Below are 72,089 nucleotides of genomic sequence, written 5' to 3'. Positions count from 1 at the left end.
GTTCTCCAATACTGTATTACTGATAGATTATTACACTACAGCACTGTTCTCAAATACTGTATTACTCTAGATTATTACACTACAGCACTGTTCTCCAATACTGTATTACTCTAGATTATTACACTACAGCACTGTTCTCCAATACTGTATTACTCTAGATTATTACACTACAGCACTGTTCTCCATACTGTATTACTCTAGATTATTACACTACAGCACTGTTCTCCAATACTGTATTACTCTAGATTATTACACTACAGCACTGTTCTCCAATACTGTATTACTTATTACACTAGATTATTACACTACAGCACTGTTCTCCAATACTGTGTTCTCCATTACTTACTATAGAATTATTACACTACAGCACTTATTACACTACAGCACTGTTCTCCAATACTGTATTACTCTAGATTATTACACTACAGCACTGTTCTCCAATACTGTATTACTAGATTATTACACTACAGCACTGTTCTCAATACTGTATTACTCTAGATTATTACACTACAGCACTGTTCTCCAATACTGTATTACTCTAGATTATTACACTACAGCACTGTTCTCCAATACTGTATTACTCTAGATTATTACACTACAGCACTGTTCTCAATACTGTATTACTCTAGATTATTACACTACAGCACTGTTCTCCAATACTGTATTACTATAGATTATTACACTACAGCACTGTTCTCAAATACTGTATTACTCTAGATTATTACACTACAGCACTGTTCTCAATACTGTATTACTCTAGATTATTACACTACAGCACTGTTCGCCAATACTGTATTACTGCCACTAGATTATTACACTACAGCACTGTTCTCCAATACTGTATTACTCTAGATTATTACACTACAGCACTGTTCTCCAATACTGTATTACTCTAGATTATTACACTACAGCACTGTTCTCCAATACTGTATTACTCTAGATTATTACACTACAGCACTGTTCTCCAATACTGTATTACTCTAGATTATTACACTACAGCACTGTTCTCCAATACTGTATTACTCTAGATTATTACACTACAGCACTGTTCTCCAATACTGTATTACTCTAGATTATTACACTACAGCACTGTTCTCCAATACTGTATTACTCTAGATTATTACACTACAGCACTGTTCTCCAATACTGTATTACTCTAGATTATTACACTACAGCACTGTTCTCCAATACTGTATTACTCTAGATTATTACACTACAGCACTGTTCTCCAATACTGTATTACTCTAGATTATTACACTACAGCACTGTTCTCAATACTGTGTTAATACTAGATTATTACACTACAGCACTGTTCTCCAATACTGTATTACTCTAGATTATTACACTACAGCACTGTTCTCTCCAATACTGTATTACTCTAGATTATTACACTACAGCACTGTTCTCCAATACTGTATTACTCTAGATTATTACACTACAGCACTGTTCTCCAATACTGTATTACTCTAGATTATTACACTACAGCACTGTTCTCCAATTACACTAGATTATTACACTACAGCACTGTTCTCCAATACTGTATTACTCTAGATTATTACACTACAGCACTGTTCTCCAATACTGTATTACTCTAGATTATTACACTACAGCACTGTTCTCCAATACTGTATTACTCTAGATTATTACACTACAGCACTGTTCTCCAATACTGTATTACTCTAGATTATTACACTACAGCACTGTTCTCCAATACTGTATTACTCTAGATTATTACACTACAGCACTGTTCTCCAATACTGTATTACTCTAGATTATTACACTACAGCACTGTTCTCCAATACTTTATTACTCTAGATTATTACACTACAGCACTGTTCTCCAATACTGTGTTACTGATAGATTATTACACTACAACACTGTTCTCCAATACTGTGTTAATCTAGATTATTACACTACAGCACTGTTCTCAAATACTGTATTACTCTAGATTATTACACTACAGCACTGTTCTCCAATACTATATTACTATAGATTATTACACTACAGCACTGTTCTCCAATACTGTATTACTCTAGATTATTACACTACAGCACTGTTCTCCAATACTGTATTACTCTAGATTATTACACTACAGCACTGTTCTCAAATACTGTATTACTCTAGATTATTACACTACAGCACTGTTCTCCAATACTATATTACTATAGATTATTACACTGCAGCACTGTTCTCAAATATTATATTACTCTAGATTATTACACTACAGCACTGTTCTCCAATACTATATTACTCTAGATTATTACACTACAGCACTGTTCTCCAATACTGTATTACTGATAGATTATTACACTACAGCACTGTTCTCCAATACTGTATTACTACTAGATTATTACACTACAGCACTGTTCTCCAATACTGTATTACTGATAGATTATTACACTACAGCACTGTTCTCCAATACTGTATTACTCTAGATTATTACACTACAGCACTGTTCTCCAATACTGTATTACTCTAGATTATTACACTACAGCACTGTTCTCCAATACTGTATTACTGCTAGATTATTACACTACAGCACTGTTCTCCAATACTGTATTACTCTAGATTATTACACTACAGCACTGTTCTCCAATACTGTATTACTCTAGATTATTACACTACAGCACTGTTCTCCAATACTGTATTACTCTAGATTATTACACTACAGCACTGTTCTCCAATACTGTATTACTCTAGATTATTACACTACAGCACTGTTCTCCAATACTGTATTACTCTAGATTATTACACTACAGCACTGTTCTCCAATACTGTATTACTCTAGATTATTACACTACAGCACTGTTCTCCAATACTGTATTACTCTAGATTATTACACTACAGCACTGTTCTCCAATACTGTATTACTCTAGATTATTACACTACAGCACTGTTCTCCAATACTGTATTACTCTAGATTATTACACTACAGCACTGTTCTCCAATACTGTATTACTCTAGATTATTACACTACAGCACTGTTCTCCAATACTGTATTACTCTAGATTATTACACTACAGCACTGTTCTCCAATACTGTATTACTGATAGATTATTACACTACAGCACTGTTCTCCAATACTGTATTACTCTAGATTATTACACTACAGCACTGTTCTCAAATACTGTATTACTCTAGATTATTACACTACAGCACTGTTCTCCAATACTATATTACTATAGATTATTACACTGCAGCACTGTTCTCAAATATTATATTACTCTAGATTATTACACTACAGCACTGTTCTCCAATACTGTATTACTCTAGATTATTACACTACAGCACTGTTCTCCAATACTGTATTACTCTAGATTATTACACTACAGCACTGTTCTCCAATACTGTATTACTCTAGATTATTACACTACAGCACTGTTCTCCAATACTGTATTACTGCTAGACTATTACACTACAGCACTGTTCTCTAATACTGTATTACTGATAGATTATTACACTACAGCACTGTTCTCAAATACTGTATTACTCTAGATTATTACACTACAGCACTGTTCTCTAATACTGTATTACTGATAGATTATTACACTACAGCACTGTTCTCCAATACTATATTACTCTAGATTATTACACTACAGCACTGTTCTCCAATACTGTATTACTGCTAGATTATTACACTACAGCACTGTTCTCCAATACTGTATTACTCTAGATTATTACACTATAGCACTGTTCTCCAATACTGTATTACTCTAGATTATTACACTACAGCACTGTTCTCCAATACTGTATTACTCTAGATTATTACACTACAGCACTGTTCTCCAATACTGTATTACTCTAGATTATTACACTAGCAGTTCACTGTTCTCTAGATTATTACACTGCACTGTTCTCCAATACTGTATTACTCTAGATTATTACACTACAGCACTGTTCTCCAATACTGTATTACTCTAGATTATTACACTACAGCACTGTTCTCCAATACTGTATTACTCTAGATTATTACACTACAGCACTGTTCTCCAATACTGTATTACTCTAGATTATTACACTACAGCACTGTTCTCCAATACTGTATTACTCTAGATTATTACACTACAGCACTGTTCTCCAATACTGTATTACTCTAGATTATTACACTACAGCACTGTTCTCCAATACTGTATTACTCTAGATTATTACACTACAGCACTGTTCTCCAATACTGTATTACTCTAGATTATTACACTACAGCACTGTTCTCCAATACTGTATTACTCTAGATTATTACACTACAGCGCTGTTCTCCATGCTGTATTACTCTAGATTATTACACTACAGCACTGTTCTCCAATACTGTATTACTGATAGATTATTACACTACAGCACTGTTCTCCAATACTGTATTACTGCTAGATTATTACACTACAGCACTGTTCTCCAATACTGTGTTAATGATAGATTATTACACTACAGCACTGTTCTCCAATACTGTATTACTCTAGATTATTACACTACAGCACTGTTCTCCAATACTGTATTACTCTAGATTATTACACTACAGCACTGTTCTCCAATACTGTATTACTCTAGATTATTACACTACAGCACTGTTCTCCAATACTGTATTACTCTAGATTATTACACTACAGCACTGTTCTCCAATACTGTATTACTCTAGATTATTACACTACAGCACTGTTCTCCAATACTGTATTACTCTAGATTATTACACTACAGCACTGTTCTCCAATACTGTATTACTGTTATTACACTACAGCACTGTTCTCCAATACTGTATTACTCTAGATTATTACACTACAGCACTGTTCTCCAATACTGTATTACTCTAGATTATTACACTACAGCACTGTTCTCCAATACTGTATTACTCTAGATTATTACACTACAGCACTGTTCTCAATACTGTATTACTCTTCTCCAGATTATTACACTAGATTATTACAGCACTGTTCTCAAATATTATATTACTCTAGATTATTACACTCCAGCACTGTTCTCCAATACTGTATTACTCTAGATTATTACACTACAGCACTGTTCTCCAATACTGTATTACTCTAGATTATTACACTACAGCACTGTTCTCCAATACTGTATTACTCTAGATTATTACACTACAGCACTGTTCTCCAATACTGTATTACTCTAGATTATTACACTACAGCACTGTTCTCCAATACTGTATTACTCTAGATTATTACACTACAGCACTGTTCTCAAATACTGTATTACTCTAGATTATTACACTACAGCACTGTTCTCCAATACTGTATTACTCTAGATTATTACACTACAGCACTGTTCTCCAATACTGTATTACTCTAGATTATTACACTACAGCACTGTTCTCCAATACTGTATTACTCTAGATTATTACACTACAGCACTGTTCTCCAATACTGTATTACTCTAGATTATTACACTACAGCACTGTTCTCCAATACTATATTACTCTAGATTATTACACTACAGCACTGTTCTCCAATACTGTATTACTGCTAGATTATTACACTACAGCACTGTTCTCCAATACTGTGTTAATCTAGATTATTACACTACAGCACTGTTCTCAAATACTGTATTACTCTAGATTATTACACTACAGCACTGTTCTCCAATACTGTATTACTCTAGATTATTACACTACAGCACTGTTCTCAATACTGTATTACTCTAGATTATTACACTACAGCACTGTTCTCCAATACTGTATTACTCTAGATTATTACACTACAGCACTGTTCTCCAATACTGTATTACTCTAGATTATTACACTACAGCACTGTTCTCCAATACTGTATTACTGATAGATTATTACACTACAGCACTGTTCTCAAATACTGTATTACTCTAGATTATTACACTACAGCACTGTTCTCCAATACTGTATTACTCTAGATTATTACACTACAGCACTGTTCTCCAATACTGTATTACTCTAGATTATTACACTACAGCACTGTTCTCCAATACTGTATTACTGCTAGATTATTACACTACAGCACTGTTCTCTAATACTGTATTACTGATAGATTATTACACTACAGCACTGTTCTCCAATACTGTATTACTCTAGATTATTACACTACAGCACTGTTCTCTCAATACTGTATTACTCTAGATTATTACACTACAGCACTGTTCTCCAATACTGTATTACTCTAGATTATTACACTACAGCACTGTTCTCTGTAATACTGTATTACTCTAGATTATTACACTACAGCACTGTTCTCCAATACTGTATTACTCTAGATTATTACACTACAGCACTGTTCTCCAATACTGTATTACTCTAGATTATTACACTACAGCACTGTTCTCCAATACTGTATTACTCTAGATTATTACACTACAGCACTGTTCTCCAATACTGTATTACTCTAGATTATTACACTACAGCACTGTTCTCAGCAATACTGTATTACTGATAGATTATTACACTACAGCACTGTTCTCCAATACTGTGTTACTCTAGATTATTACACTACAGCACTGTTCTCAAATACTGTATTACTCTAGATTATTACACTACAGCACTGTTCTCCAATACTGTATTACTCTAGATTATTACACTACAGCACTGTTCTCCATACTGTATTACTCTAGATTATTACACTATAGCACTGTTCTCCAATACTGTATTACTCTAGATTATTACACTACAGCACTGTTCTCCAATACTGTGTTTATCTAGATTATAACACAACAGCACTGTTCTCAAATACTGTATTACTCTAGATTATTACATTACAGCACTGTTCTCCAATACTGTATTACTCTAGATTATTACACTACAGCACTGTTCTCCAATACTATATTACTCTAGATTATTACACTACAGCACTGTTCTCCAATACTGTATTACTGCTAGACTATTACACTACAGCACTGTTCTCTAATACTGTATTACTCATAGATTATTACACTACAGCACTGTTCTCAAATAGTATTACTGATAGATTATTACACTACAGCACTGTTCTCCAATACTGTATTACTCTAGATTATTACACTACAGCACTGTTCTCAAATACTGTATTACTCTGATTATTACACTACAGCACTGTTCTCCAATACTGTATTACTCTAGATTATTACACTACAGCACTGTTCTCCAATACTGTATTACTCTAGATTATTACACTACAGCACTGTTCTCCAATACTGTATTACTCTAGATTATTACACTACAGCACTGTTCTCCAATACTGTATTACTCTAGATTATTACACTACAGCACTGTTCTCCAATACTGTATTACTCTAGATTATTACACTACAGCACTGTTCTCCAATACTGTATTACTCTAGATTATTACACTACAGCACTGTTCTCCAATACTGTATTACTCTAGATTATTACACTACAGCACTGTTCTCCAATACTGTATTACTCTAGATTATTACACTACAGCACTGTTCTCCAATACTGTATTACTAGATTATTACACTACAGCACTGTTCTCCAATACTGTATTACTCTAGATTATTACACTACAGCACTGTTCTCCAATACTGTATTACTCTAGATTATTACACTACAGCACTGTTCTCCAATACTGTATTACTCTAGATTATTACACTACAGCACTGTTCTCCAATACTGTATTACTCTAGATTATTACACTACAGCACTGTTCTCAATACTGTATTACTCTAGATTATTACACTACAGCACTGTTCTCCAATACTGTATTACTTACTCTAGATTATTACACTACAGCACTGTTCTCAATACTGTATTACTCTAGATTATTACACTACAGCACTGTTCTCCAATACTGTATTACTCTAGATTATTACACTACAGCACTGTTCTCCAATACTGTATTACTCTAGATTATTACACTACAGCACTGTTCTCCAATACTGTATTACTCTAGATTATTACACTACAGCACTGTTCTCCAATACTGTATTACTCTAGATTATTACACACTACAGCACTGTTCTCCAATACTGTATTACTCTAGATTATTACACTACAGCACTGTTCTCCAATACTGTATTACTCTAGATTATTACACTACAGCACTGTTCTCCAATACTGTATTACTGATAGATTATTACACTACAGCACTGTTCTCCAATACTGTGTTAATCTAGATTATTACACTACAGCACTGTTCTCAAATACTGTATTACTGTATTACTCTAGATTATTACACTACAGCACTGTTCTCCAATACTGTATTACTATAGATTATTACACTACAGCACTGTTCTCAAATACTGTATTACTCTAGATTATTACACTACAGCACTGTTCTCCAATACTGTATTACTCTAGATTATTACACTACAGCACTGTTCTCAAAATACTGTATTACTCTAGATTATTACACTACAGCACTGTTCTCCAATACTGTATTACTATAGATTATTACACTACAGCACTGTTCTCAAATACTGTATTACTACACTACTAGATTATTACACTACAGCACTGTGTCTCCACTGTATTATATTACTCTAGATTATTACACTACAGCACTGTTCTCCAATACTGTATTACTGCTAGATTATTACACTACAGCACTGTTCTCCAATACTGTATTACTACTAGATTATTACACTACAGCACTGTTCTCAATACTGTATTACTCTAGATTATTACACTACAGCACTGTTCTCCATGCTGTATTACTCTAGATTATTACACTACAGCACTGTTCTCCAATACTGTGTTACTCTAGATTATTAAACTACAGCACTGTTCTCCAATACTGTATTACTCTAGATTATTACACTACAGCACTGTTCTCCAATACTGTATTACTCTAGATTATTACACTACAGCACTGTTCTCCAATACTGTATTACTCTAGATTATTACACTACAGCACTGTTCTCCAATACTGTATTACTCTAGATTATTACACTACAGCACTGTTCTCCAATACTGTATTACTCTAGATTATTACACTACAGCACTGTTCTCAATGTGTATCTCTAGATTATTACACTACAGCACTGTTCTCCAATACTGTATTACTCTAGATTATTACACTACAGCACTGTTCTCCAATACTGTATTACTGATAGATTATTACACTACAGCACTGTTCTCCAATACTGTATTACTCTAGATTATTACACTACAGCACTGTTCTCCAATACTGTATTACTCTAGATTATTACACTACAGCACTGTTCTCCAATACTGTATTACTCTAGATTATTACACTACAGCACTGTTCTCCAATACTGTATTACTCTAGATTATTACACTACAGCACTGTTCTCCAATACTGTATTACTCTAGATTATTACACTACAGCACTGTTCTCCAATACTGTATTACTCTAGATTATTACACTACAGCACTGTTCTCCAATACTGTATTACTCTAGATTATTACACTACAGCACTGTTCTCAAATATTATATTACTCTAGATTATTACACTACAGCACTGTTCTCACAATACTGTATTACTCTAGATTATTACACTACAGCACTGTTCTCCAATACTGTATTACTCTAGATTATTACACTACAGCACTGTTCTCCAATACTGTATTACTGTATAGATTATTACACTACAGCACTGTTCTCCAATACTGTATTACTCTAGATTATTACACTACAGCACTGTTCTCCAATACTGTATTACTCTAGATTATTACACTACAGCACTGTTCTCAAATACTGTATTACTCTAGATTATTACACTACAGCACTGTTCTCCAATACTGTATTACTCTAGATTATTACACTACAGCACTGTTCTCCAATACTGTATTACTGATAGATTATTACACTACAGCACTGTTCTCCAATACTGTATTACTCTAGATTATTACACTACAGCACTGTTCTCCAATACTGTATTACTCTAGATTATTACACTACAGCACTGTTCTCCAATACTGTATTACTCTAGATTATTACACTACAGCACTGTTCTCCAATACTGTGTTACTGTTCTAGATTATTACACTACAGCACTCTCCAATACTGTATTACTCTAGATTATTACACTACAGCACTGTTCTCCAATACTGTATTACTCTAGATTATTACACTACAGCACTGTTCTCCAATACTGTATTACTCTAGATTATTACACTACAGCACTGTTCTCCAATACTGTATTACTCTAGATTATTACACTACAGCACTGTTCTCCAATACTGTATTACTCTAGATTATTACACTACAGCACTGTTCTCCAATACTGTATTACTCTAGATTATTACACTACAGCACTGTTCTCCAATACTGTATTACTCTAGATTATTACACTACAGCACTGTTCTCCAATACTGTATTTACTCTAGATTATTACACTACAGCACTGTTCTCCAATACTGTATTACTCTAGATTATTACACTACAGCACTGTTCTGTTCTCAATACTGTATTACTCTAGATTATTACACTACAGCACTGTTCTCCAATACTGTATTACTCACTAGATTATTACACTACAGCACTGTTCAATACTGTTCTCACTAATACTGTATTACTAGATTATTACACTACAGCACTGTTCTCCAATTACTGTATTACTCCAATACTGTATTACTCTAGATTATTACACTACAGCACTGTTCTCCAATACTGTATTACTCTAGATTATTACACTACAGCACTGTTCTCCAATACTGTGTTACTCTAGATTATTAAACTACAGCACTGTTCTCCAATACTGTATTACTCTAGATTATTACACTACAGCACTGTTCTCAAATACTGTGTTAATCTAGATTATTACACTACAGCACTGTTCTCCAATACTGTATTACTCTAGATTATTACACTACAGCACTGTTCTCCAATACTGTGTTACTCTAGATTATTACACTACAGCACTGTTCTCCAATACTGTGTTAATCTAGATTATTACACTACAGCACTGTTCTCAAATACTGTATTACTCTAGATTATTACACTACAGCACTGTTCTCCAATACTATATTACTATAGATTATTACACTGCAGCACTGTTCTCAAATATTATATTACTCTAGATTATTACACTACAGCACTGTTCTCCAATACTGTATTACTCTAGATTATTACACTACAGCACTGTTCTCCAATACTGTATTACTGTTCTCCAATACTGATTATTAGATTATTACAGCACTGTTCTCCAATACTGTATTACTCTAGATTATTACACTACAGCACTGTTCTCAAATACTGTATTACTCTAGATTATTACACTACAGCACTGTTCTCAAATACTGTATTACTCTAGATTATTACACTACAGCACTGTTCTCCAATATACTGATTATTACACTACAGCACTGTTCTCCAATACTGTATTACTTAGATTATTACACTACAGCACTGTTCTCCAATACTGTATTACTCTAGATTATTACACTACAGCACTGTTCTCCAATACTGTATTACTATAGATTATTACACTACAGCACTGTTCTCCAATACTGTATTACTCTAGATTATTACACTACAGCACTGTTCTCCAATACTGTATTACTCTAGATTATTACACTACAGCACTGTTCTCCAATACTGTATTACTCTAGATTATTACACTACAGCGCTGTTCTCCAATACTGTTCTCCAATACTGTATTACTCTAGATTATTACACTACAGCACTGTTCTCCAATACTGTTATTACTCTAATACTGATTATTACACTACAGCACTGTTCTCCAATACTGTATTACTCTAGATTATTACACTACAGCACTGTTCTCCAATACTGTATTACTCTAGATTATTACACTACAGCACTGTTCTCCAATACTGTATTACTCTAGATTATTACACTACAGCACTGTTCTCCAATACTGTATTACTCTAGATTATTACACTACAGCACTGTTCTCCAATACTGTATTACTCTAGATTATTACACTACAGCACTGTTCTCCAATACTGTATTACTCTAGATTATTACACTACAGCACTGTTCTCCAATACTGTATTACTCTAGATTATTACACTACAGCACTGTTCTCCAATACTGTATTACTCTAGATTATTACACTACAGCACTGTTCTCCAATACTGTATTACTCTAGATTATTACACTACAGCACTGTTCTCCAATACTGTATTACTCTAGATTATTACACTACAGCACTGTTCTCCAATACTGTATTACTCTAGATTATTACACTACAGCACTGTTCTCCATACTGTATTACTCTAGATTATTACACTATAGCACTGTTCTCCAATACTGTATTACTCTAGATTATTACACTACAGCACTGTTCTCTGTATTACAATACTGTATTACTCTAGATTATTACACTACAGCACTGTTCTCCAATACTGTATTACTCTAGATTATTACACTCTCCAATACTGTATTACTCTAGATTATTACACTGTTCTCCAATACTGTATTACTCTAGATTATTACACTACAGCACTGTTCTCCAATACTGTATTACTCTAGATTATTACACTACAGCACTGTTCTCAATACTGTATTACTCTAGATTATTACACTACAGCACTGTTCTCTGTATTACAATACTGTATTACTCTAGATTATTACACTACAGCACTGTTCTCAAATACTGTATTACTCTAGATTATTACACTACAGCACTGTTCTCAATACTGTATTACTCTAGATTATTACACTACTGTTCTCCAATACTGTATTACTCTAGCACTGTTTACTCTAGATTATTACACTACAGCACTGTTCTCCAATACTGTATTACTCTAGATTATTACACTACAGCACTGTTCTCCAATACTGTATTACTAGATTATTACACTACAGCACTGTTCTCCAATACTGTATTACTCTAGATTATTACACTACAGCACTGTTCTCAATACTGTATTACTCTAGATTATTACACTACAGCACTGTTCTCAAATACTGTATTACTCTAGATTATTACACTACAGCACTGTTCTCAATACTGTATTACTATAGATTATTACACTACAGCACTGTTCTCAAATACTGTATTACTCTAGATTATTACACTACAGCACTGTTCTCCAATACTGTATTACTCTAGATTATTACACTACAGCACTGTTCTCAAATACTGTATTACTCTAGATTATTACACTACAGCACTGTTCTCCAATACTGTATTACTCTAGATTATTACACTACAGCACTGTTCTCCAATACTGTATTACTCTAGATTATTACACTACAGCACTGTTCTCCAATACTGTATTACTCTAGATTATTACACTACAGCACTGTTCTCCAATACTGTATTACTCTAGATTATTACACTACAGCACTGTTCTCCAATACTGTATTACTCTAGATTATTACAGTACAGCGCTGTTCTCCATGCTGTATTACTCTAGATTATTACACTACAGCACTGTTCTCCAATACTGTGTTACTCTAGATTATTAAACTACAGCACTGTTCTCCAATACTGTATTACTCTAGATTATTACACTACAGCACTGTTCTCCAATACTGTGTTAATCTAGATTATTACACTACAGCACTGTTCTCCAATACTGTATTACTCTAGATTATTACACTACAGCACTGTTCTCCAATACTGTGTTACTCTAGATTATTACACTACAGCACTGTTCTCAATACTGTATTACTGATTATTACTGTTCTCCAATAGATTATTACACTACAGCACTGTTCTCCAATACTGTATTACTCTAGATTATTACACTACAGCACTGTTCTCCAATACTGTATTACTCTAGATTATTACACTACAGCACTGTTCTCCAATACTGTATTACTCTAGATTATTACACTACAGCACTGTTCTCATACTGTATTACTCTAGATTATTACACTACAGCACTGTTCTCAAATACTGTGTTAATCTAGATTATTACACTACAGCACTGTTCTCCAATACTGTATTACTCTAGATTATTACACTACAGCACTGTTCTCCAATACTGTATTACTCTAGATTATTACACTACAGCACTGTTCTCCAATACTGTATTACTCTAGATTATTACACTACAGCACTGTTCTCAAATACTGTATTACTCTAGATTATTACACTACAGCACTGTTCTCCAATACTATATTACTATAGATTATTACACTACAGCACTGTTCTCCAATACTGTATTACTGCTAGATTATTACACTACAGCACTGTTCTCCAATACTGTATTACTCTAGATTATTACACTACAGCACTGTTCTCCAATACTGTATTACTCTAGATTATTACACTACAGCACTGTTCTCCAATACTGTATTACTCTAGATTATTACACTACAGCACTGTTCTCCAATACTGTATTACTCTAGATTATTACACTACAGCACTGTTCTCCAATACTGTATTACTCTAGATTATTACACTACAGCACTGTTCTCCAATACTGTATTACTCTAGATTATTACACTACAGCACTGTTCTCCAATACTGTATTACTCTAGATTATTACACTACAGCACTGTTCTCCAATACTGTATTACTCTAGATTATTACACTACAGCACTGTTCTCCAATACTGTATTACTCTAGATTATTACACTACAGCACTGTTCTCAATACTTCTAGATTATTACTACTACACAGCACTGTTCTCCAATACTGTATTACTCTAGATTATTACACTACAGCACTGTTCTCCAATACTGTATTACTGTATTACTAGATTATTACACTACAGCACTGTTCTCCAATACTGTATTACTTATTACACTAGATTATTACACTACACTACAGCTGTTCTCCAATACTGTATTACTCTAGATTATTACACTACAGCACTGTTCTCCAATACTGTATTACTCTAGATTATTACACTACAGCACTGTTCTCCAATACTGTATTACTCTAGATTATTACACTACAGCACTGTTCTCCAATACTGTATTACTCTAGATTATTACACTACAGCACTGTTCTCCAATACTGTATTACTCTAGATTATTACACTACAGCACTGTTCTCAATAATTACTGTATTACTACAGCACTGTTCTCAGATACTATTACACTAGATTATTACACTACAGCACTGTTCTCAATACTGTATTACTCTAGATTATTACACTACAGCACTGTTCTCAATACTGTATTACTCTAGATTATTACACTACAGCACTGTTCTCCAATACTGTATTACTCTAGATTATTACACTACAGCACTGTTCTCAATACTGTATTACTGTAGATTATTACACTACAGCACTGTTCTCCAATACTGATTATTAGATTATTACACTACAGCACTGTTCTCAATACTGTATTACTCTAGATTATTACACTACAGCACTGTTCTCAATACTGTATTACTCTAGATTATTACACTACAGCACTGTTCTCTCAATACTGTATTACTCTAGATTATTACACTACAGCACTGTTCTCAAATTACTGTATTACTCTAGATTATTATTACTTCTCCAATACTGTATTACTAGATTATTACACTACAGCACTGTTCTCCAATACTGTATTACTCTAGATTATTACACTACAGCACTGTTCTCCAATACTGTATTACTCTAGATTATTACACTACAGCACTGTTCTCAATACTGTATTACTCTAGATTATTACACTACAGCACTGTTCTCTGTATACTGATTATTACACTACAGCACTGTTCTCAGATTATTACACTAGATTATTACAGCACTGTTCTCCAATACTGTATTACTCTAGATTATTACACTACAGCACTGTTCTCCAATACTGTATTACTCTAGATTATTACACTACAGCACTGTTCTCCAATACTGTATTACTCTAGATTATTACACTACAGCACTGTTCTCCAATACTGTATTACTCTAGATTATTACACTACAGCACTGTTCTCCAATACTGTATTACTCTAGATTATTACACTACAGCACTGTTCTCCAATACTGTATTACTCTAGATTATTACACTACAGCACTGTTCTCCAATACTGTATTACTCTAGATTATTACACTACAGCACTGTTCTCCAATACTGTATTACTCTAGATTATTACACTACAGCACTGTTCTCCAATACTGTGTTAATCTAGATTATTACACTACAGCACTGTTCTCCAATACTGTATTACTCTAGATTATTACACTACAGCACTGTTCTCCAATACTGTATTACTCTAGATTATTACACTACAGCACTGTTCTCAATACTGTATTACTCTAGATTATTACACTACAGCACTGTTCTCCAATACTGTATTACTCTAGATTATTACACTACAGCACTGTTCTCCAATACTGTATTACTCTAGATTATTACACTACAGCACTGTTCTCCAATACTGTATTACTAGATATTACACTAGCACTTAATTATTACACACTACAGCACTGTTCTCCAATACTGTATTACTCTAGATTATTACACTACAGCACTGTTCTCCAATACTGTATTACTCTAGATTATTACACTACAGCACTGTTCTCCAATACTGTTATTTACTACAGCACTGTTCTCCAGATTATTATTACACTACAGCACTGTTCTCAAATACTGTATTACTCTAGATTATTACACTACAGCACTGTTCTCCAATACTGTATTACTCACTACAGCACTGTTCTCCAATACTGTATTACTCTAGATTATTACACTACAGCACTGTTCTCCAATACTGTATTACTCTAGATTATTACACTACAGCACTGTTCTCTCTAGAATTACTGCACTTTCTCTAGATTATTATTACTACAGCACTGTTCTCCAATACTGTATTACTCTAGATTATTACACTACAGCACTGTTCTCCAATACTGTATTACTCTAGATTATTACACTACAGCACTGTTCTCCAATACTGTATTACTCTAGATTTTACACTAGATTATTACACTACAGCACTGCACTGTTCTCCAATACTGTATTACTCTAGATTATTACACTACAGCACTGTTCTCCAATACTGTTATTACACTTACTGTTCTCCAGATTATTACACTACAGCACTGTTCTCCAATACTGTATTACTCTAGATTATTACACTACAGCACTGTTCTCCAATACTGTATTACTCTAGATTATTACACTACAGCACTGTTCTCTCAATACTGTATTACTCTAGATTATTACACTGCAGCACTGTTCTCAAATATTATATTACTCTAGATTATTACACTACAGCACTGTTCTCCAATACTGTATTACTCTAGATTATTACACTACAGCACTGTTCTCCAATACTGTATTACTCTAGATTATTACACTACAGCACTGTTCTCCAATACTGTATTACTCTAGATTATTACACTACAGCACTGTTCTCCAATACTGTATTACTCTAGATTATTACACTACAGCACTGTTCTCCAATACTGTATTACTCTAGATTATTACACTACAGCACTGTTCTCCAATACTGTATTACTCTAGATTATTACACTACAGCACTGTTCTCCATACTGTATTACTCTAGATTATTACACTATAGCACTGTTCTCCAATACTGTATTACTCTAGATAGATTATTACAGATTATTACAGCACTGTTCTCCAATACTGTATTACTCTAGATTATTACACTACAGCACTGTTCTCCAATACTGTATTACTCTAGATTATTACACTACAGCACTGTTCTCCAATACTGTATTACTGATAGATTATTACACTACAGCACTGTTCTCCAATACTGTATTAATACTAGATTATTACACTACAGCACTGTTCTCAATACTGTATTACTCTAGATTATTACACTACAGCACTGTTCTCCAATACTAGATTATTACTACAGCACTAGATTATTACACTACAGCACTGTTCTCAAATATTACTGATTTACTTAGATTATTACACACAGCACTGTTCTCCAATACTGTATTACTCTAGATTATTACACTACAGCACTGTTCTCCAATACTGTATTACTCTAGATTATTACACTACAGCACTGTTCTCCAATACTGTATTACTCTAGATTATTACACTACAGCACTGTTCTCAAATACTGTATTACTCTAGATTATTACACTACAGCACTGTTCTCCAATACTGTATTACTCTAGATTATTACACTACAGCACTGTTCTCCAATACTGTATTACTCTAGATTATTACACTACAGCACTGTTCTCCACTCTAGATTATTACACTACAGCACTGTTCTCCAATACTGTATTACTCTAGATTATTACACTACAGCACTGTTCTCCAATACTGTATTACTCTAGATTATTACACTACAGCACTGTTCTCCAATACTGTATTACTCTAGATTATTACACTACAGCACTGTTCTCCAATACTGTATTACTCTAGATTATTACACTACAGCACTGTTCTCCAATACTGTATTACTCTAGATTATTACACTACAGCACTGTTCTCCAATACTGTATTACTCTAGATTATTACACTACAGCACTGTTCTCCATACTGTATTACTCTAGATTATTACACTACAGCACTGTTCTCCAATACTGTGTATTAGATTATTACACTACAGCACTGTTAGATTATTACACTACAGCACTGTTCTCCAATATGTATTACTCTACTGTTTATTACACTACAGCACTGTTCTCCAATACTGTATTACTCTAGATTATTACACTACAGCACTGTTCTCCAATACTGTATTACTCTAGATTATTACACTACAGCACTGTTCTCCAATACTGTTATTACACTACAGCACTGTTCTCCAATACTGATTATTACACTACAGCACTGTTCTCCAATACTGTATTACTCTAGATTATTACACTACAGCACTGTTCTCCAATACTGTATTACTCTAGATTATTACACTACAGCACTGTTCTCCAATACTGTATTACTCTAGATTATTACACTACAGCACTGTTCTCAATACTGTGTTCTCCAATACTGTATTACTAGATTATTACTCTGTTCTCCAGATTATTAGATTATTACACTACAGCACTGTTCTCAATACTGTATTAATCTAGATTATTACACTACAGCACTGTTCTCAAATACTGTATTACTCTAGATTATTACACTACAGCACTGTTCTCAAATACTGTGTTAATCTAGATTATTACAATACAGCACTGTTCTCCAATACTGTGTTAGTCTAGATTATTACACTACAGCACTGTTCTCCAATACTGTGTTACTCTAGATTATTACACTACAGCACTATTCTCCAATACTGTATTACTGATAGATTATTACACTACAGCACTGTTCTCCAATACTATATTACCCTAGATTATTACACTACAGCGGTGTTTTTTTGATGTGTGTTCTGTTCTGCAGTCCACTTGAACTTTTCTGGTGATTCACCAAATGTACAAAGTACAGAATCAATTTTGTTCAAGTCATGACCCTGTATTTACCCTCAAGGCACGAGCCCATGATGGGTCCTGACCCTCCATTTCGGAGACACGCTGTACTGCAGTTTCTCTGAAGTTAGGCCACTGTGAGGTACAGTAACTGAGGTCATATGTGGTCATTAATTCAATGTGACTCTACCATAAAAAGGACTAATTAATTAAAAAGAGTCTCTCCCTTTGTTGATGCCACTGGGCTATTGAAACTTTTGCGAATGAATCAGACAGTTTATAAAGTCTGATGATGGAGATGATGATGCATTTTTTGCTGGGTAGGTGTGTGAAAGCCTCAGTGCAGCTGTGTGCAGGTACGTGCGTGTGTGTGTTTGTGCATGCCCATGAACATGTGTGTGTGTCTGGTTCCCATCCCGTTTGGATGGCGCTTCAAAGAGAAGTGACAGACAGACAGATGGACTGATGGACACAGAGAGCTGTATGGTTGGTGTTTGTGTGTGTGTGTGTGATGAGAGAGAGAGAGAGAGAGAGAGAAGTGAAGTGGCACAGGCTGTGGCCTCCGAGTGGCCCAGGGCTCAAAGCCAAGCGATTGAAGAGATACACATGGCAGCAGAGGAGGATGACTGTAGAAAGGCCCATGGAGTTGGTGGAATCGTCCTTTAAATCATGGCCACTTTCTCAGCTGGGCCAGGGGCGCTTCAATTAGGTCAGGTGGAGATGTTCGACAGATCTCAACTCATTAAAAGGAGGAAACCACCACCGCCCGACCTCGCTGCTTTCTCATCCTCAACTCCGTCCAATCCAGACATTCTGTGTGTCCATGAATCAATGTAAATCCACCGAATCTGTTACCTTTCTTCTGAACTATCTGTTGTGATCGGGAGAGCGGGCCATCAGTTATTGTTTATAGTTAATACCGCGGAGCGCGGCTTGGAGCACACACTTCAAACCTATTGTGTTATGTAAATAGACAATGATCATGGCCCTACAGATCATCACAGGCCAATTATGCCATTGATATATGGTTACTATATAATGAAATGTACATATAAAGACAAACCTGAAAGGATGAAATATGAAACGTAATTATTGTTTGCTGAACTGATAAATTCTGATGTCAAACTGATGGAGATTATAGATTGAATAACTGATCGATATATATGTATTATCCTCCTCATGATTTTGATGAATGGTTATTGTCACGCCCTGGTCAAAGTATTTTGTGTTTATCTTTATGTATTTGGTCAGGCCAGGGTGTGGCATGGGGTTTTTGTAATTGTGGTGTGTTTGTCTTGGGGTTTTGGTGGTGGTATTGGGATTGTAGCTTAGTGGGTTGTCTAGCAAGGTCTATGGCTGTCTGGAGTGGTTCTCAATCAGAGGCAGGTGCTTATCGTTGTCTCTGATTGGGAACCATATTTAGGCAGCCATATTCTTTGAGTTTGTCGTGGGTGATTGTCCTTAGTGTCCTATGTGTACTCTCTGTTAGTTTACACCAGATAGGCTGTTTCGGTTTCGTTTATTGTTTTGTGTAGTGTTCGTGTTTTCTTTGTTGTATTAAACATGGATCGCAATCGACACGCTGCAGTTTGGTCCGACTCTCCTTCATCACCACTAGAAAACCGTTACAGAATCACCCACCACCAACAGACCAAGCGGCGTGTCAACAGGCAGGAGCAGCCGAAAAGGAGATGCTCAACAAGGATTTCTGGTCATGGGAGGAGATCTTCGACGGGAGAGGACCCTGGGCTAAACCAGGGGAGTGTAGCCGCCCAAAGGAGCAACAGGAGAAGAGGCAACAGAGGCAGCAGCAGCAGGAGCAGCAGCAGCTACAGTGGGAGAGGTTGCACCACCTGGAGATATGGACATGGGAGGAGGAATTGGACGGAAAAGGACTCTGGAATGAGCCTGGAGATTATTGTCGCCCCAAAGCCGAGCTGGAGGCAGCAAAAGCAGAGAGGCGGCATTATGAGGAGCTAGCACGGCAGAGCGGATGGAACCCCGAGAGTCAGCCCCAAAATGTATTGGGGGGCTCACAGGGAGTATGGCTATGCCAGGTAGGAGACCTGCGCAAACTCCTGTGCTTACCGGGGGCTGGAGAGACCGGGCAGGCACCGTGTTATGCTGTGGAGCGCACGGTGTCTCCAGTGCGGGTGCACAGCCCGGTTCGGTACATTCCAGCTCCCCGTATCGGCCGGGCTAGAGTGGGCATCGAGCCAGGTAAGGTTGGGCAGGCTCGGTGCTCAAGAGCTCCAGTGCGCCAGCACGGTCCGGTCTATCCAGTACCACCTCCACACCCCAGCCCTCCGGTAGCAGCTCCCCGCACCAGGCTTCCTGTGCGTGTCCTCGATCCAGTACCACCAGTTCCAGCACCACGCACCAGGCCTTCAGTGTGCCTCGCCTGTTCAGCGCAGCCAGCGCTTTTCTCCTCTCCTGCGCTGCTGGAGTCTCCCGCCTGTTTAGCGCAGCCAGAGCCTTTCTCCTCTACAGCGCTGCCGGAGCCTCCCGCCTGTTCAGCGCAGCCAGAGCCTTCCTCCTCTACAGCGCTGCCGGAGCCTCCCGCCTGTTTAGCGCAGCCAGAGCCTTTCTCCTCTCCTGCGCTGCCGGAGTCTCCCGCCTATCTAGCGCTGTTACAGCTTTCCTCATCTCCAGCGCTGCCGGAGTCTCCCGCCTGTTCAGCGCAGCCAGAGCCTTCCTCCGACACAGCGCTGCAGGAGTCTCCCGCCTGTTCAGCGCAGCCAGAGCTGCCAGTCTGCATGAAGCAGCCAGAGCTGTCAGTCTACATGAAGCAGCCCGAGCTGCCAGTCTGCATGAAGCAGCCAGTCTACATGGAGCAGCCAGAGCTGTCAGTCTGCATGGAGCAGCCAGAGCTGTCAGTCTGCATGGAGCAGCCAGAGCTGTCAGTCTGCATGGAGCAGCCAGAGCTGTCAGTCTGCATGGAGCAGCCAGAGCTGTCAGTCTACATGAAGCAGCCCGAGCTGCCAGTCTGCATGAAGCAGCCAGTCTACATGGAGCAGCCAGAGCTGCCAGTCTGCATGAAGCAGCCAGAGCTGTCAGTCTGCATGGAGCAGTCAGAGCTGTCAGTCTGCATGGAGCAGCCAGAGCTGTCAGTCTACATGAAGCAGCCCGAGCTGCCAGTCTGCATGAAGCAGTCAGTCTACATGGAGCAGCCAGAGCTGTCAGTCCGCATGGAGCAGCCAGAGCTGTCAGTCTACATGAAGCAGCCCGAGCTGCCAGTCTGCATGAAGCAGCCAGTCTACATGGAGCAGACAGAGCTGTCAGTCTGCATGAAGCAGCCAGAGATGTCAGTCTGCATAGAGCAGCCAGTCTGCATGGAGCTGCCAGTCTGCATGGAGCTGCCAGTCTGCATGGAGCTGCCAGTCTGCAAGGAGCTGCCAGTCTGCACGGAGCTGTCAGTCTGCACGGAGCTGTCAGTCTGTAAGGAGCTGCCAGTCTGCAAGGAGCTGCCAGTCAGCACGGAGCCGCCAGAGCGGTCAGTCTGTAAGAAGCCGCCAGAGCTGTCAGCCTATATGGAGCAGCTAGTGCCGCCAGTCTGCCCAGCGCCGCCAGTGCCCCCAGTCTGCCCAGCGTCGCCAGTCTGCCCAGCGTCGTCAGTCTGCCCAGCATCGCCAGTCTGCCCAGCATCGCCAGTCGGCCCAGCACCGCCAGTCTGCCCAGCACCACCAGTCTGCCCAGCGTCGTCAGTCTGCCCAGCACCGCCAGTCTGCCCAGCACCGCCAGTCTGCCCAGCGCCGCCAGTCTGCCCAGCATCGCCAGTCTGCCCAGCGCCGCCAGTCTGCCCAGCGCCACCAGTCTGCCCAGCGCCGCCAGTCTGCCCAGCGCCACCAGATCTGCCAGTCAGCCAGACTCTTCCAGATCTGCCAGTCAGCCAGACTCTTCCAGATCTGCCAGTCAACCAGACTCTTCCAGATCTGCCAGTCAACCTGACTCTTCCAGATCTGCCAGTCAACCAGACTCTTCCAGATCTGCCAGTCAACCAGACTCTTCCAGATCTGCCAGTCAGCCAGGATCTGCCAGTCAGCCAGGATCTGCCAGTCAGCCAGGATCTGCTGAAACCACCAGCCAGCCAGGAGCTGGTAGATCTATCTACCTGCCTGAGCTTCCTCTCACTCCTGAGCTTCCTCTCACTCCTGAGCTTCCTCTCACTCCTGAGCTTCCTCTCACTCCTGAGCTTCCTCTCACTCCTGAGCTTCCTCTCACTCCTGAGCTTTCTCTCACTCCCGAGCTTCCCCTCAGTCCCGAGCTGCCTCGGTCCCGAGCTGTCCTTCAGTCCCGATCTGCTCCTCAGTCCAGTGGGGTTCTGGGTGAGGACTACTAGGCCATGGTCGGCGGCGAGGGTGGACTATCCAGGGACGAAGGGAGAGGGGACTAAGACATTAAAGGAGTGGGGTCCACGTCCCGCGCCGGAGCCGCCACCATGGACAGACGCCCACCCGGACCCTCCCTATTGTTTTGAGGTGCGGTTCGGGAGTCCGCACCTTAGGGGGGTTCTGTCACGCCCTGGTCAAAGTATTTTGTGTTTATCTTTATGTATTTGGTCAGGCCAGGGTGTGGCATGGGGTTTTTGTAATTGTGGTGTGTTTGTCTTGGGGTTTTGGTGGTGGTATTGGGATTGTAGCTTAGTGGGTTGTCTAGCAAGGTCTATGGCTGTCTGGAGTGGTTCTCAATCAGAGGCAGGTGCTTATCGTTGTCTCTGATTGGGAACCATATTTAGGCAGCCATATTCTTTGAGTTTGTCGTGGGTGATTGTCCTTAGTGTCCTATGTGTACTCTCTGTTAGTTTACACCAGATAGGCTGTTTCGGTTTCGTTTATTGTTTTGTGTAGTGTTTGTGTTTTCTTTGTTGTATTAAACATGGATCGCAATCGACACGCTGCAGTTTGGTCCGACTCTCCTTCATCACCACTAGAAAACCGTTACAGTTATGATCCTAAATGACTCCATTCGGCTTCATTTTGAATTCCTATGGAACCTTATTGCTGAATTACCTCATCCTAACCGTCCAGTTACCCACACAGATTCCAATTAACTTTCAATGACAGAGTTGAATTTTAAAGCTCTTTACGTTACCACTCACAAACTAAAAAAAACAACATTTAATTCAAATATTTAGCAGCAGCACATACACTGTTACCAGAAGGGGCTGGTGGGAGGAGCTATGAGGACGCCTCATTGTAATGGCTAGAATGGAATGGTACGAAACACATCAAATACATGGTAAAAAAGTGTTTGACTCCGTTCCATTTATTCCATTCCAGCCATTCCAATGAGCCTGTTCTACTATAGCTCCTCCCACCAGCCTCCTCTGACTGTTACTTGTTCTACATTAAGTTCAAACCCCCGAGCTGACAAGGTACAAATCTGTCGTTCTGCCCCTGAACAGGCAGTTAACCCACTGTTCCTAGGCCGTCATTGAAAATAAGAATTTGTTCTTAACTGACTTGCCTGGTTAAATAAAGGTAAAAAAAAATAAAAAAAATAAAAAATATGTGAACAGAAGGATCAGGATCTATGGTCTATGGATAGAACTCACAGGATAGAAGGTTGTCTGTTACCTTGTACTAAAGTCCACTAACACACACGTGGTTGAGGTTAGAATGTGCAAGGTTTAGCTGTCTCTTCTACTCAGTGCCTGCAGAATTGGTCTGGGTTGCCATGGTGATAGTATATCGGTAATACCTGTCATTGCAGACTGTGGCCACTTGTGGGCACACTTATTCAGATAATGCACTGTGCTGTACCCACATTGTGCATTACTCTACTAAGGCCAGTGAGGGCCTCAGGACAGGATTCCTTTATTCCCGTGTGTGTGTGTGTGTGTGTGTGTGTGTGTGTGTGTGTGTGTGTGTGTGTGTGTGTGTGTGTGTGTGTGAGAGAGAGAGAGAGAGCGAGAGAGAGAGAGTATATTATCCTGGAATATCCAAGGCCTGAGGTCATCTGCCTTTGGCCTAAAGAGCAGAAACCCGGACTTCACCAAAGAAATCGGTAATACAGACATTGTCATCCTGCAAGAAACCTGGTATAGAGGAGATGGACCCACTGGTTGCCCTCTAGGTTACAGAGAGCTGGTAGTCCCATCCACCAAACTACCAGGTGTGAAACAGGGAAGGGACTCAGGGGGTATGCTAATTTGGTATAGAGCAGACCTAACTCACTCCATTAAATTAATCAAAACAGGAACATTCTACATTTGGCTAGAAATTCAAAAAGAAATTATCCTAACAGAGAAAATGTCCTCCTGTGTGCTACCTATATCCCCCACTAGAATCCCCATATTTTAATGAAGACAGCTTCTCCATCCTGGAGGGGGAAATCAATAATTTCCAGGCCCAGGGACATGTACTAGTCTGTGGTGACCTAAATGCCAGAACCGGACAAGAACCTGACACCCTCAGCACACAGGGGGACAAACACCTGCCTGGAGGTGACAGCATTCCCTCCCCCATATGCCCCCCTAGGCACAACTATGACAACATAACCAACAAAAACGGGTCACAACTCCTGCAGCTCTGTCGCACGCTGGGTATGTACATAGTCAACGGTAGGCTTCGAGGGGACTCCTATGGTAGGTACACCTATAGCTCATCTCTTGGCAGTAGTACTGTAGACTACTTTATCACTGACCTCAACCCAGAGTCTCTCAGAGCGTTCACAGTCAGCCCACTGACACCCCTATCAGACCACAGCAAAATCACAGTCTACTTAAACAGAGCAATACTCAATCATGAGGCATCAAAGCCAAAGGAACTGAGTAACATTAAGAAATGCTATAGATGGAAGGAATGCAGTTTGGAAACCTACCAAAAAACAATTAGGCAACAACAAATTCAATCCCTCTTAGACAATTTCCTGGGTAAAACGTTCCACTGTAATAGTGAAGGTGTAAACTTGGCAGTAGAAAATCTTAACAGTATATTTGACCTCTCAGCTTCCCTATCAAATCTAAAAATCTCAAATAGAAAACCGAAGAAAATTAACAATAATGACAAATGGTTTGATGAAGAATGCAAAAATCTAAGAAAGAAATTGAGAAACCTGTCCAACCAAAAACATAGAGACCCGGAAAACCTGAGTCTACGCCTTCACTATGTTGAATCACTAAAACAATACAGAAATACACTACGGAAAAAGAAGGAACAGCATGTCAGAAATCAGCTCAATGCAATTGAAGAATCCATAGACTCTAACCACTTCTGGGAAAATTGGAAAACACTAAACAAACAACAACACGAAGAATTATCTATCCAAAATGGAGATGTATGGGTAAACCACTTCTCCAATCTCTTTGGCTCTATAACAAAGAATAAAGAGCAAAAACATATACATGATCAAATACAGATCTTAGAATCAACTATTAAAGACTACCAGAACCCACTGGATTCTCCAATTACCTTGAACGAGTTACAGGACAAAATAAAAACCCTCCAACCCAAAAAGGCCTGTGGTGTTGATGGTATCCTTAACGAAATGATCAAATATACAGACAACAAATTCCAATTGGCTATACTAAAACTCTTTAACATCATACTTAGCTCTGGCATCTTCCCCAATATTTGGAACCAAGGACTGATCACCCCAATCCACAAAAGTGGAGACAAATTTGACCCCAATAACTACCGTGGAATATGTGTCAACAGTAACCTTGGGAAAATCCTCTGCATTATTATTAACAGCAGACTCCTACATTTCCTCAATGAAAACAATGTACTGAGCAAATGTCAAATTGGCTTTTTACCAAATTACCGTACAACAGACCATGTATTCACCCTGCACACCCTAATTGACAATCAAACAAACCAAAACAAAGGCAAAGTCTTCTCATGCTTTGTTGATTTCAAAAAAGCCTTCGACTCAATCTGGCATGAGGGTCTGCTATACAAACTGATGGAAAGTGGTGTTGGGGGTAAAACATACGACATTATAAAATCCATGTACACAAACAACAAGTGTGCGGTTAAAATTGGCAAAAAACACACACATTTCTTCACACAGGGTCGTGGGGTTAGACAGGGATGCAGCTTAAGCCCCACCCTCTTCAACATATATATCAACGAATTGGCGAGGGCACTAGAAAAGTCTGCAGCACCCGGCCTCCCCCTGCTAGAATCCGAAGTCAAATGTCTGCTGTTTGCTGATGATCTGGTGCTTCTGTCACCAACCAAGGAGGGCCTACAGCAGCACCTAGATCTTATGCACAGATTCTGTCAGACCTGGGCCCTGACAGTAAATCTCAGTAAGACCAAAATAATGGTGTTCCAAAAAGGTCCAGTCACCAGGACCACAAATACAAATTCCATCTAGACACTGTTGCCCTAGAGCACACAAAAACTATACATACCTTGGCCTAAACATCAGCACCACAGGTAACTTCCACAAAGCTGTGAACGATCTGAGAGACAAGGCAAGAAGGGCATTCTATGCCATCAAAAGAAACATAAATTTCAACATACCAATTAGGATCTGGCTAAAAATACTTGAATCAGTCATAGAGCCCATTGCCCTTTATGGTTGTGAGGTCTGGGGTCCGCTCACCAACCAAGACTTCACAAAATGGGACAAACACCAAATTGAGACTCTGCACGCAGAATTCTGCAAAAATATCCTCCGTGTACAACGTAGAACACCAAATAATGCATGCAGAGCAGAATTAGGCCGATACCCACTAATTATCAAAATCCAGAAAAGAGCTGTTAAATTCTACAACCACCTAAAAGGAAGCGATTCACAAACCTTCCATAACAAAGCCATCACCTACAGAGAGATGAACCTGGAGAAGAGTCCCTAAGCAAGCTGGTCCTGGGGCTCTGTTCACAAACACAAACACACACTACAGAGCCCCAGGACAGCAGCACAATTAGACCCAACCAAATCATGAGAAAACAAAAAGATAACTACTTAACACATTGGAAAGAATTAACAAAAAAACAGAGCAAACTAGAATGCTATTTGGCCCTACACAGAGAGTACACAGCGGCAGAATACCTGACCACTGTGACTGACCCAAAATTAAGGAAAGCCTTGACTATGTACAGACTCAGTGAGCATAGCCTTGCTATTGAGAAAGGCCGCCGTAGGCAGACATGGCTCTCAAGAGAAGACAGGCTATGTGCTCACTGCCCACAAAATGAGGTGGAAACTGAGCTGCACTTCCTAACCTCCTGCCCAATGTATGACCATATTAGAGAGACATATTTCCCTCAGATTACACAGATCCACAAAGAATTTGAAAACAAATCCAATTTTGAAAAACTCCCATATCTACTGGGTGAAATTCCACAGTGTGCCATCACAGCAGCAAGATTTGTGACCTGTTGCCACGAGAAAAGGGCAACCAGTGAAGAACAAACACCATTGTAAATACAACCCATATTTATGCTTATTTATTTTATCTTGTGTCCTTTAGCCATTTGTACATTGTTAGAACACTGTATATATATATAATATGACATTTGTAATGTCTTTAATGTCTTGAAACTTCTGTATGTGTAATGTTTACTGTTAATTTTTGTTGTTTTTCACTTTATATATTCACTTTGTATGTTGTCTACCTCACTTGCTTTGGCAATGTTAACACATGTTTCCCATGCCAATAAAGCCCTTGAATTGAATTGAATTGAATTGAGAGAGAGAGAGAGAGAGAGAAAGAGAAAGAGGGAAATGAGAAAGAGATGAAGGCCTTTCTGTATGCAGAAGCCACAGTGCACAATTAAGTCTGCAATGTGTGTGTGAGAGAAGCCGTTCACGTCACCAGTAACAGAGAAAGGTTACGTCCCTGCACCAAGGCTGCACCAGACACAGTATAGGATTAACACTCAGAGTGAGAGAGAGAGAGGGAGCGAGAGAAAGGAGGAGGGTAACAGGTGCTAATCAGAAAGGGAGTCCCAGACGGGGGGAGGGGGCAACCAGAGGAAACAACGATTACATCATCTTTCTTCCAATGCCATCTGTGTGTGTTTCACTCGCTGTAGTAGCTGACGTGTATAGTGTTGAATCATCCGCATACATAGACACACTGGCTTTACTCAGAGCCAGTGGCAGGTCATTAATAAAGATTGAAAAAAGTAAGGGGCCTAGATGGCTGCCCTGGGGAATGCCTGACTCTACCTGGATTATGTTGGAGAGTCTTCCATTAAAGAACACCCTCTGTGTTCTGTTAGACAGGTACCTCTAATCCACAGTATAGCAGGGGTGTAAAGCCATAACACAGAAGTTTTTCCAGCAGAACAAACATTATGATCAATAATATTAAAAGCTGCACTGAAGACTAACCAGAATTACTTTTTATTCCCTCCAGGCCTGAGGGCAAACACTTTCGAGTAGGCTTAGATTGAAGAGATGGCAAATAGGAGTGGCAATATCATCCGCTATCATCCTCAGTAATTTTCTACCCAAGTTGTCAGACCCAGGTCATTGTTGATAGACAACAATACAAATTTCACCTCTTCCACACTCGTTTTACGGAATTGAATAATTTGGTCAGTTATGCATGTATGTGTCGGTCCAGAATTTGTTGCTGGCATGTCATGCCTAAGTTTACTAATCTTGCCAATGAAAAAATAATTAAAGGGAGTGAGACATATAGCTTAGAGGTGGATCTACAATACACAACATATGGTGTGGAAAGGGACTCCTCTCACATTAGACCACTGTAGAACGTCTGCCAAGTTTGGATTTAGGAGTAAACCTCATCATTGTAGAAATCTTTTACTGTCATCTAAATCTATACAACCACAATTCACCCGTACAGTGGCTCTGACTGTGGCTGTGACTGGTGGTTATCTGGATGGTGTCTGTACCAATGTCTTGTCTGCTGCAGTAAGTCTCTCCTAGCTGTGCTCAGTGTAGTCAGGTTGTGGATCAATATGGGCTTCTCTCCAGATAACATAATTCATTAGCTGTAACTTCCTCTCCTGTCTTCCATTCCTTTCTTCCTGTAGTCCTGACTCCCTACCTCTCTCTCCCTCTCTCTCTCTACCTCTCGCTCCCACTACTTCCCTGTCTCCCCACCACTCCATCGTTCTATCTCGCTCCCTCTCACTACCCCCCTCTCTCTGACCTGCTGAACCAGCACACACCAGCCTGTCTGTCAAACTAACTGAACAGGTGCTCCTGCAAAGACTATCCTTCCCGTCCCCAATGTCCCCTCCCCCTGCTAAGCCTACTGACAGACAGACACACACACACACACACGCACGCACGCACGCACACACACACACACCACGCACGCACGCACACACACACACACACACACACACACGCGCACGCACGCACGCACACACACACACACACACCACGCACGCACGCACGCACGCACGCACGCACGCACGCACGCACGCACGCACGCACGCACGCACACACACACACACACACACACACACACACACACACACACACACACACACACTCGCACTCACACTCGCACTCATATTCAGATATATACACTGACGTAAACTGACCTGGCCTGGGTTTCTGTGCCTGCCATATGTTTCACATGCACATGCAAACGCACACGGACACGCACACACACACAGAATACATCATGTGTAAGAGGATGACGTAGGTATTTAGACAGGGACGCTGACTTACTCAAGTTGCATTCCTTGATTTACATAGAACATTATCAGATGGAACTCGACACATCAAATCATACTGTAGTACTTACTGCAAAGTCCTACAGTAATACCTACCTACCACACCATATCACACCTCAGCAATATCCAATATCCCTAATCATTATTTGCTTTTAAATACATAAGGGAGGAAAAAGTATAGGCCTCAGACTAGTGTAGTGTATCTGGCCAAAGTTTGTAACAATGCCAAGTGCATGTTTACATGAGTCATCCATTTTGTGAATACTTTTGACAAAGACACAAACACACAACCACTTATCATCACTCGATCTCTCCATCAATCAGCCAATCAGTCAACAGATGTATGTTGCTGGGACGGGTGAAGGAGGGGTAGAGGGGTGAGGGAGGGGTAGAGAGAGACAGGGGAGAGGGGTGAGGAGGGGTAGAGAGAGACAGGGGAGAGGGGGAGTGACCAGGACGCTTTAGGGAGAGGTCCAGAGAGAAAGAGCGAGAGAAGGATAAGGTTAGTTCTATAATAAGGAAGGAACGAACATCAGATCCTTTCCTCCCCAAGTCCACCTTTAGAACCCTTTTCCAGGGGATTAACGAGTGTGGAGAGAGAGACAATATAACAAGAAAAGGAACATGAAAGAAATCGTCATTAAATGCACTTGAAGTTATCTCTTCCTTCTTGCACCTCTCTCTAATTTAATCTTAAACCCACTCCAAGTTCCCCCAAGGGACTTCTCTCTCTATTTCAGTAAGTATTATCTTTCATTCTACCTCATTTACTCTATCTCTCTCACACACTCTCTCTGTCTTCCTTTCCCTTCCTCGCTTTCTTTCTCTCTCTCTTTTTGTGTCTCAGTGCCCTACTATGTGATATGAGGACTCATCAATACCCTACTGTATGGGTAGTGCTCTAATCTAGTTTGTAAATAACTGTGTGTGTGTTTGTGTGATTGTGTGTTAATGAACACCAGCTCAGTGATTTCGTGTAAATAATCTCAGTCACTCGGTGTGTGTCCACTTTCATGCTGTTCAGGCTTTCCCAATTTGTCTTATGGGTGGCCAGCGACATAGTCAATAAAGTCAATAAATGGTGTGTGTGCATAAATGAAGTGTGTGTGAATTAGTGGTAATAACCTCTGTCTCTCTCCCATGGTTCTCTGTGTGTAGATAAAAACATATTTTTCTCTGTGGCAGTTTTCACTTTCTTTCGCTTTTAAATCTGTGCATCCAGCCATCGGAGCACGGTCCTCTGCATAGTTGTGTCCTCTGTGATAGGTGTTGTGGCTTTTTATGTGTCCATTATAATAAGTGCCCCCTGTGCACTCACTGTTTGGCATCTGGGTATCTGTCACTGCCTCTGTCTCTGTCACTCATATGGCCTAACTCACCCTGTCTCTCTCTTCTCCTCGCCTCTCCTCCTTTTCCTCTGTCGTTCTAAATGCTTCCTACTGTCTCTTCCTCTTTCTTTCTCGTTATATCTACGGTATGTGTGTCTCTCCTCTCTTTCTGTGATTGTGGCAGTCTGCCGTGAGAGTCGTGGTCTAGTCAATGTCGATGTTGTCTCTCTACTACTGTCCACTCTATCCTGTGTGTGTCAGATGGTGTCTCTACTACTGTCCACTCTATCCTGTGTGTGTCAGATAGTGTGTCTCTACTACTGTCCAATCTATCCTGTGTGTGTCAGATAGTGTGTCTCTACTACTGTCCACTCTATCCTGTGTGTGTCAGATAGTGTGTCTCTACTACTGTCCAATCTATCCTGTGTGTGTCAGATAGTGTGTCTCTACTACTGTCCACTCTATCCTGTGTGTGTCAGATAGTGTGTCTCTACTACTGTCCAATCTATCCTGTGTGTGTCAGATAGTGTGTCTCTACTACTGTCCACTCTATCCTGTGTGTGTCAGATAGTGTGTCTCTACTACTGTCCACTCTATCCTGTGTGTGTCAGATAGTGTGTCTCTACTACTGTCCACTCTATCCTGTGTGTGTCAGATAGTGTGTCTCTACTACTGTCCACTCTATCCTGTGTGTGTCAGATGGTGTCTCTACTACTGTCCACTCTGTCCTGTGTGTGTCAGATGGTGTCTCTACTACTGTCCACTCTATCCTGTGTGTGTCAGATAGTGTGTCTCTACTACTGTCCAATCTATCCTGTGTGTGTCAGATAGTGTGTCTCTACTACTGTCCACTCTATCCTGTGTGTGTCAGATAGTGTGTCTCTACTACTGTCCAATCTATCCTGTGTGTGTCAGATAGTGTGTCTCTACTACTGTCCACTCTATCCTGTGTGTGTCAGATAGTGTGTCTCTACTACTGTCCACTCTATCCTGTGTGTGTCAGATAGTGTGTCTCTACTACTGTCCAATCTATCCTGTGTGTGTCAGATAGTGTGTCTCTACTACTGTCCACTCTATCCTGTGTGTGTCAGATAGTGTGTCTCTACTACTGTCCAATCTATCCTGTGTGTGTCAGATAGTGTGTCTCTACTACTGTCCAATCTATCCTGTGTGTGTCAGATAGTGTGTCTCTACTACTGTCCACTCTATCCTGTGTGTGTCAGATAGTGTGTCTCTACTACTGTCCACTCTGTCCTGTGTGTGTCAGATAGTGTGTCTCTACTACTGTCCACTCTATCCTGTGTGTGTCAGATAGTGTGTCTCTACTACTGTCCACTCTATCCTGTGTGTGTCAGATGGTGTCTCTACTACTGTCCACTCTGTCCTGTGTGTGTCAGATGGTGTCTCTACTACTGTCCACTCTATCCTGTGTGTGTCAGATGGTGTGTCTCTCTACTTCTTTCCACTCCATAACTCTCTTCTGTCTACTGCTCTGGTCTGTGTGTCTTGTACTCAGTGTCAATATATTTTTCTCAAGGGACAAACAAAAGCATTGACCTCCCCTGTTCCATCTCTCCCTCTATCTGTTCTCTGCTTTCCACACAGAGAGAGACAGAATCAGAAGAGTCCATTCCTCCTGATTCCCAACCAAGTGGGAATAAAAACAGGATTCCACTCTTTCTTTCTGTTCCTCCTCTCATCCCTCCTTCCCCTCCTCCTCTCCATCATGACGTTGCTGGCCTCTGAGAGGTCGCTTCTCATCCGGAACAAATTCCGCTCAGGTGAGGGTATGGCTGGGCCGGGTGCGGTGGGGCTGCATCAGGCCAGGCCGGTTGGTGTGGGGCTGGATCAGGCCGTTTGGGGTGGGGCTTTATCAGGCCAGGCCGGTTGGGGTGGGGCTGGATCAGGCCGGTTGGGGTGGGGCTGCATCAGGCCAGGCCAGGCCGGTTGGGGTGGGGCTGGATCAGGCCGGTTGGGGTGGGGCAGGATCAGGCCGGTGGGGGTGGGGCTGGATCAGGACGGTTGGGGTGGGGCTGGATCAGGCCGGTTTGGGTGGGACGGCATCAGGCCGGTTGGGGTGGGGCTGCATCAGGCCAGGCCGGTTGGGGTGGGGCTGGATCAGGCCGGTTGTGGTGGGGCTGTATCAGGCCAGGCCGGTTGGAGTGGGGCTGGATCGGGCCAGGCCGGTTGGAGTGGGGCTGGATCAGGCCAGGCAGGTTGGGGCTGGATCGGGCCGGTTGGGATGGGGCTGGCAGGGAGGAATTAGGCCTGGGGTGTGGGACTAAGTTGCCCTTAGGCTGATCTTGGGTCATATATACAGTGCTGTTTGTATTATGTCATAAAGTGTCACTCAGCCTCTTCTCTCTCTGTCAGCCAAGCCCATGGCTGACACTATGGTAACTAGTAATGATTGATGACTATATCATTGGCAAGAAGTTGTTCCCGTATGATTGTGGCAGATAAGTCTAGTCTTGGTTACATTAATCATGAGGATGATTAATCATATTGATAGTTGTATATCTATTTATTGATTGAAACCACCGAGCTCTCCTGAATAGACATACCAGAGGATTGACCACACATCTTTTAATCTCCCAATGACAGTATTTATAGCATATTTATCTCAGAACCCAGAACTAAGTTTTACAGCTAGCTATATTTTTATCTGTCATGAGAGACAAGAGGCATATAGCTACTGCCACATTGCTCCTGTCTCCATTTCAAACCAACCATCTTAGGCAAATTCAAACACAAAACTAATTAAATAAGACAGCATTAGAGGTACAGTTATAAGATTGGAAAATGTTTGGATGACATTATACAGATGCCGTATCTTAATTTGATTATCCTGTAGTTGCAGGTTTAAAAAGGCTTCTAAAGTTTGCAATTTCCACTTAAAAATGTCTGACTTGATTTGCCTAACAAAAAATGTATCAACCTCTACAAATTATAATCCACAACAACAGTTCCAATTTCTGTTGCTGAAGGATTATTTTCCTGCAGTTGCAAACTGGCTCAAATTAAGATCCTACATCTGTAGCAAGAAATGTGTACAGCTACTGAATCCTTTTGCAAGTTGGATTTCTTTATGTTTTGTGTTAGGTCCATCATCCATAGGTTACTGTCCTTTAACTAGCAGCAGTTGTGTTCTAGAATTGGAACGTGCTCCTTAAAAATGGCCGCCTCTGTTGTTATCAGTCTGCTGCTGTCATAAAGAGGTTTGGTAGGGACAGGAAATGAGGTCATAGGACATTCCTGCTGTTGTTTTTTCCACCAGCTGTTCATTACCAGGCCTGTCTTGGGCAGCAGGAGGTTCAGATTAGATTTGATGAGTGTATTTATTTATTTAAATACCAGAAAGTGTCTTGAGGTTTCCAGATTGGATTCATTAGAAGAGACATTTAAATGAGTTAGACTGGCTAACTAAGTATCAGCTGTCCTGCTGCTTTGAACCAACTATCTATTCAGCTATGGAGGAAATGGTTGAAGGCTATGAAGGACCAATCAATACTTTTGTCAATAGGTGAATGTTGTCTGATTGGTTGATGTGGAATTAATCGCCTATGGATGGAAGGATGTCAATATGGGTTGTGTAACTTGTGTTGAGGAAGATGTACTACTATACCCTGAGTATGCTACCATGTCTGTGGTCAAAGCTGAAAAGCGGTAGGTGTGCTGTGCCCGTGGACAGTGGTGGTGATAGTCAACCATTTTATTAGATCAGTTTCTCATGGCAGGAAAATAATCCTGCACTAACAGGCAATGTGTGTTATTGGATGGTAAAAATGGGACATTTTTGTAGGGGTTGATACATTTTGAAGGGAAAATTACAAACTTCAGAAGCCTTTTTAAACCTTGAATAGACTACAAATGTGCATGTCCTGTTGTGCAGAACATTTCCTGCAGCAACAGGGTGATCAAATTAAGATCTTACATCTGTACTTACATCAGCGGTGAAATCATGGTAATGATAATGCTGCATTTGGTAGCTGCTAAATGATCCATGATCATTGATAACCTATCAGGTTCACTATGAGATTACATCACATTATAGATGGTTGAGGAGCCGATTATAACCTCAATCCAATCTCTGTTATTTCTCTCTGTCCATGTGTAACGGATGTGAAACGGCTAGCTTAGTTAGCGGTGCGCGCTAAATAGCGTTTCAATCAGTGACGTCACTTGCTCTGAGACCTTGAAGTAGTAGTTCCCCTTGCTCTGCAAGGGCCGTGGCTTTTGTGGATCGATGGGTAATGATGCTTCGTGGGTGACTGTTGTTGATTTGTGCAGAGGGTCCCTGGTTCGCGCCCGGGTATGGGCGAGGGGACGGTCTAAAGTTATACTGTTACACATGAATGCTTGCCCAAAGCGGGAAGATAATCTCACTGAGCTAAATCCATGCACAACTTCAGTAGTTTACACAGTCACCTTCCTACTCTTATCTGTCATCAAGATTCTGGCTTCATTTGTTTCCACTCAGTTACAGATTGTTAATTGTTAACAGTAAACTAAATTGACCTACCATCTGTACAGGGATAATAAATGGTTTATAAGTAGTCAATCAACTCTTCTAGGTGCCTTTTAACTGATGATTGCATGTGTTAGTTCCCTGGAGCGGGCCAGGGCCTATGTCTGGAACTTTAGATGGGTCCTGTATACTAATCTGGTCACCTCTGAGAGTCCAATCAATTATTCCACCTCACAACCGATTACACACACACAGTACCATGACCGAGTCAGCATGGAGGCCTATGTGAGTCAATCAGAATATCCAGTCCAATACGATACAAAGAGGTAGCTGTTACCAGGCTAAGAGGTGGCTGTTTACTGTAGAACCAGGCTAAGAGGTAGGTGTTTCCAGGCTAAGAGGTAGCTATTTACTGTAGAACCAGGCTAAGAGGTAGGTGTTTTCAGGCTAAGAGGTAGGTGTTTCCAGGCTAAGAGGTAGCTGTTACCAGGCTAAGAGGTAGGTGTTTTCAGGCTAAGAGGTAGCTGTTTACTGTAGAACCAGGCTAAGAGTTAGGTGTTTTCAGGCTAAGAGGTAGGTGTTTCCAGGCTAAGAGGTAGCTGTTACCAGGCTAAGAGGTAGGTGTTTCCAGGCTAAGAGGTAGCTGTTACCAGGCTAAGAGGTGGCAGTTACCAGGCTAAGAGGTAGGTGTTACCAGGCTAAGAGGTAGCTGTTTACTGTAGAACCAGGCTAAGAGGTAGGTGTTTCCAGGCTAAGAGGTAGCTATTTACTGTAGAACCAGGCTAAGAGGTAGCTGTTACCAGGCTAAGAGGTAGGTGTTACCAGGCTAAGAGTTAGCTGTTTACTGTAGAACCAGGCTAAGAGGTAGGTGTTTCCAGGCTAAGAGGTAGCTGTTTACTGTAGAACCAGGCTAAGTGGTGTTTTTACTGAAGTAATGTAATGGGGTCTCTTTTCGAGTGTCGGTCGGCTGACAGAAAATAGTGGAAGAAGAATTGACTTAGCGTGCATGAAGGGAGGGAGGTAGAGAGTTCTGGAGAGAGAGGGACAGCTGAAGGGGGGATGGGGGTGACAGAAATAGACATACTGACGGATAAATAGTTACAGCCCCCCCAAACCCTTCTCATCCTGCTGTCCCCTCCCCCCATCCCTCCCTCCATTTCTCTCAGATCTCAAAACTCAGCACTGGTATACATTGTGGGAAACATCATCAAACCTATCAGCCCCTCCCCCAATGAACCTCTTAGTGTGAAAGTGTGTGCGCAGTGTATGTGTGTGTGTGTGTAGAGATTGCTCAGTCATGTTACTATACGATTACAGAGGGATATTGTACTACAGAACATAGGACAGTACCTTTTACCCAGAGTTACCTTGCAGGTTATTCCAGGTATTCTCATACATCTAACTCACCACCTCTCCACTGCTTGTCTTTCAGTCTTGCAGTTGAGGATTCAGAACCGAAGACAAAATGAAATCGACTCTGGTGAGTGGAGTTACTGTTAATGTTTACTGACAGGGCTGGGTGTTCTCTCTTCTTTACACTACCTTCTAATGAGACTGACTCTCTCTCTCTCTCTCTCTCTCTCTCTCTCTCTCTCTCTCTCTCTCTCTCTCTCTCTCTCTCCCCTCTCTCTCTCTCTCTCTAGGGTTGAAAACTACCTGTTCCTCTCGCAAAGGAGAGAAAGACCAGAGTAAAGCTCTGGTGAGTAGCTCACTGTTTGTCTCAACCTAAAGAAGAGACTTGTCTCACTGTTTGTCTCAACCTAAAGAAGAGACTTGTCCCACTGTTTGTCTCAACCTAAAGAAGAGACTTGTTGTCCCACTGTTTGTCTCAACCTAAAGAAGAGACTTGTCTCACTGTTTGTCTCAACCTAAAGAAGAGACTTGTCTCACTGTTTGTCTCAACCTAAAGAAGAGACTTGTCTCACTGTTTGTCTCAACCTAAAGAAGAGACTTGTTGTCTCACTGTTTGTCTCAACCTAAAGAAGATACTTGTCTCACTGTTTGTCTCAACCTAAAGAAGAGACTTGTCTCACTGTTTGTCTCAACCTAAAGAAGAGACTTGTCTCACTGTTTGTCTCAACCTAAAGAAGAGACTTGTTGTCTCACTGTTTGTCTCAACCTAAAGAAGAGACTTGTCTCACTGTTTGTCTCAACCTAAAGAAGAGACTTGTCTCACTGTTTGTCTCAACCTAAAGAAGAGACTTGTTGTCTCACTGTTTGTCTCAACCTAAAGAAGAGACTTGTCTCACTGTTTGTCTCAACCTAAAGAAGAGACTTGTTGTCTCACTGTTTGTCTCAACCTAAAGAAGAGACTTGTCTCACTGTTTGTCTCAACCTAAAGAAGAGACTTGTCTCACTGTTTGTCTCAACCTAAAGAAGAGACTTGTCTCACTGTTTGTCTCAACCTAAAGAAGAGACTTGTCTCACTGTTTGTCTCAACCTAAAGAAGAGACTTGTCTCACTGTTTGTCTCAACCTAAAGAAGAGACTTGTTGTCTCACTGTTTGTCTCAACCTAAAGAAGAGACTTGTCTCACTGTTTGTCTCAACCTAAAGAAGAGACTTGTTGTCTCACTGTTTGTCTCAACCTAAAGAAGAGACTTGTTGTCTCACTGTTACCGTAGGCTACAGTAAATGCAAATAGTAACAATACAGATCAGGCTATTGTTGAGGGGTCAATTCCATTTAAACTGAAAATCTATTTGCATAAAGAAATAAGGATAATTTAGGCCATGTAATTTAAATTAATTGAATTTAAATGGAACTGACCCCAAAACTGGCTTGCTGGTTTGAACTGCTATCTCCCAATGCAGCGTCTAACTGACGATGGCGCCACTCAGAAGTCGCCCCTGTGTGGTCTGAACATTAAAACTGCACAAGGTGATGATGCCCCGTCTGTCTGTCCACTGTATTCCTGCTGTCTGTTGTCTGACTCATTTAGTATGCTCCCAGCAAAGCATAATACTCCTCATCACCTACCTCTGTCGCTGTCTCTGTCTCTCTGTCTCTGTGACTGTCCCTGTCTCTGTCTCTGTCCCTGTCTCTGTCTCTGCCACTGTCCCTGTCCCTGTCTCTGTCCCTGTCTCTGTCACTGTCCCTGTCTCTGTCTCTGTCACTGTCCCTGTCTCTGTCTCTCTCTCTGTCTCTCTCTCTGTCTCTGTCTCTGTCTCTGTCTCTGTCTCTCTCTCTCTCTCTGTCTCTGTCTCTGTCTCTGTCTCTGTCTCTGTCACTGTCCCTGTCCCTGTCACTGTCACTGTCCCTGTCCCTGTCTCTGTCACTGTCCCTGTCACTGTCTCTGTCTCTGTCTCTGTCTCTGTCTCTCTCTCTGTCTCTGTCTCTGTCTCTGTCTCTGTCTCTGTCTCTGTCTCTGTCTCTGTCTCTGTCACTGTCCCTGTCCCTGTCACTGTCCCTGTCTCTGTCTCTGTCACTGTCCCTGTCTCTGTCACTGTCCCTGTCTCTGTCACTGTCCCTGTCTCTGTCCCTGTTTCTGTCTCTCTCTCTGTCTCTGTCTCTGTCCCTGTCCCTGTCTCTGTCTCTGTCTCTGTCACTGTCCCTGTCTCTGTCTCTGTCTCTGTCTCTGTCTCTCTCTCTCTCTCTCTCTCTCTCTCTCTCTCTCTCTCTCTCTCTCTCTCTCTCTCTCTCTCTCTCTCTCTCTCTCTCTCTCTCTCTCTCTCTCTTTTTACACTCATACATTTTCCATGACAATCAAAACTACCTGTTACATTTCGAATGCTTAGCAGGACAGGAAAATGGTCCAATGCCACACTTATCAAGGAAATACGTGGTCATCATCCCTGCCTCTGATCTGGCGGACTCACTAAACACATGTTTGTAAATGATGTCTGAGTGTTGCATTGTGCTGCATTGTGCCCCTGGCTATCTGTAAAAAAAGAAAAAAGAAAACTATGCTGTCTAATTTGCTTAATATAAGGAATTTGAAATGATTTATAGCATTTACTTTTACTATTAATACTTAAGTATATTTTAGCAATTACATTTACTTTTAATGCTTAAGTATATTAAGTATAGATTTTTACGTAAGTAGTATTTTACTGGGTGACTTTCACTTTTACTTCAGTCATTTTCTATTAAGGTAGCTATTAAGGTATCTTTACTTTTACTCAAGTATGACAATTGGGTATTATTTCCACCACTGCTCTCTCTCTCTCTCTCTCTCTCTCTCCCTCCCTCTCTCTCTCTCTCTCTCTCTCTCTGTCTCTCTCTCTCTCTCTCTCTCTCTCTGTCTCCCTCTCTCTCTCAATGTTTCTGTCTCTCTCTCTGTCTCAATCCATTTTCTCTTATCTACTCTAATTCCTCCACTCCTCTTTACCTGTAAAGTGATGAGGAAATGAAGGTTCAGAGCCCTATGATGGAATTGGTATTCCATTAGCTGTCAATCAAACATAGATATGAACCATGTTGCTCTCCATTACAGGCAGGTTTCATTGGATAAAACCTGTCAGCCAAGCAATGATGGACAGAACACAAAACCCCACCCATCCAGGGGTAGAGAACTGTGATTTTCTCAACCACTCACATCTCTCTCACTCTCCTCTCCTCCTCTGTACCCTCTCCTCTCTCTTCTATTATCCCCCTCTCTCTTTTCTTGTCCTACTCTCTCTTCTACTCTCTGTCCTATCCTCTCCCCCTCTCTCTTCTCCTCTCTATCCTGTCCTCCTCTCTCTTCTACTCTCTATCCTCGCCTCCTCTCTCTTCTACTCTCTATCCTCTCCTCCTCTCTCTCATCTACTCTCTATCCTGTCCTCCTCTCTCCTCTACTCTCTATCCTCTCCTCCTCTCTCCTCTACTCTCTATCCTGTCCTCCTCTCTCCTCTACTCTCTATCCTCTCCTCCTCTCTCTTATCCTCTCTATCCTCTCCTCCTCTCTCCTCTACTCTCTATCCTGTCCTCCTCTCTCCTCTACTCTCTATCCTGTCCTCCTCTCTCCTCTACTCTCTATCCTGTCCTCCTCTCTCTTCCACTCTCAATCCTCTTCTCCCTCTCTTCTCCTCTCTAACCTCTCCTCCTCTCTCTTCTACTCTATCCTCTCTCTTCTCCTCTCTAACCTCTCCTCCTCTCTCTTCTACTCAATCCTCTCCTCCTCTTTCCTCTACTCTCTATCCTCTCCTCCTCTCTCTTCTCCTCTCTATCCTCTCCTCCTCTCTCATCTCTCTATCCTCTCCTCCTCTCTTTTCTCCCCTCCCTCCTCTCCTCCTCTCTCTTCTTCTCTCTATACTCTTCTCCTCTCTCTTCTCCTCTTCTCTCTTCTCATATCCTCCTCTCTCTTCTCCCCTCCATCCTCTCCTCCTCTCTCTTTTACTCTCTATCCTGTCCTCATCTCTCTTCGGCTGTCTATCCTCTCCTCCTCTCTCTTCTCCTCTCTATCCTCTCCTTCTCTCTTCTGCTCTCTATCCTCTCCTCCTCTCTCTTCTCCTCTCTATCCTCTCCTCCTCTCTTCTTCTATCTATCCTCTCCTCCTCTCTCTTCTACTGTCTATCCTCTCATCCTCTCCCTTCTGCTCTCTATCCTTTCCTTCTCTCTCTTTTACTCTCTATCCCCTCCTTTTCTCTCTTCTACTCTCTATCCTCTCCTCCTCTCTCTTCTTCTATCTATCCTCTCCTCCTCTCTCTTCTCTCTATCCTCTCCTCCTCTCTCTTCTTCTATCTATCCTCTCCTCCTCTCTCTTCTTCTCTCTATCCTCTCCTCCTCTCTCTTCTCTCTATCCTCTCCTCCTCTCTCTTCTTCTATCTATCCTCTCCTCCTCTCTCGTCTGCTCTCTATCCTCTCCTCCTCTCTCTTCTACTCTCTATCCTCTCCTCCTCTCTCTTCTCTCTATCCTCTCCTCCTCTCTTCTGCTCTCTATCCTCTCATCCTCTCTCTTTTACTCTCTATCCTGTCCTCCTCTCTCTTCTCCTCTATATCCTGTCCTCCTCTCTGTTCTTCTCTCTATCCTCTCCTCCTCTCTCTTCTTCTCTCTATCCTCTCCTCCTCGCTCTTCTTCTCTCTATCCTCTCCTCCTCTCTTTTCTACTCTCTATCCTCTCCTCCTCTCTTCTGCTCTCTATCCTCTCATCCTCTCTCTTCTTCTCTCTATCCCCTCCTTTTCTCTCTTCTACTCTCTATCCTCTCCTCCTCTCTCTTCTTCTCTCTATCCTCTCCTCCTCTCTCTTCTCTCTATCCTCTCCTCCTCGCTCTTCTTCTCTCTATCCCCTCCTTTTCTCTCTTCTTCTCTCTATCCTCTCCTCCTCTCTCTTCTTCTCTCTATCCCCTCCTTTTCTCTCTTCTACTCTCTCCTCTCTCCTCTCTCTTCTTCTCTATCCTCTCCTCCTCTCTTCTTCTATCTATCCTCTCCTCCTCTCTCTTCTACTGTCTATCCTCTCCTTCTCTCCTCTTCTGCTCTCTATCTTTCTTCTCTCTCTTTTACTCTCTATCCCCTCCTTTTCTCTCTTCTACTCTCTATCCTCTCCTCCTCTCTCTTCTTCTATCTATCCTCTCCTCCTCTCCCTTCTGCTCTCTATCCTTTCCTTCTCTCTTTTTACTTCTCCTTTTCTCTCTTCTACTCTCTATCCTCTCCTCCTCTCTCTTCTTCTCTATCTATCCTCCTCTCCTTCTGCTCTCTCTTTCTTCTCTTCTTTTCTCTCCCCTCCTTTTCTCTCTTCTCTCTATCCTCTCTCTCCTCTCTCTTCTTCTATCTATCCTCTCCTCCTCTCCCTTCTGCTCTCTATCCTTTCCTTCTCTCTCTTTTCTCTCTATCCCCTCCTTTTCTCTCTTCTATCCTCTATCCTCTCCTCCTCTCTCTTCTTCTCTCTATCCTCTCCTCCTCTCTCTTCTCTCTATCCTCTCCTCCTCTCTCTTCTTCTATCTATCCTCTCCTCCTCTCTCTTCTTCTATCTATCCTCTCCTCCTCTCCCTTCTGCTCTCTATCCTTTCCTTCTCTCCTTCTACTCTCTATCCCTCCTTTTCTCTCTTCTACTCTCTATCCTCTCCTCCTCTCTCTTCTTCTCTCTATCCTCTCCTCCTCTCTCTTCTCTCTATCCTCTCCTCCTCTCTCTTTCTTCTATCTATCCTCTCCTCCTCTCTCTCTGCTCTCTATCCTCTCCTCCTCTCTATTCTACTCTCTATCCTCTCCTCCTCTCTCTTCTCTCTATCCTCTCTCTCCTCTGCTCTCTCCTCTCATCCTCTCTCTTTTTACTCTCTATCCTCCTCCTCTCTCTTCTACACTCTAACCTCTCCTCCTCTCTGTTCTTCTCTCTATCCTCTCCTCCTCTCTGTTCTTCTCTCTATCCTCTCCTCCTCTCTGTTCTTCTCTCTATCCTCTCCTCCTCTCTGTTCTTCTCTCTATCCTCTCCTCCTCTCTCTTCTACTCTCTATCCTCTCCTCCTCTCTCTTCTTCTCTCTATCCTCTCCTCCTCTCTTCTTCTCTCTATCCTCTCCTCCTCTCTCTTCTCTCTATCCTCTCCTCCTCTCTCGTCTGCTCTCTATCCTCTCCTCCTCTCTTCTACTCTCTATCCTCTCCTCCTCTCTCTCTTCTACTCTCTATCCTCCTCTCTCTTCTACTGTCTATCCTCTCATCCTCTCTCTTCTGCTCTCTATCCTTTCCTTTTCTCTATCCCTCTTTTTCTCTCTTCTACTCTCTATCCTCTCCTCCTCTCTTCTACTCTCTATCCTCTCCTCCTCTCTCTGCTCTCTATCCTCTCCTCCTCCTTCTGCTCTCTATCCCCTTTTCTCTCTCTCTCTATCCTCTCCTCCTCTCTCTTCTACTCTATCCTCTCCTCCTCTCTCTTCTGCTCTCTATCCTTTCCTTCTCTCTCTTTTACTCTCTATCCCCTCCTTTTCTCTCTTCTTCTCTCTATCCTCTCCTCCTCTCTCTTCTACTCTCTATCCTCTCCTCCTCTCTCTTCTACTCTCTATCCTCTCCTCCTCTCTCTTCTACTCTCTATCCTCTCCTCCTCTCTCTTCTACTGTCTATCCTCTCATCCTCTCTCTTCTGCTCTCTATCCTTTCCTTCTCTCTCTTTTACTCTCTATCCCCTCCTTTTCTCTCTTCTACTCTCTATCCTCTCCTCCTCTCTCTCCTTCTCTCTATCCTCTCCTCCTCTCTCTTCTTCTCTCTATCCTCTCCTCCTCTCTGTTCTTCTCTCTATCCTCTCCTCCTCTCTCTTTGGCTCTCTATCCTCTCCTCCTCGCTCTACTTCTCTCTATCCTCTCCTCCTCTCTGTTCTTCTCTCTATCCTCTCCTCCTCTCTGTTCTTCTCTCTATCCTCTCCTCCTCTCTGTTCTTCTCTCTATCCTCTCCTCCTCTCTGTTCTTCTCTCTATCCTCTCCTCCTCTCTGTTCTTCTCTCTATCCTCTCCTCCTCTCTCTTCTACTCTCTATCCTCTCCTCCTCTCTCTTCTACTGTCTATCCTCTCATCCTCTCTCTTCTGCTCTCTATCCTCTCCTCCTCGCTCTTCTTCTCTCTATCCTCTCCTCTCTCTTTTCTACTCTATCCTCTCCTCCTCTCTCTTCTTCTCCTAATCCTCTCCTCCTCGCTCTTCTTCTCTCTATCCTCTCCTCCTCTCTTTTCTACTCTCTATCCTCTCCTCCTCTCTCTTCTGCTCTCTATCCTCTCCTCCTCTCTGTTATTCTCTCTATCCTCTCCTCCTCTCTATTCTACTCTCTATCCTCTCCTCCTCTCTCTTATGCTCTCTATCCTCTCCTCCTCTCTCTTCTACTCTCTATCCTCTCCTCCTCTCTCTTCTACACTCTAACCTCTCCTCCTCTCTGTTCTTCTCTCTATCCTCTCCTCCTCTCTGTTCTTCTCTCTATCCTCTCCTCCTCTCTGTTCTTCTCTCTATCCTCTCCTCCTCTCTGTTCTTCTCTCTATCCTCTCCTCCTCTCTTCTGCTCTCTATCCTCTCATCCTCTCTCTTTTACTCTCTATCCTGTCCTCCTCTCTCTTCTACACTCTAACCTCTCCTCCTCTCTGTTCTTCTCTCTATCCTCTCCTCCTCTCTGTTCTTCTCTCTATCCTCTCCTCCTCTCTGTTCTTCTCTCTATCCTCTCCTCCTCTCTGTTCTTCTCTCTATCCTCTCCTCCTCTCTGTTCTTCTCTCTATCCTCTCCTCCTCTCTTCTTCTCTCTATCCTCTCCTCCTCTCTCTTCTCTCTATCCTCTCCTCCTCTCTCGTCTGCTCTCTATCCTCTCCTCCTCTCTTTTCTACTCTCTATCCTCTCCTCCTCTCTCTTCTACTGTCTATCCTCTCCTCCTCTCTCTTCTACTCTCTATCCTCTCCTCCTCTCTCTTCTGCTCTCTATCCTTTCCTTCTCTCTCTTTTACTCTCTATCCCCTCCTTTTCTCTCTTCTTCTCTCTATCCTCTCCTCCTCTCTCTTCTTCTCCTAATCCTCTCCTCCTCGCTCTTCTTCTCTCTATCCTCTCCTCCTCTCTCTTCTACTCTCTATCCTCTCCTCCTCTCTGTTCTTCTCTCTATCCTCTCCTCCTCTCTGTTCTTCTCTCTATCCTCTCCTCCTCTCTCTTCTACTCTCTATCCTCTCCTCCTCTCTCTTCTACTGTCTATCCTCTCATCCTCTCTCTTCTGCTCTCTATCCTCTCCTTCTCTCTCTTTTACTCTCTATCCCCTCCTTTTCTCTCTTCTTCTCTCTATCCTCTCCTCCTCTCTCTTCTTCTCCTAATCCTCTCCTCCTCGCTCTTCTTCTCTCTATCCTCTCCTCCTCTCTTTTCTACTCTCTATCCTCTCCTCCTCTCTCTTCTGCTCTCTATCCTCTCCTCCTCTCTGTTCTTCTCTCTATCCTCTCCTCCTCTCTATTCTACTCTCTATCCTCTCCTCCTCTCTCTTATGCTCTCTATCCTCTCCTCCTCTCTCTTCTACTCTCTATCCTCTCCTCCTCTCTCTTCTACACTCTAACCTCTCCTCCTCTCTGTTCTTCTCTCTATCCTCTCCTCCTCTCTGTTCTTCTCTCTATCCTCTCCTCCTCTCTGTTCTTCTCTCTATCCTCTCCTCCTCTCTGTTCTTCTCTCTATCCTCTCCTCCTCTCTGTTCTTCTCTCTATCCTCTCCTCCTCTCTGTTCTTCTCTCTGTCCTCTCCTCCTCTCTGTTCTTCTCTCTATCCTCTCCTCCTCTCTGTTCTTCTCTCTGTCCTCTCCTCCTCTCTGTTCTTCTCTCTATCCTCTCCTCCTCTCTGTTCTTCTCTCTATCCTCTCCTCCTCTCTGTTCTTCTCTCTATCCTCTCCTCCTCTCTGTTCTTCTCTCTATCCTCTCCTCCTCTCTGTTCTTCTCTCTGTCCTCTCCTCCTCTCTGTTCTTCTCTCTATCCTCTCCTCCTCTCTGTTCTTCTCTCTATCCTCTCCTCCTCTCTGTTCTTCTCTCTATCCTCTCCTCCTCTCTGTTCTTCTCTCTATCCTCTCCTCCTCTCTTCTTCTCTCTATCCTCTCCTCCTCTCTCTTCTCTCTATCCTCTCCTCCTCTCTCTTCTACTCTCTATCCTCTCCTCCTCTCTTCTTCTCTCTATCCTCTCCTCCTCTCTCTTCTTCTCTCTGTCCTCTCCTCCTCTCTGTTCTTCTCTCTATCCTCTCCTCCTCTCTGTTCTTCTCTCTATCCTCTCCTCCTCTCTGTTCTTCTCTCTGTCCTCTCCTCCTCTCTGTTCTTCTCTCTATCCTTTCCTCCTCTCTGTTCTTCTCTCTATCCTCTCCTCCTCTCTGTTCTTCTCTCTGTCCTCTCCTCCTCTCTGTTCTTCTCTCTATCCTCTCCTCCTCTCTGTTCTTCTCTCTGTCCTCTCCTCCTCTCTGTTCTTCTCTCTATCCTCTCCTCCTCTCTGTTCTTCTCTCTGTCCTCTCCTCCTCTCTGTTCTTCTCTCTATCCTCTCCTCCTCTCTGTTCTTCTCTCTATCCTCTCCTCCTCTCTGTTCTTCTCTCTATCCTCTCCTCCTCTCTGTTCTTCTCTCTGTCCTCTCCTCCTCTCTGTTCTTCTCTCTGTCCTCTCCTCCTCTCTGTTCTTCTCTCTGTCCTCTCCTCCTCTCTGTTCTTCTCTCTATCCTCTCCTCCTCTCTGTTCTTCTCTGTAACCTTTCCTCTTGTATTTATCTCATTGTCCATTGTGATTAAAATACCACTATTATAGTTGCATTTCTAGTTGTGTTGTTGTTGTTATTTATTTGTCTCCAGGGGTATGTGGTTCCTTTAAGGCAGACGCTTTGGGTACCCCTGCTGGGTTGAACTGTGATTGAGTGCCCACAGCAACACAGTTACGCATACGCAAACACAAATCTGCTCTCAACTCCTGTTACTTCTCTCTCTGACAGATAGGATTGTGTTGCTTCTCTCTCTAATAGACAGGAGTGTATGTGGGGCTGGAAGGCAGAAGAAGGCTCGGCTGGCTAACAACCTTAGAGAGAAGGTCCAGCATCGTCCCGAACCTCTGGACCTACTGCACAAACACATACTGCCTCCGGAGAACCGTGAGTTAACGCACACGCATGAAAGAACTATAGATGTTTTCAAACAGTTCAGATGTCATTACTAATTAACCTATTCCTCCTCCCCCTGCCTTCCTCCTCCCCCTCTTCCCTTAGGCCCCGTCTCCTTCCTTCTCTCCTCAGATGTCTTCCAAGATGACATCTCTTCCTGCTCTTCCTCCTTGTCTCCCGAGCAACTCGGGGTCCTCCAATCACCAGCCTTCTCCTCGTCGCCAGGGTTCTCAGATGACCAATCACTGAGTGACCTGTCGCCTGGGGTCTTGCCCCTTACCCACAGTCCCGCCCATGTTCAGGTGAAATTACCTTCCCCTAAATCCTAACCATCAAGTGAGATTACCTTCCCCTAAATCCTAACCTCAACCATCAAGTGAGATTACCTTCCCCTAAATCCTAACCTCAACCATCAAGTGAGATTACCTTCCCCTAAATCCTAACTTCAACCATCAAGTGAGATTACCTTTCCCTAAATCCTAACCTCAATCATCAAGTGAGATTACCTTCCCCTAAATCCTAACCTCAAACATCAGGTGAGATGACCTTTCCCTAAATCCTAACCTCAAACATCAGGTGAGATTACCTTCCCATAAATCCTAACTTCAACCATCAAGTGAGATTACCTTCCCCTAAATCCTAACTTCAACCATCAAGTGAGATTACCTTCCCTAAATCCTAACCTCAAACATCAGGTGAGATTACCTTCCCCTAAATCCTAACCTCAAACATCAGGTGAGATGACCTTTCCCTAAATCCTAAACTCAAACATCAGGTGAGATTACCTTCCCCTAAATCCTAACTTCAACCATCAAGTGAGATTACCTTCCCCTAAATCCTAACCTCAAACATCAGGTGAGATTACCTTCCCCTAAATCCTAACCTCAAACATCAGGTGAGATTACCTTCCCCTAAATCCTAACCTCAACCATCAAGTGAGATTACCTTTCCCTAAATCCTAACCTCAATCATCAAGTGAGATTACCTTCCCCTAAATCCTAACCTCAAACATCAGGTGAGATGACCTTTCCCTAAATCCTAACCTCAAACATCAGGTGAGATTACCTTCCCCTAAATCCTAACCTCAACCATCAAGTGAGATTACCTTTCCCTAAATCCTAACCTCAATCATCAAGTGAGATTACCTTCCCCTAAATCCTAACCTCAAACATCAGGTGAGATGACCTTTCCCTAAATCCTAACTTCAACCATCAACACGGGAAACACAAAACTGATTTTAGAACTGCAAGTCATGTTTGGATCACATCCTTTGCTATTACCTGTTTATATTTCTGTCCTGCTTTCCTGCAGTCTATCTTGGCGTTGCTCCCAGCAACCGAGGGCATCAGCCAGCCAATGAGCATGACCGTGGGCGACTCCAACTCTATGGCAACGACCGGGAGACCAAAGGGGATGTATCTGACCTCCCATGCCACGCCTCTGCTGCCAAAGGTATTGGTACAGGGCTACTCAGAAATAGACCAAACACACATCCAGAACAATGTGTAAATGCATCTGTAAAAAGCATTCAAAAAACCAAGAATGAATTGATTGAAGCATTAACAATGGATTGATTGATTTATTGATTGATTGGTGGTAAAGTCAATCAAAAATAATCCCATGCATATACAGCATTACAGTATTACGGTATTACAGTATTACAGTATTACAGCATTACGGTATTACAGTATTACAGCATTACAGTATTACAGCATTACAGTATTACGGTATTACAGTATTACAGTATTACAGCATTACAGTATTACGGTATTACAGTATTACAGTATTACAGCATTACAGCATTACGGTATTACAGTATTACAGTATTACAGCATTACAGTATTACAGTATTACGGTATTACAGTATTGCGGTATTACAGTATTACAGTATTACGGTATTACAGTATTAAGGTATTACAGTATTACAGTATTACAGTATTACGGTATTACGGTATTGCAGCATTACGGTATTGCGGTATTACAGTATTACAGTATTATGGTATTCCGGTATTACAGTATTAAGGTATTACAGTATTACAGTATTACGGTATTACAGTATTACACTATTAAGGTATTACAGTATTACAGTATTACGGTATTACGTTATTACACTATTACAGTATTACGGTATTACGGTATTGCAGCAGTACGGTATTACGGTATTACAGTATTACGGTATTACATTATTACGGTATTACGGTATTACAGTATTACAGTATTACAGTATTAAGGTATTACAGTATTACAGTACTACGGTATTACAATATTACAGTATTACAGTAGTACGGTATTATGGTATTGCAGCATTACGGTATTAAGGTATTACAGTATTACAGTATTACGGTATTAAGGTATTACAGTATTACGGTATTGCAGCATTACGGTATTACAGTATTACAGTATTACGTTATTACATTATTGCAGTATTACAGTATTACGGTATTACAGTATTACAGTATTAAGGTATTACAGTATTACAGTATTACAGTGTTACAGTATTAAGGTATTACAGTATTACAGTATTACAGTATTACGGTATTACAGTATTACAGTATTACAGAATTACGGTATTACAGTATTACAGTATTAAGGTATTACAGTATTACAGTATTACAGTATTAAGATATTACAGTATTACAGTATTACAGTATTACAGTATTACGGTATTACAGTATTACAGTATTACAGTATTAAGGTATTACAGTATTACGTATTACGGTATTGCAGCATTACGGTATTAAGGTATTACAGTATTACAGTATTAAGGTATTACAGTATTACAGTATTGCAGTATTAAGGTATTACAGTATTACAGTATTACGGTATTACAGTATTACAGTATTACAGTATTACGGTATTACGGTATTACAGTATTACGGTATTAAGGTATTACAGTATTACAGTATTAAGGTATTACAGTATTACAGTATTACAGTATTACAGTATTAAGGTATTACAGTATTAAGGTATTACAGTATTACGGTATTACATTATTGTAGCATTACGGTATTACGGTATTACAGTATTACGGTATTACATTATTACGGTATTACGGTATTACAGTATTACAGTATTACGGTATTACGGTATTGCAGCATTACGGTATTAAGGTATTACAGTATTACAGTATTACGTTATTAAGGTATTACAGTATTACGGTATTGCAGCATTACGGTATTACGGTATTACAGTATTACGGTATTACATTATTACGGTATTACATTATTACGGTATTACAGTATTACAGTATTAAGGTATTACAGTATTACAGTATTAAGGTATTACAGTATTACAGTATTAAGGTATTACAGTATTACAGTATTACGGTATTACAGTATTACAGTATTACAGTATTACGGTATTATAGTATTACAGTATTAAGCTATTACAGTATTACAGTATTACAGTATTAAGGTATTACAGTATTACAGTATTACAGTATTACGGTATTACAGCATTACAGTATTAAGGTATTACAGTATTACAGTATTACGGTATTACGGTATTGCAGCATTACGGTATTAAGGTATTACAGTATTACAGTATTACGGTATTAAGGTATTACAGTATTACAGTATTACGGTATTACAGTATTACAGTATTACAGTATTAAGGTATTACAGTATTACATTATTACAGTATTACGGTATTACAGCATTACGGTATTACAGTATTACAGTATTACAGCATTACGGTATTACAGTATTAAGGTATTACAGTATTACAGTATTACAGTATTACGGTATTACAGTATTACAGTATTACAGTATTACAGTATTACGTTATTAAGGTATTACAGTATTACGGTATTACAGCATTACACATGTTAATGCGTTGTCTGCATAGAGAGACAGACATGTTTTGACTGTGAGGGTCAGATACATTATATCAGTCTCTTCTTCTCCCGGTGTCTACTGATAGGTATTCAACCACATAGCATAATGTACACACTCACTCTGGTGTTACGCATTTATTAGTGTCGACAGTCACTACCAACGGAACGATGCCCTATGGATTTAGGCACCCACACACACACACAAACAAACACACACCTGCTAGATGTCACAGCTGACTGGACACACTGTCAGCTGTCACGGTTTCACACATGCGTTTAATGCCAGGATTCAGCTAGGATACTGACTGTTCAACCTGAAAGGATCACATATGTTACATGACATATTGTACAGTCGTGGCCAAAAGTTTTGAGAATGAAACAAATATATATGTTCACGAAGTCTGCAGCCTCAGTTTGTATGATGACAATTTGTATGTACTCCAGAACGTTATGAAGAGTGATCAGATGAATTGCAATTAATTGCAAAGTCCCTCTTTGCCATGCAAATTAACTGAATCCCCCAAAAACATTTCCACAACATTTCCACGCATCTGCACACACAGTGAGGCAAAGACTTTTGGAGGATGGCCTGGTGTCAAGAAGGGCAGCAAAGAAGCCACTTCTCTCCAGGAAAAACATCAGGGATATTCTGCAAAAGGTACAGGGATTGGACTGCTGAGGACTGGGGTAAAGTCATTATCTCTGATGAATCTCCTTTCCGATTGTTTCGGGAATCCGGAAAAAAGCTTGTCCGGAGAAGACAAGGTGAGCGCTACCATCAGTCATGTGTCATGCCAACAGTAAAGCATCCTGAGACCATTCATGTTGGTACCATTCTCAGCCAAGGGAGTGGGCTCACTCACAATTATGCCTAAGAACACAGCCATGAATAAACAATGGTACCAACACATCCTCCGAGAGCAACTTCTCCCAACCATCCAGGAACAGTTTGGTTACGAACAATGCCTTTTCCAGCATGATGGAGCACCTTGCCATAAGGCAAAAGTGATAACTAAGTGGCTCGGGGAACAAAACATCGATATTTTGGGTCCATGACCAGGAAACTCCCCAGACCTTAATCCCATTGAGAACTTGTGGTCAATCCTCAAGAGCGGGTGGACAAATAACAACCCACAAATTCTGACAAACTCCAAGCATTGATTATGCAAGAATGGGCTGCCATCAGTCAGGATGTGGCCCAGAAGTTAATTGACAGCATGCCAGGGCAGATTGCAGAGGTCTTGAAAAAGAAGGGTCAACACTGCAAATATTGACTCTTTGCATCAACTTCATGTAATTGTCAATAAAAGCCTTTGACACTTATGAAATGCTTGTAATTATACTTCAGTATTCCATAGTAACATCTGACAAAAATATCTAAAGACACTGAAGCAGCAAACTTTGTGAAAATGAATATATGTGTCATTCTCAAAACCTTTGGCCACGACTGTGTACATCCTGCTGTTAACTTTGCCTTAGGAACTCATAACATGGTAGTAATTTCAGAACTGGCTGTACTAATCAGAACTGATCTGACCTCTCTCAGGTTATACTGTTTATGTATTTTGACAATGCTTGAATAATACATTTCTAAAAAAAATATGGATATGAGAAATATTACTTTGATTCATTCTCTGTCTCCCCGTCTCCCTCTCCCTCCACATCCCCTACCCCCTCTCCCTCCCCCTCTCCCCCTTCCTCCCTCCCCTCCCACCTCTCCCTCCCCATCCCCTTCCCCCTCTCCCCCTTCCTTTCTCCACCTTTCTCAGACAGCCCGGTCTCTCACACCTCCCTCCGATTCTTCCTCACTTACTCCCTCCCTGAATTCCTCTCGCCCCCCCCGCCCGCGGAAACCACGGGATTCACAGCCCAAGATGAGGAAACTCAAATACCATCAGTACATTCCCCCCGACCAGAGAGGGACGGCCGGGACTGCCGGTAATAGTCTTTATACTTTAAAAATCATGATTATCTTTTATGTATATATTACCTTTCATACAGTACTTGCAGCCCAATGTGCTTTACATGATAAATGTTGTCAAAATGAGTCCACTAAATAGCAGGGAAGTTGATCATTATTAACATTGTGCTCAGGGGGAGGGGCCAGTCAGAGGAGCCCCACCCCAGCCCAGCTCTTAGACCCCGCCTACTCCAGCCTCCTGCAGCAACAGCAGGTGTTCCTCCAGCTGCAGATCCTCCAGAACCAACAACAACAACAGCAGAACCAGCAGCAACAGGACCAGCAGCAGCTCACCGTCACACCCAGGTAGGTAACACTACATACACCAAACCTCCCTCCCCCTGGGCCTTCTCGCAAGAACTGTGGTTTCATTCAGATGTTATACTGTTCATCAGACCATTTAAAGTTAGTTAACCATTACATGAGCTCTGGCAACTAGCATGAATGTTTTGTTTTTATCAAAGTGGAGACACCAACCAAATGGTGAGGTTCTCTGGAGCCATGCACCAGAACCCTCAGCCTGTATCCAAGGCAACAAACCACACCTCTGTGGACACAAGTCCCTCCAACAATTCTGAGCTAGTCCCACCTAACCTGGTCGACCTCACGGTAATATGGGCAGGACAATCACTTGAACATTTGAATGTTTATAGCACTTCTCACTTCCTATTTATCTGTACCTTCTCTTCCTTCTTTTGTCCTTGCTTGCTTCTCTTCATTCTCTGACCTCTGTCCCTGACCCTCTCCTCTGTCTCACTCCGTCCTCCTTCTCTCCCAGGTGTCTGAGTTGCGACAGCAGCTGCGTAAGCGAGGTCTTCCTGTCTCTGGCACCAAGCCCACCCTCCTCCAGAGGCTACGCCCTTTCCAGCTGCCCCACCTGTGTTTGACCCCTATGCCCCTCTGCCAGCTGGGTACCAGCCAGGAACCCCTTACCCCCACCTCCCTGCTCACTCCCAGCCACTACCCCAGCTCCAGCCCCAGCTCTGGAACTGACTCCCCCACCAACAGCCCTAACCATCAGGTCTACATCCAGTCCACTGGAATTCTGAGCGGGGTTCCAAACGGAATTGTTAATGGCATTCCGAACGGTAATACTAATGGAATAGGGGTCAGTGTGGTGGGGGAGCAGTGTGGCTTCCTGGCCGCTGCGTTAACCCCGTCGTCGACACCCAGCCCTGGTCTCCCCCCATGCTCCTCTTTGCCACTGTCGACTGGCGCCTTCTGGCAGTCGGAACAGGAGCAGCAGGAGTTGAGCCTGGAGCTGGAGATGAGGGATAGGATGAGGAGCAGGCCCAGGGAGAGGCTATCTCCTCCTCTGTCTCTATCCTGTGGGGGTTCCCTCCATCCCTTCCTGCAACAGGATCCAGGATGGCCCAGAGGGACACCAGAGAGGGAAGGACAGACAGAGATCCTGTTCACACAGGTAAACTAACACGCCTGATTCAGACAGACAGACCAGTCTCTCCTATACCTGACAGACAGAAAGATACACCAGTCTCTCCTATATTTGACTCAGACAGACAGATACACCATAGTCTCTCATATACCTAACAGATAGACAGATACACCATAGTCTCTCCTATACCTGACAGACAGACAGACACACCATAGTCTATCCTATACCTGACTCAGACAGACAGATACACCATAGTCTATCCTATACCTGACAGACAGATACACCATAGTCTATCCTATACCTGACTCAGACAGACAGATACACCATAGTCTCTCCTATACCTGACTCAGACAGACAGATACACCATAGTCTCTCCTATACCTGACAGACAGATACACCATAGTCTATCCTATACCTGACTCAGACAGACAGATACACCATAGTCTCTCCTATACCTGACAGACAGATACACCATAGTCTATCCTATACCTGACTCAGACAGACAGATACACCACAGTCACTCATATACCCAACAGATAGACAGATACACCATAGTCTATTCCATACCTGACTCAGACAGACAGATACACCATAGTCTCTCATATACCTGACTCAGACAGACAGATACACCATAGTCTATCCTATACCTGACTCAGTCAGACAGATACACCATAGTCTCTTCTATACCTGACAGACAGACAGATACACCATAGTCTATCCTATACCTGACTCAGACAGACAGATACACCATAGTCTATCCTATACCTGACTCAGACAGACAGATACACCATAGTCTCTCATATACCTGACTCAGACAGACAGCTACACCACAGTCTATCCTATACCTGACTCAGACAGACAGATACACCATAGTCTCTCATATACCTAACAGATAGACAGATACACCATAGTCTATCCTATACCTGACTCAGACAGGAGAGACTCAGACAGACAAATACACCATAGTCTCTCCTGTATCTGACTCAGACAGACAGATACACCAGTGTCTTCTATATCTGACTCAGACAGAGAGTCTCTCATATACCCAGCAGATAGACAGATACACGATAGTCTCTCCTATACTTGACTCATCTCACCCCAACAAACTTCACGCAGGTACACAACCATATCATCCACAAGATTTAGCTGAGACAGTGCAACCCATCACTGTGATTTTATCTTACCATTTACAATATTCACCGTTAAATACTGTATAGCTTCATACATGATGTACAATTTAACCTCCTCCACTGTCCAATCAGGTGTTCTGCTGCCAGCCGTGGGACGTGATTGGCCAGGACTTTGAGCTGCCCATGCAGATCACAGCCAGTCCCATTCAAGCCCCACCCAGCGTCCGCAGTCTGGAGGAGGAGCTGCAGGAGGCCATTAACAGAGTACTGGTCAGTGTATGTGTGTGTGTGTGTAAATCAGAGTCACTGCTGACATTCATTGTATTTTGTAAAAGGTGACCCTGTCAAGTAAACCCTTGGGTGATTTCCCTGTCTCTGTCCTGCCCTCCTTAGATGGACCCCAGTCAGTCAATAGAGGACATTCTGGAGGAACCTACCACCTGTGTGGGTGAGTGGATAGCTCTCTGGCCTCTCAATGACAATTTATAGTTCTGTAGTCACCAAGACTGGTCATGGAAAGTTACAGGCTTTTGTTTGTTTTTATTGCCTTCCCCCTCTCTTCTAGACTCCCACTCCTCCTCTGTCTCAGACCTCCAATCCCCTGTCACTATCCTCCCTGGCCCCTCCCCTCCTCCCCAAACAGACCAATCCCAGCCGTTCCGTTGTCATTCAAAGGATGACAACTTCTTGTCCTCTCCTCTCTGCTCCTCCCTCCTGCTGGAGCTCCCGCCGTCACCTTCGACGATGGTTCCCCGCCAAGCCGCCCCACCCCCTCTCCCTCCCTCCATCTGTACTTCTCCCCTGCCTCCCACTGTGACCTCACGGAAGAGGCGGGTTCAGGCAACCTTTGACCCTGCTGATTGGTTGGAGTCGCTAGCCTCTGGACTCCGACCTCTCAGTCCTCCATCTGCCCCATTCGTTGAGACCGACTTTGGCCTCAATTTGGATCTGAACGTCAACCAAGCGTTGGATCTCATGGTGGAGCAGTGGTGAAGGTCTTAGGTGGACTGAGTGTCAGTGTGTGTGTGTGTGTGTGTGTGTGTGTGTGTGTGTGTGTGTGTGTGTGTTCGTTATTTGGACTTCAACATACACCTCCCAAACAATGGGAACAGATTTGTGAATGTCCATCCATCCATCTGTCTATCCATCCATCCCCTCTGTCCATTTTGTGAGTGAGTAATCTGTTTGAGCGAGGTGACTGCAGGTCTGTACCCCACTCAATGTTGAGAGACAGACACTACTACACTGGAAGAGATGAAAAAGACTGAGTTGCATTGGTGGAACAATAACTGGCAGAGGGAATCACACGCACATGCACACACGCACACACACACACACACACACACACACACACACACACACACACACACACACACACACACACACACACACACACACACACACACACACACACACACACACGCACACACACACGCACGCACACTTTGAGTTGTCCTGTTAAATAAAAAATGGCCAATTACAACAAATGAACAATGCACATTTGGAGTCACACAATCCAACACATTGTTTACAGTGGGAAACAAAGAAACCCAGTTGAACAGGGCCCCTACTGTTCCCCCAGCCACAGTCATTGAGTCCGAGTCATTCATAAAGGCCATTAAAGCCAGACTGGGCAGACAGACAGGGCACACAGCTTGTCCATGTCTCTAGACCTTTCCCTAGTGCCAGACACACAGTCGGCATGTGGAGAGAGAGAGCTGGCAGACACCACACAACCCTTACAGGGAAGTGTATGTGTGTCACTGTGTGTATGTGTGTGTATGTGTTTGTGCACGCCTGGCTGCTTCTGTTTGTGTCGGTGTGTGTGTGTTAATACACACACACCCAAATGTATATTTATCTGAATTGTTGCAAATATACTTGTAGCTCCTTGTTTGTGTAGACTAAGTGTGCAATGTCTCTGAGTATTGATTTTGTACGGTTAATCTGTGAGAGAGAGAGAGAGAGAAGAGAGAGAGAAGAGAGACTGCTTCCACATTTCGTGCCTATTTTAATTGTGGTCTCAACACTAGTCTGTTGCTGCAATATATAACACTGTGAGTGGGTCACTAAAACCTAATGAACCACTATGTTCAATTCATTGCTTGCCTTTTTTTTATTTAAGAGAAAAAAAATGGTAAACATCCTATTAAGCCAAGAGATAAATAGCAATCACTCTGAGAGGCTTCAGAGCCTGCAACACCACCATATTACCAGAGTGTATGTTCTCATCAGCGCATGAGAACAGGTGGCCACTGAGGACCTCCCACAGTGTTTGGAGGAAACAGCTTGGTGCTCTACACACTGTAAGGGCCACAGTCACTGTTTACACCTGTTGTTATGGAGATAAAAATGTCAAATAAAGGTTATGCGCAGGATAACAATGGCAATTAATTTCATTAAACAATTTCATGATTTTAGCTTAGATTTTTTCGGGGCTTTATCCCATATTGTAAAAACAGGTAGAATTTGGAAATACATCTGTCCCAAAAATAGGCTGTTCTGATTGCAGGAAGTGACACAGGTGTTCCCTGAGACCACAATCTCTCTCTTGGCCAGTTCCAAATCGACCCCTAGCCCCTACCCCCTAGGCACACGAGGAGGATAGAACTGGATAGATATAATCAATATGGTAATAGCTCCACCATTCCCCTGATAGGCTATGTGGAACTTTACCCATATCGCACACAGCTATCCAGCCTACTAGAAGTTGTGCCCTGGTACGAGGGGCTAGAGGCTAGGGGTCCGCATGGGATTGGCCATATTCATTTTAAATGACCACCAGGGGTGTCCCATCAGAAAAGAGCTGAGGAGGTGAATACTGTACTTCTCCCTAACATGGATCATGATGAAGTTGTCTGTGTTTCCGTGCTATCAGTGATTGACAAGGCAGTCCAAGGGCTTATTCTCAGGGTCAGAACGTTCAGTATTTACAGAGCAGATATTATTCTCTATTCCACATGATGTTTTACCAGATCCAATGGTTCTGAGGTCATGACAGACTTAATTCAGCTGTTGTGATTCCGATTAGTTGTATGGCCTGTCAATTAGTGAAGTATGTGAGCACTGATTATGGCCTAGCCTGAGAGCAACCCACAGCCTCTGTTAGCAGTATGGTGACGGCTCTACCTAGCCTTCCAATAGGCTTAGGGGAACTTCTGCCATATTTCTTCTGCCTACCTGGTTCATGTAGATTAGAAAACCAAAGGGGTGTAGGGGCTAGGGGTTGTTTTTGGACCAGGCCTGTGTTATGTTCCTTGGGAGAATACAACACATAGTGTGCTTTCCTAACCTCCTAGCTGACTCGACACCCTTCTTAAAGACCATTGTGTGAACAACAAACTGTGATCTTACTAATGTTCCCCAGAGACATATTTCTTGATATTTATATATATGGCTCTGATGTTCCCCACCCAGTCTCTGAATAATAACCCCTGCACTAAGTGCAATATGGTGTATGTGAAGGGCACAGCCATTGGGAAATACCAGGCCCCCATATCTCTGTCTTGTCGTTACTCTAAACAAAATGGCATAATGGGTCCTCACTCAACAAGATGTTGCATAACGCTTAGTTCATTTGAGGGTTTTCACTGCTTCAGGGATAGCATACACAGATGTTTCGGCTTCACAGCCTTCTTCAGTGTGTAGGTACAAATGTATTTGTAGGGAACAACAGATCAGCAGCAGGTGCTTCTAAGCAGAGTTACCAATCATCTGCCAAGCTTTCATGTTGAAGCATTTCACAAGCGGCTTTCATCGTAGAACTGTAGAAAACCATGTTGAATGGTGACAATGGGACAGACTGACGACCGTGATAATCACAGTGGTCAAACACGTTCTCTGTCTGCTGCACTTAGGATGACGAGAGAGAGAAACACGGGAGAGTAACATGCTACCTCTTGTGAATGGAGATGCTTTAGGCCTACTGTACTCTGTCTGGTCTTGGACAACCACGGTGTATGTTGGTTTTCATCTGAACCAGTCTCTTCCCCTAAATCTGTGCTGATATCACCTGACTCATGTTAGGAGTGTATCACTTTCAGAATCAGTGGAGAGGTTGGTGGGTTGGTTGGGAGAACTGTCTATGCTAGGTTATTCCTGTCTGTCTGCCTGTCTGTCTGTCTGCCTGTCTGTTTGCCTGTCTGTCTGTCTGTCTGTCGGTCTGTCTGTCTGTGTTGTGAAGGTATTTCTTTCCCCCTTGAGGCTTTCTGTAGCCAGAATGAGAGAAAGAGGGATTAGACTAAGACGTTGTCATAATCGAGATCAGGAAGTATCTGAGCCAACTGTTGCCATTGTTTCAGTCAGCTCCATTCATTGGGAGTTCAATTTGGATTCCAATGCCGATATACTTCCTGGATAATCTTCAGATTGATAACATCACTGTCTAATCTTTCTTCATCTCATTCTAGTACTGTAACCAGATAGTGTGGGGATGACCCAATGGCAAAAATACAAACAGTATTTACATTTATTTATTTATTATGTAACTTATTCAGGCAAAATGTTATCAATACGTGTTCAAATTGTATTGTAAAAAAACATTAAGAAATGAAAAGTCTTAATAGATTTCCCATCCACTGTGTCATTGTCTTGTGTTTGCCTTTATTACGACGGCATCACTTAACCCAAAACATCTTCACGTGGCTGACACATTATCAAACACTTGTGGTTTGAGCTGTTGTGAAATGTTTGTTTAGTGTTGCCAAGATGACTGCTAATCTGCTGAAGAAGTTTGTGCTCCTGGTTGATGCTTTGCCAACAAGGATCTGTTCTTGACTAGAATCAATAAAGGTTAGTTAAATAAGGTAATGAGGGGGCTTCTTAAGGAAGTAAAAATACCACATAAATATCAAGTGTATTTGTCCAAGTGACCATCTGTAACATCTTACTTGTTACTACTACAACTGAACCAGCTACTACCACACCTGTACCCAGCATCATGCTCCTTGTCAGACTGACTGCGTTCACCTGTGAGTATACTGACTGACTTGTAACAAAATATGTATTTGAGGGCGTTTAAAATATACATTCCAGTATTTTCCAGATGTTTCTATATCAATTTGTATTGAAAGTAATGGAAGTCCAATATCAACAGTATGACCCAGGTCCAGTATACAGCATCCTGTATCAAATCAAATCAAATCACATTTTATTTGTCACATGGGCCAAATACAACAGGTGCAGTAGACCTTACAGTGAAATGCTTACTTACAAGCCCTTAACCAACAATGCTTTAAGATGTTTTAAGAATAAGTGTTAAGTAAAAAACTAGAAAATAGAAAATAAAAGTAACAAATAATTAAACAGCAGCAGTAAAATAACAAGCGAGGCTATATATAGGGGGTACCGGTACAGAGTCAATGTGCGGGGGCACAGGTTAGTCGAGGTAATTGAGGTGATATGTAGATGTAAGTAGAGTTAAAGTGTCTATGCATAGATTATAAACAGAGAGTAGCAGCAGCATAAAAGGGGGGTCTAGGTGGCCCTATCTGAGGACTAGGTGATGTCTGTCTATACGCAGTACCATACTATATACTGTACATTATTTATATACTTACTGTATATGCTGTATACTAATCTTCTGTAAAGAATTGCGATGAGACTGACCAAGGTTAGAAAAGCTGAACTAGCTGTGTGATGTGTTTCAGTGCTGGCTGCAGTTTGCTGTACACTACCAGCTGCAGGTACACAGTTCTTAGTTAAACCCGACCAGTTTGTGTGTGTGGGTGGTTGTGTGTGTGGGTGGTTGTCTATGTTTGTGTGTGTGGGTGGTTGTGTGTGTGGGTGGTTGTCTATGTTTGTGTGTGTGGGTGGTTGTGTGTGTGGGTGGTTGTCTATGTTTGTGTGTGTGGGTGGTTGTGTGTGGGGTGGTTGTCTTTGTGTGTGTGGGTGGTTGTGTGTGTGGGTGGTTGTCTATGTTTGTGTGTGTGGGTGGTTGTGTGTGTGGGTGGTTGTGTGTGGGTGGGTGGTTGTGTGGGTGGGTGGTTGTGTGTGGGGTGGTTGTCTATGTTTGTGTGTGTGGGTGGTTGTGTGTGTGCGCGCATCCACATCTATAACGTTATGGTAATTATGTTTCTCACTCAGCGACGAGAGTGGTCACCTGTGACAATGGAGAAAACGTCCAGTTCCTGATCTGTGGTAAGAACACACACATTCTATCCTGATGGTCTCTCCATAGTGCTGTCTGTTTCTTTACATTCTTTTTCTTGCCCTGCTAGATTCTGGAGTGATCTTCATTGAGAGAGCTCTGTATGGAAGGACTGACGGAACCACCTGCAGAGAAGGACGACCTGCCAACCAGCTGACCAACACACAGTGTTCACAGACGGGCACCCTGGAGGTCCTCTCACACAGGTACTCAGTCAGTGTTTATTTGATAAAGACAGGCACCCTGGAGGTCCTCTCACACAGGTACTCAGTTAGTGTTTATTTGATAAAGACTCCTGATATCCCCCAGGTGCAATGGGAAACAGGTGTGTGAAGTGAACACTGAAGTCTTCCGTACTTCTGACCCCTGTGTTGGAATCTACAAATACCTGGAAACCACCTACACCTGCATCCCAGCAAGTCAGTCTGTTTCTATGTATATTAATACAAAATACTAAACCAGGCTAATGTCTGCTATGAAAATGTATGTATTGGCAGTGGCCAGTGTGGTGTGTAATTCCTGTTTGTTTGTCTTGGCAGCACGCAGCATCACGTGTGAAGGCTCTGATGCTCTACTAGAATGTGGTAAGGCTCTGATGTTCAACTAGAATGTGGTAAGGCTCTGATGCTCTACTAGAATGTGGTAAGGCTCTGATGTTCAACTAGAATGTGGTAAGGCTCTGATGTTCAACTAGAATGTGGTAAGGCTCTGATGCTCTACTAGAATGTGGTAAGGCTCTGATGTTCAACTAGAATGTGGTAAGGCTCTGATGTTCAACTAGAATGTGGGAAGGCTCTGCTGTTCTACTAGAATGTGGTAAGGCTCTGATGCTCTACGAGAATGTGGTAAGGCTCTGATGTTCTACTAGAATGTGGTAAGGCTCTGATGCTCTACGAGAATGTGGTAAGGCTCTGATGTTCTACTAGAATGTGGTAAGGCTCTGATGATCTACTAGAATGTGGTAAGGCTCTGCTGTTCTACTAGAATGTGGTAAGGCTCTGCTGTTCTACTAGAATGTGGTAAGGCTCTGCTGTTCAACTAGAATGTGGTAAGGCTCTGCTGTTCTACTAGAATGTGGTAAGGCTTTGATGTTCTGTTAGAATGTGGTAAGGCTCTGATGTTCTACTAGAATGTGGCAAGGCTTTGATGCTCTACTAGAATGTGGTAAGGCTCTGATGTTCTATTAGAATGTGGTAAGGCTCTGATGCTCTACTAGAATGTGGTAAGGCTCTGATGTTCTAGAATGTGGTAAGGCTCTGATGTTCTAGAATGTGGTAAGGCTCTGCTGTTCTATTAGAATGTGGTAAGGCTCTGATGTTCTACTAGAATGTGGTAAGGCTCTGCTGCTCTATTAGAATGTGGTAAGGCTCTGATGCTCTACTAGAATGTGGTAAGGCTCTGCTGTTCTACTAGAATGTGGTAAGGCTCTGATGCTCTACTAGAATGTGGTAAGGCTCTGATGTTCTACTAGAATGTGGTAAGGCTCTAATGTTCTAGAATGTGGTAAGCTTGTCAACACTCTGCTGTACAATATATTATCCTCTCATATGATGATATATAAATTATATAATAGCACAGTAGAGCAGTATTATATACAGTTTATATTACCATCACTAGAACACACCAAAGACATCCAGTCTTACCACTCCTCCTCATCTCCCTCAGATGAAGGAACGATCCAGATCTACAGTGCCAACTATGGCCGCCGTGACCAGCTAGTGTGTTCCTTTAATCGGCCCGCTAACCAACTAGCCAACACCAACTGCCTCAGCCAATCCATAACCACCAGTAAGGTGGCAGAGAGGTATTGTACCTGCAGTGTGTACTATTAGAAATGCATGACTGTAGTGTTACCCTGTACTGTAGAAACATGACTGTAGTGTTAACCTGTACTGTAGAAACATGACTGTAGTGTTAACCTGTACTGTAGAAACATGACTGTAGTGTTAACCTGTACTGTAGAAACATGACTGTAGTGTTAACCTGTACTGTAGAAACATGACTGTAGTGTTAACCTGTACTGTAGAAACATGACTAGTGTTAACCTGTACTGTAGAAACATGACTGTAGTGTTAACCTGGACTGTAGTGTTAACCTGGACTGTAGTGTTAACCTGGACTGTAGTGTTAACCTGGATTGTAGTGTTAACCTGGACTGTAGTGTTAACCTGTACTGTAGAAACATGACTGTAGTGTTAACCTGTACTGTAGAAACATGACTGTAGTGTTAACCTGTACCTGTCGTTGACACAGGTGTAATGGGAAGAGCCAGTGTGACGTCTCGGCGTCCAACTCTCTGTATGGAGATCCCTGTGTAGGAACCTACAAGTACCTGGATGTGGCTTACACCTGTGGCTAAATGTGAGGCACGCATGCATACGGTAATGCACACACACAAGACTGGGAAGTAGAACACTGGGGCTGACCGTTTTTGTCTTGCAGGAGATCTTCTCTGAGGAACAAAGACCAGAGAGACCACTTGGATATCTAATAATGATGCCCCTCTTGTGCTGCAGCAATGCACGGTCAGGAGGAAGCATGGAGAAATTAAACATTAACCCCAAATAAACTATTCTTCAAATAACACTGACATACTTAGTGCATTTTGTGTACTAAAGTATTTCTTCAAAACAATGTTGATTTTCTGAACTGTGGTGGTTGTCTGATTTTGACTAAGAACTGTGGTGGTTGGTCTGATTTTGACTAAGAACTGTGGTGGTTGGTCTGATTTTGACTAAGAACTGTGGTGGTTGGTCTGATTTTGACTAAGAACTGTGGTGGTTGGTCTGATTTTGACTAAGAACTGTGGTGGTTGGTCTGATTTTGACTAAGAACTGTGGTGGTTGGTCTGATTTTGACTAAGAAATGTGGTGGTTGGTCTGATTTTGACTAAGAACTGTGGTGGTTGGTCTGATTTTGACTAAGAACTGTGGTGGTTGGTCTGATTTTGACTAAGAACTGTGGTGGTTGGTCTGATTTTGACTAAGAACTGTGGTGGTTGGTCTGATTTTGACTAAGAACTGTGGTGGTTGGTCTGATTTTGACTAAGAACTGTGGTGGTTGGTCTGAATTTGACTAAGAACTGTGGTGGTTGGTCTGAATTTGACTAAGCAGCATAAATACAAGACTTGGTCTTTTGTTCAAATTATGAAACATGTCCTTACACACTAAATACTTTATTTGAATCCACAAATGATATTACACCAAGAAGGATTAAAACATTTGAAGGTCTTGGATACATGGTTTATGTTTGAGGCAAAGAGAACCTGAGTACCAGTCTTCATATTTTAATAACCTAAAACACAATATACACTGCAGTTACTTAGTTTTGGCTTAAATCAACTTGAAAATAAGGCAAGACTTAAATGGCTGTCTAGTAATGGTCAACAACCAACTTGACAGAGCTTGAAGAATTTAAATAATGTGCAAGTTTTGTACAGTCCAGGTGTGCTGTTAGACCCAGAAAGGTTCACAGCTGTAATCACTGACAATGATGATTCTAACATGTATTGACTCAGGGGTTTGAATACTTATCTAAATGAGATATTTCTATATTTCATTTTCAATACATTTGCAAAAAATGTATTAAATGTGTAGATTGGTGCGACTTATGATTGGCTGATTGGCTGACAGTCATGGTATATCAGACCGTGTACCATGGGTATGACAACATTTATTTTTACTGCTATAACTATGTTGGTAATTAGTTTATAATAGCAGTAAGGCACCTCGGGAGTTTGATATATGGCCAATATACCACACGGCTAAGGGCTGTGTTCAGGCACTCTGTGTCGCACATAAGAACATCCCTTAGCTGTGGTATATTGGCCATATACTACACCTCATGCCTTATTGCTCAAATCTACAGTACCATTCAAAAGTTTGGACACATCTACTCAAGGGTATTTATGTTTACTATTTTCAACATTGTAGAATAATAGTGAAGATATATAAACTATGAAATAACACCATGGAATCATGTAGTAACCAAAAGTTTTACATTAAATATATTTCAGGTTCTTCAAAAGTAGCAATCCTTTGCCTTGACAGCGTTGCACACTCTTGGGATTCTCTCAACCGGCTTCATCTGGAATGCTTTTCCAACAGTCTTCCCTCAACACAACCTGGGGTATAACAACAAAGCCAAAACACAGGGATATTGGAGGGTAAATTATTATTCAATGTAAACCGGCAATAAACATCATTTCATGCATCTCCTTCAACTCAAAAGGAAACGGTATACCAAGAACATTAGATGGTGATAAATCAACATTTTGTAACAGGACAATTACTGTGAAAGTGGGTGTTCATCTGAATCAGTGAAAGCTCTTCCCCTGAATCTCTTCTGATATCACCTGACTTATGTGAGGAGAATATTAACTTAACTGACTTGACTAGTTAAAGGTTCAAAAATAAAAAATGAGAGAAAGAGGGATTAGACGGAGATGTCATAAACGAGACCCGTAAGTATCGGAGCCAACTGTTTCCATTGTTTCGGTCAGCTCCATTCATTGGGAGTTCATTTTGGCTTCCAATGCCGATATACTTCCTGGATAATCTTCAATTTGATGACTTCACTGTCTAATCCTTAATCTCATTCTAGCTGTGTAACCAGAAAGTTTGGGGACAACCCAAAGGCAAAAATACAATCTGTTTTCCATTTGAATCATTGATTGATATATGTAACTTAAATCAGGCAAAATGTGACTGATCCATGTTCAAATTGTATTGTAAAAAAACATTAAGAAATGAAGTCTTAATAGATTTCCCATCCACTGTGTCATTGTCTTGTGTCTGATCAGGATCTTCCAGTAAATGTCCTTAATGGAGGTGATTTTGACAGCAAATTAAAATCATTGATAAGGAAAAAGGCAACCGATGAAAGCTACATTGCTCAGGAGAAGGGAATATTAACGTAATCATTTGCTCATTCTCCATTAGTCGCAATGTGACTGGTAATACAAAAAGTTTATAACATTTCAATGTAGCTTCCACACACACATTCATTACTCGGACTAAAACTCACCCAGGTAAGTAGATCATCTAAGTTTAGAGTTGATCATGAGGTTGAAGCCAGAGGATTTATTTTGGTGAGTTCAAGACTACTTACTAAGTCACAAAATCTGAACCCAAATTCAATATGGCATCAAAAACTATTTATAGTAATAGTTTAATCAAATATTTTGATACTAATAAATGCTGATTAAATAACCCTGAAACATTTATCAAAATCTATTTCTAAAGCACTTTTTACGTCAGCTGATGTCACAAGCAGAACAGTTGAAACTGGAGCAGCAGCACGACCAGGTGGACAGCCAGGAGTCATCAGGCCAGGTAGTCCTGAGGCATGCTTCTAGGACTCAGGTCCTTGTGAGAGAGGAGTGAAAGAGAGACTAAGAAATTAATGACTGAAAGTAGCCTATACCATTTTATACAGGGGTTTTCAAACTTTGTGCCCAAGGACCCCCACTCAGGCAAACCGGCAACCCAGGGATCCCCATCATACTGTATATTTTGACCTCCCCACAGTTCATTGGAAGAGGAAGTATACACTTAACAGCCATATAGCTAGAAGGGTAAAGTAGAAAATGTTGCTTTTATGAAGCAAATTTTCTGCAATTCTACACATTTTCTCATTGAGCAGAGAAAATGTTGCAGTTTTAAAGATAATATCCTGCAATTCTATGCATTCTGCCATGGCTAATTCTGTGTTCCTCTGCTCAAGCATAACACAATCAAGAAGCATGTGCCCTGAATGCCTGTTTTTTTGTATTTCTGATTCGCCCTGACCGTGGAGCTTTCATTGGATTGTTCCTTCTCAAAGATGGTATTATTCAAAATGTATTAAGTTCAATATTGTTTCTGAATTCTTTCTATCTGGTTTTGGTCGTTTAAGTTGACAAACTGTTTTTCCATCCGGAAAATGACCAATAAAAAATGTCCCACCTACGAATTTTACAGAATAACCACAACAACAAAAAAGCTCCCCTTGTAATTAGCCCCAATGACTAATTTCTTCCAAACTAAAAGGATAGTTTGAGATTTTGGCAATGAGGCTATTTATTTACTTCCCCAGAGTTGGATGAACAGGAACAGCTAGCATGCTAATTGTTCCTGTAGACTTCCAGTTATAACACTAGTTGACTCATAAAATTACCTTGAAATCCAATAGGTCAAATTAAATTTGTCACATACACATTTAGCAGATGTTATTGCAGATGTAGCGAAATTTCTTGTGTTTCTAAATCTAACAAGTAATATCTAACAATACCCACAATCTAAAGTAAGGAATGAAAGAATGGAATTAAGAATATAGAAATATTTGGACGAGCAATGTCAGAGCGGCATAGACTAAGATACAGTAGAATAGGATAGAATACAGTATACACGCAAACACACGAGATGAGTAATGCAAAACGTCAAACAATATTGAAGTGACTAGTATTCCAATTATTAAAGTGGCCAGTGATTTCAAGTCTATGTATATAGGGCAGCAGCCTCTAATGTGCTAGTGATGGCTATTTAACAGTCTGATGGCCTTGAGACAGAAAAACTCTTTCTGTCTCTTGGTCCCAGCTTTGATGCACCTGTACTGACCTACTCTTCTGGATGATAGCGGGGTGAAAATGCAGTGGCTCGGGTGGTTGTTGTCCTTGATGATCTTTTTGGTCTTCCTGTGACATCGGGTGCTGTAGATGGCCTGGAGGGCAGGTAGTTTGACCCCGGTGATAAGGTGGCCAGACCTCACCACCCTGACTCCAATGACTCCAATTTTGTTAGACTTCTTCTTCGCTTGTGCTGTACAGTTTATGATCATTGCAATAAATAATACTAAGTCCACCTTTTTAACATGTAGCATTTTACTATCCCTTGGTTGATGAGAAGCCTTCACTGGTCTTGGTGGCTCTACTACCATTGCTTATTCCCCGCCACTCGTTCCTTCCAATTTTCTCAACACCTCCAGATAGGAGACTGGACACTCCTTACCCTTGCCACCTCATTCTCCAAGAATTCAGGCACATGTTCACCTCCATATTTGCAGCATTTCCCTTCATCTGGTATACGATATTCTTCCCTTCTGCACACACTTGACAGATCTTTTACATTCATGCCACTGAAGAGGCTTGTGCACTCTTCAATCTCATGAATCCTAACTTTATATGAGAAGGAGAGACTCTTCATCAAAGAACAGTAGCATGGATGAAGTGAACAAACCACCATACAGGTCAATCGCGTGCACCAACAACTCCATCTATGTCTTCCGTTATATCTTCTGTCTTTATTTCTTGCTCCACCCAATAAATAACCCCCTAAAGCCTCCCTGCTACCCATGCACAGCAGATTTTAGTCCAAAAATGATTATTTCTTAACACCAGTAAAGCAACTACACAACAACACTAAACAATACATGAATTGCCCTAGGATGGTGACAAACGGTGCCCACAAACTGTTAGGGCCTTTACCACTGTTATATCTTCTGTCTTTATTTCTTAACACCAGTTACACCATGCCAGTAAAGCAACTACACAACAACACTAAACAATACATGAATTGGCTTTCAGCAGAGCCATGTAGGGCAGTGAAACAGTTAATTCAGCCTCATATAGTGCCTTTAAAAAAAACAAGCGCCACCACTACTATCAGTAGCACTGTCAGAGCTGTACAAAACAATTTAGTAAACAAGCACACAACGGCCAGGAACAATGTGTTTACAATACCACGTTGGTGAAAATAGACCAAATTATTAGGGTGAGGCACATGGCCTACTAACAGCTTACTACACAACATACACTTAGTATTACTTTCTTAGCTACAAGATAGATATCTCTCTGGCATCCTACAGTACATCATTTATGAAGCAGCATAAGACCTTTTTGGACTCACTTGTGATATGCTTGAACAGGAAAGTGGCGCAGCTGTCCTTGTGGACAAATTTTGTCATCAAAGAGAAAGATGACAGATTTACAATTCTGAGTTGAATGACCGTTCAAAATATATTTTCCCAGTTTGAGCTGTTTATTCCCGACTTCCCAGCTGCAACGCTTGCAGTTAGGCACTGTCACCAATTCCTTACAAACCACTCATTGTTGAATTTGCGATCTCCAAATTGTTGTGTAATGTTTATGTCCAATGGCCGATGAGCACCGATATGTTGTATCTATATTTCTCTTCATTATTTCACTATTAAGATTGTGAAAGTAAGATGTTGATATGATCAGTCCAATCAAAGATACTGTACCGACTAACCAGTGCCCCCGCACACTGGCTGAAATGTTGGATGTCTACCCTTTCTAAGGACTTAAGCTTGGCTATTGCGTAAGGACCCCATGAGTGACAGAACACTGAGTCAATCACGGCACAATGCTCCTATCTTCTGCTGTCCAGCCACACCACCACAGAAAGCACTGAGCTAGGCTGAAACACCTGCATTTTGGAGTTGCCTTACTCAAAAAAACGAGACCATGGCTGCATTCCAAACACTTAAAAGACATACCCTATCCCCCAGCCCTCAAATTAAGTGGGCAGTTCTGATGAGGTATCATGACGTCTGACGAGTATACACTTGCAGGGCAAAGGGCTAGGGAGGAAGGAATGATTTTTAAATGGACCGCCTCTGCCCAGAAATTCATCAGCTGTTCATCCCGCAATGATTGTGTTTTCAGCCACCGGTAGCTTGTGGGTGCTTTATATGATTGCATGTCTACTTATATTAACTACATAATTATTAATATACACCTACTGTATGATGGCTTGCAAATTAATTCGCTAACTAACATTAGCCTCCTTAGCTACTTCTGAAGGAGGAAAATGTTTTATTTCTACAATTTCCAAAAGCTAACCAAACAAAAACGTGTGTTTGTGCATTAGTAGCACAATTTCTAACTTAATTACATTCGTTTTTACTTACACTTGTATGTTGACTCCATATTGACGTTGAGGTTAAGTTCAGGCTTAAGTTTAGGTCAAGTTTACAAATTGAATTATGGGGCTTTTCAGGCTCCGAAGTGAACATAATTGTACACTCGCAAACTCCATTAAAAAACGAGGGCTGAGGGGCTTGCGTTGCAAACTTCCCTTGCTTGGCTAATCATTTGGACCAAAGACAAACAAAGCAGCGGGGATTCCCCAAGACCCGAGGGCTGTCTACTTTGAGTTTGAACCACAGCCCATGTTTGTATGCAGCTTTATTAACTCAATATATATATATTTTTTACATTGTTTCAAACTGACATGTGACACGTATTAATGCCAAAATAACATGCAAAACAGGCAAGCCCCCCCAAAAAAATATTTATACATTTGTTGCTAAAAATGTTGGTCTCAGAGCCCCACCTGCCCTGAATGACGGGTCGCCACTGCTCAACACACAGCTTCTTCTGCTCCGCAGACATAAACAAAAATAAGACCACTTCTTGTGACTCTCACCGACTCCACACTTTCTTCCAACACATTCCAGATTTTCCTGGAGACATTGAACGGATTTCCCAAGTAGCATTCATCCAAAACCCTGACTAGGACCAAAAACGAGTCTAGTGGTTCCCTATTTTCCAACATAGCTTTACTTTTCTTGTTTACCTTTTTCTTCGCCACTGTAACCCACTCATTCTCACTTTCTGTACTATTAGCT

The 72,089-nt window shown here is 41.6% G+C and overlaps 2 protein-coding genes across 5 annotated transcripts; both read left to right on the top strand.

Moving 5' to 3' along the window:
- The first annotated feature begins 31,190 nt into the window (after positions 1–31,190).
- On the top strand, positions 31,191–60,887 carry si:dkeyp-69b9.3 (myocardin). The gene is made up of 15 exons (XM_042305030.1): positions 31,191–31,482; positions 33,677–33,852; positions 37,972–38,019; positions 38,183–38,238; positions 39,351–39,417; positions 47,859–47,984; positions 48,099–48,295; positions 49,305–49,445; positions 53,598–53,766; positions 53,923–54,094; positions 54,253–54,397; positions 54,567–55,211; positions 56,447–56,584; positions 56,708–56,762; positions 56,880–60,887. The coding sequence occupies exons 2-15, from the start codon at positions 33,798–33,800 to the stop codon at positions 57,305–57,307; spliced, it is 2,442 nt and encodes an 813-aa protein (XP_042160964.1). The 5' UTR covers positions 31,191–31,482; positions 33,677–33,797; the 3' UTR covers positions 57,308–60,887.
- A 239-nt stretch (positions 60,888–61,126) lies between these two features.
- On the top strand, positions 61,127–67,232 carry LOC112234894 (L-rhamnose-binding lectin CSL2). Of its 4 annotated transcripts, none has more exons than XR_006079748.1 (10): positions 61,127–61,284; positions 61,963–61,998; positions 62,399–62,452; positions 62,533–62,668; positions 62,772–62,881; positions 63,002–63,046; positions 64,128–64,266; positions 64,715–64,822; positions 64,904–64,986; positions 66,478–67,232. XR_006079748.1 is itself a non-coding variant. In XM_042305033.1 (10 exons), the coding sequence occupies exons 1-9, from the start codon at positions 61,254–61,256 to the stop codon at positions 64,818–64,820; spliced, it is 657 nt and encodes a 218-aa protein (XP_042160967.1). In that variant the 5' UTR covers positions 61,127–61,253; the 3' UTR covers positions 64,821–64,822; positions 64,904–65,045. The 4 variants fall into 4 exon arrangements, 3 of the variants coding, with proteins under 3 accessions (XP_042160967.1, XP_042160966.1, XP_042160965.1); XM_042305033.1 differs by lacking the exon at positions 66,478–67,232 and adding an exon at positions 63,574–63,597 and having other exon boundaries at positions 63,002–63,022; positions 64,904–65,045; XM_042305032.1 differs by lacking the exon at positions 64,904–64,986 and having other exon boundaries at positions 64,715–64,842.
- The last annotated feature ends 4,857 nt before the right edge of the window (positions 67,233–72,089 follow it).

This window comes from Oncorhynchus tshawytscha, linkage group LG23 (assembly GCF_018296145.1).
Source record: "Oncorhynchus tshawytscha isolate Ot180627B linkage group LG23, Otsh_v2.0, whole genome shotgun sequence".
NCBI lineage: Eukaryota > Metazoa > Chordata > Actinopteri > Salmoniformes > Salmonidae > Oncorhynchus > Oncorhynchus tshawytscha.
The sequence above is the reverse complement of the archived record's forward strand: the minus strand, read 5'-3'. Positions and strand labels throughout refer to the sequence as shown.

Coding starts and splice junctions, on each gene's coding strand:
- LOC112234894 (XM_042305032.1), top strand. CDS start 61,254: ATGCTCCTTGTCAGACTGACTGCGTTCACCT. Junction 61,285..61,962: donor CAGACTGACTGCGTTCACCT/GTGAGTATACTG, acceptor GATGTGTTTCAG/TGCTGGCTGCAGTTTGCTGT. Junction 62,882..63,001: donor CTACACCTGCATCCCAGCAA/GTCAGTCTGTTT, acceptor TTGTCTTGGCAG/CACGCAGCATCACGTGTGAA.
- si:dkeyp-69b9.3 (XM_042305030.1), top strand. CDS start 33,798: ATGACGTTGCTGGCCTCTGAGAGGTCGCTTCTCATCCGGAACAAATTC. Junction 38,020..38,182: donor ACAAAATGAAATCGACTCTG/GTGAGTGGAGTT, acceptor CTCTCTCTCTAG/GGTTGAAAACTACCTGTTCC. Junction 38,239..39,350: donor AAGACCAGAGTAAAGCTCTG/GTGAGTAGCTCA, acceptor CTCCCAATGCAG/CGTCTAACTGACGATGGCGC.